This window comes from Cynocephalus volans, chromosome 1 (assembly GCF_027409185.1).
Source record: "Cynocephalus volans isolate mCynVol1 chromosome 1, mCynVol1.pri, whole genome shotgun sequence".
NCBI classification, from domain to species: Eukaryota; Metazoa; Chordata; class Mammalia; order Dermoptera; family Cynocephalidae; genus Cynocephalus; species Cynocephalus volans.
This window is the reverse complement of record NC_084460.1, coordinates 110,118,520-110,190,608: the sequence shown is the minus strand read 5'-3', so window position 1 is coordinate 110,190,608 and position 72,089 is coordinate 110,118,520. Positions and strand designations below refer to the sequence as shown.

General features: G+C 39.7%; 2 protein-coding genes, 1 non-coding gene and 1 pseudogene across 5 annotated transcripts; all 4 read right to left on the bottom strand.

Annotated features, from left to right (window-relative positions):
• Window positions 1-1,105: 1,105 nt before the first annotated feature.
• On the bottom strand, window positions 1,106-6,309 carry LOC134384649 (G protein pathway suppressor 2-like; annotated as a pseudogene).
• Window positions 6,310-18,163: 11,854 nt separating this feature from the next.
• On the bottom strand, window positions 18,164-18,238 carry TRNAI-UAU (transfer RNA isoleucine (anticodon UAU)). Its single transcript has one exon. It is a non-coding gene; the product is annotated as a tRNA-Ile (tRNA).
• Window positions 18,239-26,015: 7,777 nt separating this feature from the next.
• KNG1 (kininogen 1) lies at window positions 26,016-49,634 on the bottom strand. 3 transcript variants are annotated; one of them, XM_063113462.1, is made up of 11 exons: window positions 49,440-49,634; window positions 47,000-47,110; window positions 44,884-44,968; window positions 41,792-41,964; window positions 40,559-40,666; window positions 36,266-36,350; window positions 35,226-35,398; window positions 30,009-30,116; window positions 29,801-29,887; window positions 28,401-28,478; window positions 26,016-26,096 (listed from the first exon to the last, which is right to left on the bottom strand). In XM_063113462.1, the coding sequence occupies exons 1-11, from the start codon at window positions 49,632-49,634 to the stop codon at window positions 26,016-26,018; spliced, it is 1,284 nt and encodes a 427-aa protein (XP_062969532.1). The 3 variants fall into 3 exon arrangements, with proteins under 3 accessions (XP_062969532.1, XP_062969536.1, XP_062969527.1); XM_063113466.1 differs by lacking the exon at window positions 40,559-40,666; XM_063113457.1 differs by lacking the exon at window positions 26,016-26,096 and having other exon boundaries at window positions 27,675-28,478.
• Window positions 49,635-57,179: 7,545 nt separating this feature from the next.
• On the bottom strand, window positions 57,180-67,026 carry HRG (histidine rich glycoprotein). The gene is made up of 7 exons (XM_063078543.1): window positions 66,844-67,026; window positions 64,254-64,370; window positions 63,341-63,431; window positions 61,994-62,160; window positions 60,916-60,996; window positions 59,062-59,163; window positions 57,180-57,995 (listed from the first exon to the last, which is right to left on the bottom strand). Exons 1-7 carry the CDS (start codon window positions 67,024-67,026, stop codon window positions 57,180-57,182), a joined length of 1,557 nt encoding a protein of 518 aa, XP_062934613.1.
• Between the last annotated feature and the right edge of the window lie 5,063 nt (window positions 67,027-72,089).

Genomic DNA, 72,089 nt, shown 5'->3' with positions numbered 1-72,089 from the left:
GAAAGCAGGAACTCAAACAGATATTTGTCCACCAATGTTCATAGCAGCATTATTCACAATGGCCAAAAGATAGAAACAATCCAAACATCCATTGATGGATTAATAGATAAACAAAATGTGCTTTATGGATATAATGGAATATTATTCAGCCTTAAAAAGGAATGAAATTCATATACATGCTACAATATGGATGAAACTTTGAAGACATTATGCTAAATGAAATAAACCAGATACAAAAGAATAAATATCACATGATTCCACTTATATGAGCATAGAAACAGAAAGCAGAAAAGGGGATACCAGGGACTAGGGGAAGGGGAGATTAGGGAGTCATTGTTTAATGGGTACAGAATTTCAGTTTGGGAAAAAAGGTTTGGAGAGGGAAGTGGTCATGGTTGCACAACATTGTGAATATACTTAATGTCACTGAAGCGTACACTTAAAAATTGTTAAAATAGTAAATTTTTTTTGTGTGTGTGGCGGCTGACTGGTATGGGGATCCAAACCCTTGACCTTGGTGTTATAACACTGCACTCTAACTGACTGAGCTAACAGGCCAGGCTTAAAATGGTAAATTTCATGCTATGTATATTTTACTATAATAAAAAAATTTTTTAAAAATATTTCCTAGTCAAATAAATCAATCTATTAGAATGAAGTTCTCCCACCTAAGGTGATAGTCTACTGATTAAAAAAATCAATATGCTGAGGAAAAAAATATCTTGAGTCAAAACAATACAGAAGTGTTCAGGTTTCAATAGAAAATCACTTATGCTGAGAATCATGAAGATCTCAAACTGAATGAAAAAGGCAATAAATGCCAACTCTGAGATAACAGAAATGTTAAGGTCGTCTGATTGAGACTGTAAAGGAGCCATGGCAAAAAAAAAAAGAAAAGAAAAGAAAAAAAGCTTCAACGACAAATTATAAACAGAACTGTGACAATTGAAAGGAAAAATTGATGCATTGGACTCATCCTCAAAATTAAACCCCCCCCCTCCCCCCATTGGTAGGTAGATTTCATTGGCCTGGAACTGGGACACACAGAGGGGCGCACATCCATGGGTTGTGGGGAGAGGGAGAAGAGACTGAAGGTATCTGATGGTCACTTGTAGAGTCTCAAGTTCTGGCTGTGGGGGATGAAGCGGGGCTGAGGACCAGGTTGGCTGGTAGCTGCAAAGCCCAGCCTTTCCTGCTGGTTGCACCTGCAGGGTATGCTGGGGGTAGGCAAGGAGTCCAGGGGCCCCCGTGCAGAGCCTGGGGGAGGTGGGGTACAGGGAAGATGAACCAGAGAATCAGTTTGCTGGTTAGCATGGTCTGTCTGCTTTTTCCAAGACAGAGCAGCACCGCGCTGGAGGAACCCTTTTTGGGTAGGCTGCAAGCGGCAGGGCAGGCCTTAATAAGGCTGCGGCTGTGGCTGAGATCAGAACGGCACTTCGGGAAACGCTGACCAGCTCTGAACTGCTGATTAGGAGTACAGGCTGGTTATGTGGGCCCACGATGAGGATGAGATGGGGGGGCTAAGCAGCCCCAGTGGCATCACCCGGGCTGCCTGGGACTTGCTTATTATGCTCTAGGGTCCCTGCAAAAACAGCTGCTGAGCCACGGAGTGGGTTGAAAGCACTTCTGTGTGGGTCTGTCAGTCCGGCGGTTATGCCGCCCAGCGCTCCGCATGCAAAGGAGGTGAGTTCCGGTGAGAAGGAGGTGAGTCAGGTTCTGCTGGTACCCAGCTGGTGTGAGTGGTCAAGTCCCTTTGCTCCTTTCGCCTGTTTTTCTTTCTCGCGGAAACTTTCCTGAGCTGCAGAAAAGCCGGTGCTTCTCTTTCTGTCGGCCCCAAAGCTTCTCCTACAGCTTCAGAATTTGCTCCCTGGTCTCCTCTGGTGATATTCTCTCTTGCATCTCCTGTTTCTCCCGCCGCCTGCTCTGCCGCTGCACCGTGCTGTGCGGTGCAGCGCCGGGGCCACGGCGGTGCAAAGCTGCGGGCGCCCAGGGAGCGCTGGCATGGAGCCACCGGTGCACGCTGCCTGCCAGATCTTTGGCGGGGCATCCGCGGAGCGGGTGCTCAGGGAGGACCACGCCCGGCCCAGGCAGAAGCCCAGCTTCCAGGCACCCACCGCCAGTCCAGCCGGGAATCCACCGCGTGCGCAGAAGAACCTGAGCTTTCGAAAGGCCCTGTTAAAATAAGGATGAAAAGACAATCTACAGAGTGGGAGAAAATACTTGCAAACCAAATATCTGACAAGGTACTAGCATCTAGAGTATATAAAAACTCCCATCAAAACAAAACTCATAAACTCAAGAGTAAAAAAAAAAAAAAAAAAAAAAAAGAACAGTCCTAATACAACATGAGCAAAAGACATGAAAAGACATTTCACCCAAGCACATGTAGAAATTGGCATTTGCTGGTTAGGTGAAAAGATTTTCAACGTTATTAGACGTTTGAGAAATGCAAAGAAAAATCACAATGAGATATTAGGATGGCTAAAATAAAAAATAGTGACAACACCAAATTCTGACAAGGATGAAGAGAAACTGGATCTCTCCCACCACATTGCTGGTGGGAATGTAAAATGGTACAGCCACTCTGTAAAACAGCTTGGCAGTTTCTTAATAAACTAAACTATCCACTATATGATAACATCCAGCCATTTCACTTCTGAGCATTTAGCCAAGAGAAATGAATACTCATGTTCCCATAAAGACTTGTACATGAATGTTCATACCAGCTTTATTTATAATAGCCCAAAACAGAAAACAACCAAGATGTCTTTCAACTGATGAATGGCTAAGCTGCTACATCCATACCATGGAATATTACTCAGTAATAAAAAAGAAGGATCTATTTATCAACACACAAAAACCTGGATGAATATCCAGGCTATCATGCTGAGTGAATAAAGCCAATCCCAAAAGGCTACATATTGCATGATTCCATTTATGTAACATTCTTGAAAAGACAAAATTATAGAAATGGAAAACAATGGTTGATGGGGTTAAGGAGGGGGTTGGGGGCTGGCCTGTTAGCTCACTTGGGAGAGCATGGTGCTGATAACACCAAGTTCAAGCGTTCAGATCCCTTTGCCCACCAGCCGCCAAAAACCAACCAAACAAACAACTTCCCCAAACTGGCCAGCTGCCAGAAAAAAAGAGGAGGGGATGGGGGCAGAAGAGAAGTGAGTGTGACTATAAAAGGGCAACAGGAAGGATCATTGTGGATAATGGAAATACTCAGTCTTGACTGTATCCTAGTTGTGATATCGTACTGTAGTTTCAAGATGTTACCACTGTTGGAAACCAGGTAAAGAGTACATGGGATCTCTCTGTATTATTTCTTACAACTGCATGTGAATCTACAATCATCTCAAAATAAATAATTTAATTAAAAAGTAAAGAGAGAATGATTGCTAAAGGTAACATGGCATCTGGGGTTGGATCCCAATACAATAAAATGATGTGAATGAAAAACAACAACAACAATGAGGTCACTAGATCGCTGTGTATCAATTCGGAAAGATGTTTAAGATATATTGTAAATAAAAAAACTTCCTCGAAGACCATTATATTAGTAAGATCCTGTTTTTTTAAAAAAATGGATAGATACACACATAGGTTTATCCAGAAAACCGTGTATTGTACATAATTATTTCAATAAAACATTTCTAGAAGGAAACAGTGATTTTCTCTAGAGGTAGTACAGATGGGAGAGAGGGAGGAAAACTTACTTTTTATACTTGATACACTACTATTCAGTTTATATTTTTTGTGCCATGAGCGTATGTTACATTTATAATTTTTAAAGCCTGGAAGGTTAGCTCAACTGGCTAGAGCACAGCCTTATAATGCCGGGTTTGGATCTATGTACCAGTGAGCCACCAAAAAATCAAGAAAACATTCACAGTGTTAAGAAAAAAGAAACAAGCAAAAAACAAAGAAAGCAAGAAAAAGCAAAAAACAAACAAATAAACAAGTAAAATAATAATTACTATGGATGTCATTCTTCAGGTTCAGACAAATGTAAACATATCTTGCTTAGTATAAAAGATATGTTGCAGTGTGATTATTTCTTATTACAAGAGTATTTCTTTATCAATGACTAATATTTATCATGTGATTCAATCTGTAAAAGTGTTCCGCTTCCCCCATTACTTTTCCTACCTTTTTATTTTGGAGGTGGGGGGCAACTGGCTGGTGCAGGGATCAAACCCTGGACCCCTGCCCCAATTCCTTTTATCTATTAAAACTTACTTTCTTCTTAAGATCAGCTCAAAAACCTCTTTATCCACTATGGCCTTCCTAATTACCCTAGAAATAAAGTGATTTCTTTCCTTTGGACTTCCCTAGCCACTCTGTTGTACTGCTTTTGTGATATTCATTATGTCTTAGTTTGTAGTTAAATATTTGTGTTTCATCTCTTCTACTGAATTATACACATCTTGAGAGGAAGGATTATGTTTTATTCATCTTTGTATCTCTCACAACATGAAGACTGCTGTGGACTGATTGAATTGTGTCCCCCAAAGTTCGTATTAGAAACTTAATGCCCACTGTAACTGTTAAGAGGGTGGTGAATCCTACTACAGTAATTGAAAGGTGGGGTCTAGAAGAGGTGATTAGATTTTGAGGACCATGCCTAGTGAATGGATTAATAATGGTGGCCAAGGGTGTAGTTCTGAGGGCTTTAAAAGGAGAGCATGTGAGAGTCTCTCTCTGCTCCACCATTTTCTGCCATGTGAGACTCCTGCATTGTTGGAAAGCTACCACCAAAGAAGACTCTTTCCAGATGTGTCCCCCACGTTGTAGACTTCCCAGCCTCCAAAACTGTAAGCAATAAATTTTGTTTTCTTATAAATCACCCAGTTCCAAGTATTTTGTTATAAATAACAGAAGCAGAGTAAAACAGAAAATTGATACCAGAAAAGTTTGGTGCTGCTTATAAAAAATACTTGAAAGTGTAGAAGCAGCTTTGGAACTGGGAGTTGAGGAGAGGCTGGAAGATTTTGAAGAAGCAGGCTAGGAAAAGCTTAGCTGCTGGTGGGAGTTTAGAAGATATGAAAACCAGAGAAAGTTTGGACCTTCTTCGAGACTGGTTAAATGGTGGTGAGCAGAATGCCAATAGAAATATGGACAGTAAAGGCCATTCTGAGATGATCTCAGATGTAAATGAGAAGAGACTTACTGGAAACTGGGGCAAAGATCACTGTTGCTATGAACCAGCAAGGAACTCGGCTGCATTCTGTTTATGCCCAGAAGTTTGATGGAATGTGGAATTTAAGGATGCTGAATGAAGATATTTGGCAGAAGAAATTTCTAAGCAGCAAAGCATTAAGGAAGCTGCATGGCTACTTGCAACAGCCTATACTGAGTTATGGCATCAAAGGCAGCCAGAATTTAAAAGGGAAGCAGAGCACAAAGATTTAGAAAATTTGCAGCCTGGCCATGTGGTAGAGAAGCAGAGAGCATTTTCAAGAGAAAAGTGCAATGGTGCTAGAAAGGGATTATCAAGAGAAGGGGGAAAAGGCCCTGAAGGCATTGTGGAAACCTTTGGGGCCAAACCTTCCATTACCGGCCAAAAGGCCTAGGGGCACAGAATGGTCTCAGGGAACAGTCATGTGGCACCCTCCACAGGCTCACTGCTCAGGGCCACCTGCTTCCAGCACCAGCACTCCAGCTGCTTTGGCTGTGCCAGCTGTGGCTAAATTGGCCCCAGGTATGGCTTTGGAAAATACAAGCCAGAAGACTTGGTGGTCTCCACATGGTGTTAGGTCTGCAGGCTCACAGAATGCTAGAGCTGTGGAGGCTTGACAGCCTCCATTCCAATTTCAATAGATATGTAGAAAAGCCTGGGGACCCAGGAAGAGATGTGTCACAGGGGAAGAGTCACCACATAGAGCCTTCACTAGAGCAATGCCAAGTGGAAACATGGCATTGGAGTTGCAGCAGATAAACCTCATCAGTGCCATGCCTAGTGGAGCCATGGGAGCAGGACCATCATGGACCCCAGAATTGAGGAGCTACTGTTTGAGTGAGCAGGACTGAAGCCACAATGGGACCTAAAAGCATATGAGCTCTAAAAGGACAATTTTTTTCTTGGCATGCCTTTTACCTTTTCTCATGATTATTTGATATTTTGGACTTTGATTATAGGGCAAGATGACATCTACATGAATGTAAAGTTGTTTTCTAGCCAGACTGAAGCTACAGACTCGCACATACTACCCAGATCCTGAGATAAGGACAAGAGCAGAAACCAGATAAGGCCTTGGCAAGACCTTGTATCTGAGTCATGGACATGGACCGCTCATAGCTCATGTGCCCCTCAGTCCTGCTTTTCATTTTCCCACTTTCCATTCCTTCATCCCCCTCTTTAAAAAAATCCTCAGTAAACCTGAGTCCTTGAGATGGTTTTAGCCTGTCCATTCTCTTCCAGGTTTACTGGGGAGATGGGTTAGCCTAACATCTCTCCTCAGGTCATCGATATTCCTGAATAAAAACTGACTTCCATTTTCACCAACATTTGACTTTTGAGTGATTTGCTGTAGTCTGGGGGCAGGCAGCCAAATGCATTAGTTTGGTATCAACTTGGGAAAGCCTCAGCCAGGAACTGAGTGTGCCTAGTGACACTACCAGCATGCAATTCCAGCCTGCAAGAGCTAAAGCATCACCTTAGGTCAGGAAAACCATAGAAGTGGAGCTGCCCGAGGACTTGGGGACCCAACCCCCACACCAGTGTGTAGAGGATGTCAAACATGGAGTCAAGGTACACGAGTCACTAGCTGTAAGATTTAATGCCTGTCCTGCTGGGTTTCAGCCTTTTAAAGGACCCATTACCCTTTTCTTTTGGCCTATTTCTCTCTTTTTGAATGGGAATATGTACCCTATGTTTTTTGTTTGTTGGTCGGTTGGTCAGTTGGTTGGTTGGTTGGTGGCTGGCCAGTTCAGGGATCCAAACCTGTGATCTTGGTATAACAAGGCTGTGTTTTAATCAATTGAGTGTACCCTATGTTTGTCCCACCATTGTATCTTGGAAGTAGATAACTTGTTTTTATCTCACAAATGGGACTTTGAACTTTGGATTTTTGAGATGAAACAAGTTAAGACTTTGGCGAATGTATTTACCTGTGAGAAGAACATGAACTTTTGGGGCCAGGGGTGGAATGCTGTGGATTGATTGAATTGTGTCCCCCAAAGTTCATATATTAGAAGCTTAATGCCCACTGTAACTATTAAGAGAGTGGGAAATCCTATTATGGTAATTGAAAGGTGGAGCCTTGAAGAGGTGATTGGATTCTGAGGACAAAGTCTACTGAATGGATTAATAACGGTGGCCATGGGTGTGGTTCTGAGGGCTTTAAAAGGAAAGCACATGAGTTTTTCTCTCTGCTCTGCCATTATGGCCATGTGAGACCCCTGTGCTGCTGGAAAGCCACCACCAAAGAAGACTCATCAGATGTGTTCCCTGCTCGGTGGATTTCCTAGCCTCTGAAACTGTAAGCAATAAATTTTGTTTTCTTATAAATCACACAGTTCCAGGTATTTTGTTATAAGCAACAGAAACAGACTAATACAAAGCCCAATGCCTTGATGCTTGTATTAGTTTCCTATATCTGCTGAAATTAATTACAACTGACTTAGTGACTTAAAACAACTCTGATTTATTTTCTTACAGTTCTGGAGATTAAAAATCTGAAATGGGTCTCATTGGACTGAAAACAAGTGGTCATCAGAGCTGTTTTCCTTCTGGGGCTGTAGGGGAGAATCCTTTCCTTGCCTTTTCCAGCTTCTAGAGGCTTCCCACATTCCTTGGCTCATGGCCACATCACTCTGCTTCTGTCATTGTCATATCTTTGTCTCTGACCCTCCTGCCTCCCTCTTATAAAGACCTTGTGATTACCCTGGGCCTGCCAGGATAATCTCTTAATCTCAAGACTTTTAACCACATTTGCAAAATTCCTTTTGCTGTGTAAAATAACATTTTCACAGGTTGTGGGGATTAGGACATGAACATTTTTGCTGGTGGGGGGGCAGGGGTGTGCATTATTATGCCTACCACAATCATCAATTTTGTTGGATATTGTACAAAATAAGAACTGAGAGAAGACAGTAAACAAGTGATTAGAATAGAGTACGGTTGATCTGGAAAAGCTTCTAAGAAATTGTGCATTTTGATCTACAAATAGGAAAATAATTTTTTGCCTCTTTTACTCTTAGGTCAAACAAACTGATGAGGAAAAGATTCTTTGATTGCTGGCAGTAATTCCTTACATGTAAGCACCCAATAAATGTTTTTGAATGAATAAGAATACATAGAAGGACTACAAAGAGTAAGAGATATGTTTCCTTCAGTAATTTGTAATGTTAACATACTGTCTTAACTTCTTTCAGACATTATATTACCCCCTGCTCTTCATATTAAATAAGTCACACTGATGTTCCCTTGGCCTATATGGTCATTTTTATCCCTTGACCTTATATGCCTTCATCTACCTACTGAAATGGTGATGATTTACATTAAGGCACTTTTAACAAATTACTGTTTTAAATTGAGGAGAATTTTGAAATTGTTTAAAAATTGCAGTTCTACTTGCATTTTTTCTAATCTTACTTTTTTATTGCCAAAACAATACTTTAAAAACAATAAAGGACATATAAAAAGCAAAATTTCTCCTAACCTTGCTACATCAAAGAACAAAGCTCTCTGTGACAGAACAGTTTCTCTTGTTTACTCTGTCATTAGCTGCTTTGTTATTGTTACTTCTGCTGATGCTCTTTGTGAATTTTGTATGTCAGTTTGCCCACATTTGAAGCTGAACCTGGATCATGGGCTGGGTGACGGTGCTCCTTAGTTCCAGTCTCTGCGTCTAAAGTTGTGGTGCAGTGGACCTAGTTCTTATTTCTTTGGTATAAATTCAGCCATTCTTCAGCTGTTCAGGCTTCATGATTTTTGCCAATCCTGAGTACCATCTGACTTATTTATCGGTGGGGTTTTTTGGGTAGCTGACTGGTACAGGAATCAAACCCCGGACCTTGGTATAGTTAGCACCATGCTCTAACCAACTGAGCTAATTGGCCAGCCCCTAACATTTCATAAGAAATTGTTGTAACTATAGGTTACAATTTGCATTTGCTTAGCTTCAGTGAAATCACAGGTTTGATTTGGTGTGTTTTTCTAATGCTGATTAAAATAGTTTCCTAACAATCAAAATAAAAACTATGTGTCAATATACTTTTTCTGAAATCTTTGGACTCTTTGAGATACACTGGTACAGACGGATTGTAGCCTACCGGATCTACTGTAGCCATTAGCCAGACGGTGCCAGAAGTTAATACAGATCTTGTTCACTAGTTTTAAAATTTGAATGGTGGCAAATAAAAAAACGAAACAAAACAAAACACAAATTTTGAATTATGGGCCTGGTAAAGGCTGTGACTAGCCAAATAAATATGTCAGTTTTTTCTGGTGAAATTATTTTTGATTATATCAACAGGACTTTGGCAAAAAATAAAATAAAACAAAAAATTTTAGAACTTCCCCTCAGCCATCTTCCTGGCTGTCCCCATTGGAACGCTGAGGTGAACTCTCTAGTACTTTCTGAGATTGTCTCTGTTTGTCCTGAAAGGAGAAGCAAGACAAGGAGTGGTGCCCCTTGCTGGAGGCTTTTATTTTTATTTCCCTTTAAATCCCTTTTGAAAAGTAACTTTAAAATTTTGGATTTAGTCTTGACTAAACAAAAGAAACTATAGGTTACAATGTCATCTAATAAGCTTTGGTTGCAAGAAACCTATTATGTCAAGTACTTCTGTTGGAGTGAGCAGGACTGAAGCTATGTTGGAACCTAAAACAGCATGTGCTTTAGCAATAATAATAATAATAATAATAATAATAATAATAATAATAATAATAATAAAATAATAGTAATAATAAGGAAAAGGACACAGTTTTTTTCTTAGGGTGCATTTCTCTGAATTCCCTCTTTTCCCATTATTATTTGATATTTTGAACCTTGGCTATGGGGCAAGATGACATTATTTACATAAATGTAAAGTTGTTTTTCAGTCAACCTGGAGCTGCAAATTTTCCACAAGGCATGTGCTTCCCAGACTCTGAAAAACCAAGGAAGACATCAATAAAGCTATGCTGATTCCACCCTGAAGCAAATCAAAATCCTGCAGGACCCTGAGATAACATCAAGGACCAGAACCGAAGCCAGAAGGAGCCTTGGCAAGAATTTGCACCTTGCCCATTATATGTCCCCCTCCCTGCTGCTTTTCACTTTCCACATTCCATTCCCTCAATCCCCTCTTTAAAAATCCCTCAGTAAATCTGAGTCTTTGAGATGGTTTTAGTCTTTCACGTTTACTAGAGAGATGGATTAGCCTAACATCTCTCCTCAGGTCACCAGTATTTCTGAATAAAAACTGACTTCCATTTTCACCAACATTTAACTTTCAGGTCATTTGTTTTTGTTTGGGGGCAGGCAGCCAGACTTGGGTTCAGTAACAAGATTTTGGCAAGCCTCAGCTAGTAGCTGAATGGTCTGGGTTCTGTAACAGATTTTGGTGAGCCAAGCCAGGGGTTTTCTGTTTGGGGCAGTCATCGGGACTTGGATTTGGTAACACTTCAAATTTTCAGCATATTAGTCTGGTCATTCTCCACAATAAGTTAAGGAGTTAGTTTCAAGAACATGTACAGTCTGGTGATATCAGGAATAAAAAGACCAGACTGATGGAGAAAAGTCTTATTTAATTATAATTTATAGGGCTCTATCTCTTGTTATATGTAATAAGAAACACCAAAAACTTTCCCTGAGATGTCCACAGCTACTTAAATACTTTTTCTTGGGCTATCCATTCATGTTTAATCACTCTTCTATTGCAAAGCAAATACTACTTTGAAGTTTTTCTTTACGGTATATGTTTTTAGTAGAAAATGGCATTTGTTCACTTAAATTGTAGATGAACTTTAATATCTTTGATTTAATATGACCTATCTCTCTATATAATTTTATGTCCCTTTTTTGTTAGTCAGTTAAAAAAATCTTAAACCCCTATGTCTGGTTGTCTTTTTGCTAGCTGTACAAGTAAAATAAATGGGTGATTCTAATAAACTTAAATCTAAACACATCTCAAAACCTGGTTTTTGGACAAGGTGATGCTCTGATAAGCTCAGCTGGTAAACTCCCTGTGGAAGGCAAAAGAGATGCTCTGGGGCTGAACTCCCTGACATGCCAAAAGAAGTAAAGGGCAGAAGATCCTTTGGGGATCTTCAGTGTAAAGTTTCCTGTGTTTCCTGCCTATCTCTAATTTGAAATTAATTATTGAGTCTCATGGGCTCACCAAAGTAGACATTGAAAGGAAAATCTACCAAGTGAACCAAGTAAGGTTCCAGGTTAAAAGCAGAGCCAGGGAGTGCATTTGTAAATGAGTTAAGATTAATCATATCAAAGGCAGTCTGATAAGATAGAAATAGACAGATGGATCTTTTTTCAGCTGTATTTGTATAGTAAGGAATCACTGAGGGATAGATTTTCAACAGGGTATAGGTTGAGGCATAATTACTAAATTTCCCTTCAGGACACTTTCTTTCCAACTTTGACTGCCTTCTTTGCAGTGATCCTGTTCCTAGAGGTAGAAGGATGGAGAGGGTTGTTGGATCCTACAGAGATTAAATGATTTATCTCAAGATGGTTGCATTTAAATGGTCTGCTTGAGAGATCTGAGATGTGAGTTCCCTGGGCAATCTCTTAGGCTAACTGGTGTGCATTGAGGTTACAAAGCTTTTCAGGGGGCTCTGAGTAATTTGCGTATCTAAGCAGATTCTTTAGTCTCCTAGGGGCACCTATGGCCCCACCATTGCTCAACCCTGCCCTCACCCTTAAAATTGGGATTTTATCTCTGTAGATTAAAGTGTTGATTTTTGGTTAAAATTGGAAGATTGATATTTAATTTCTGCCCTCTCTTGAAAGCCAACTAAAATACAGTGAAAAGTGTTACTAAGAAGACTTAAAACACCAAAGAAAATTGGAAAAGAGACAACAGCCCTCAAAGCTTGTTAAATTGAAAAGCAAATGGGAAAATGATGACAAAATTAGCAGAGGGGAGAAAGCTTAGTCCTAAACTGGGAGTGAGGAAAGCTAGTAAACATCCTCCTTTAAACTGTAGAACAACCAAAAGATTTAGGAATTGGTAGTACCACATACCTTTAGATATGGGTGTGAGAGTAAAACATGAACACTGGTTAAAAATCTGTTGAAAAAGCAGTTAGACTTCAAGAATTTCTTCCCCTGATGCACATCGTTGGGCAACTTTCTCTCCTCCAGTCTAGAGATGTATTCTCCAAAAATGGTGCATATGAAGGTACACTTGAAGTTTGGTGGTCATGTGGAGAACGGTAGTTTTACTGTCTCATACTTGGGGAAAGGCCACGTGTGTACTCAAAGGTCTACCTACTACCCCATAAAGAGTATTGTTACGCCATAGTGATTTACTTTTCTGTTCTATTTGCTACTACTGTTGGCACCAAATTGAGAGTTCTGTTTGGGCTATATTAAATTTGACATTCAAACAGGGATGTTTATTCAGCAGTTGTATATTTGAGTCTGGGAGCTGGGGGGAGAGGTTGGGAGGGTGGGGAAATCAGGTTGCAAGATCTCAGTTTGAGAGTCATACGGCATTTAAATCGTTGGACTGGATGGTATCACCTAGGGAATGAGTGTAAAATTAAAAGAGACTGGGTAGCGGATTGAATCCAGAGGTACTGAACATTTAAAAGTCTGAAAAAGAGGAGTCCACAAAGAAGTAGGACTGAAATGAAGGAGGATATAAAAGAGGAGAGTGTGGCAAACCAAGAAAATAGAGTTTCAAGGAAAGAGTACTCAATTGTGCAAATGCTAACGAAAGACTGAGAATATGACTACTGGGAATTAACTGACCACTGGATTTACAAGGTGAACGTTATTGATAATGTTGACTGGAGAAGACTCAGTGGCGGGGATGAAAGCTTGACTAGTGTGGGTTAAAGAGAAAATTTCATGTGTAGTGAACTAACATGACCTGAAAAGCCGCCTGCAATAAACTCCCAGAAATGCTAGATGAACTATAGTACGAATTATTTTAAATTCATAGCTGAAATGGCAAAACAAGAGAGATATCTACAGATATGCAAAATAAAAAAGGAAGTGAAAACAGGACCAGTAAGTATACAAACTGACTCTGGCTACCTAAAGGTTGAATTGGCTTTAGTAATCTAGGGACCTCATTTTTAAAAAAATACATTTTATTTTGGAATAATTTTAGGTTTGCAGAAAAGTTGCAAGATAGAACACTGAGTTCCTGTGTACCCTTTCTCCAGTTTTCCCCCATTGTTAACATCTTAGAGTCCAGTTCCTCATAGAGGTTTTGAGTTTGAATTTTTTTTTTAACTCATGTAGTCCCCCAAACCCCAAGACAAGAACTTAAGGTAAAAATGTATCCAAGCCCAGTGACATCCCAAGACTCTTTGCAGAAGTCAACAGAGAACAGTCTTCCAGTACTCTTTTTCTACCCAGAGCACAATGGATTCTCTCAGGAAAAAGCCAGCCCTCTACAGATGAGCTCATAATAAAAACATACAGGAATTGTTTATTCACCATGCATGACAGTCAATACCAGCAACAAACAGTAGGATTCAATGACCTGAACTTCAGATAATAGAAAGATTATCTGAAAAAGAACATGAAATAAGAACGTTAAAAAAACTAAGACATAGAGAATTGAATCCCTAAGAAAAAAATAAGATACCGTACAAAAAAGAAAAAATTGGAAGCCAGAGTGGGTGGAGAACAGAGCTCTCTCTCTCCTCATCTTCTCTCCCCAGTCTTTGTCTCACCCCTTTTCTCCCCTCCCCCTTTCCCTCCTCTTTCTCCTCTCTTTCCTTCTTCTGTTAACCACCATAAATATTGGAGAAGAGCCAAAAATCCTCCTCTGACTTAATTAAGACAATTCAAAAGTATTTATATCGTTCAGGGGAAAAAAAGATAGTAATTTAAATATTACCGGATCAGTTACTTATCAAGAAAGAAACCAATAAGAAATCACCCTTTTGAGGGTAAAAATAACTCAAGCAAGCCACAAGAACAATCTCTGAACTAATAACGTATTTCCAACTTAATATACAATTTTTCAACTCCTAATTTGCCAAGAGCCTACCAGCCCATTTATATAGGACCCAGCTCTTGGGATAGTACAATTTGACAACTAATTTTTGCTTACAAGATTGTATCCTTTGTGCTTCCAATGTCTTGAAATATCTACGAGGGGTTCCTTTGATGTGAAGTTTTTGCAGGCATTACTTCCTCTGCAATATCATCACCCTTTGTGTCACAGCACATTCTTCATATAAGTAGAAAAATTCTCCTTCACAAAATTTCTCCAGCTGCATATCTATAGTCTGGAGAATGGCAGCATTATTCTAGGATATCTACAAATCACGTCCATTTTCACTTCCAGTAGTATCATTTTTCCTTTCTTTGCTGCACTTTTGTCTTTATTGGACAATTCCCTCTTGTGATCATCCATCTTTGGAAACTGTCAAGTGGGTTTGTCACTGGGAGACAAGGAGGCAACTACATCCTTTGCTAGACTGTATGTGAACTGAATAACAGCCGTGATTGTATAGTGGTTAGTACTCTGCGTTGTGAACTGAATAACAAATGCAGATACTAATCAACAGATTTCAAAAGAATTCATGTGATTGGTCTGATCACGATGCCCATCTGTTATTTCCGTAGTGATTTCAGAAAAATGAAGTTTGTACTTTATGTAAGTGCTTACAGACAAATATACTGTGGTAACTGAAATTTGCACCATGTTGTTGGGGGACTCGTCTTATTTAACTAGACTGTGTTAACTGAAATTTGTACATGTTGGAACCATGCAGAGAGCCCTGCCTGTACAGTTGACCCTTGAGCAACGCCAGGGTTTCGGGATGCGACCACCCCCCCCACACCCCAGTCGAAAATTTTCATATAGCTTCCCCTGTGTCATTACTAAAGTAGTTAAGAAACAAGTAACTTAAGTAGTTACTTAGTAGCCTACGAAAAGTCGGCCTTCCCTTTGCACCAGATGCACATCCTGCCAACAGGAGTACTGTGTTTTCCATCAGTGGTTGGTTAAATCTGCGGGTGCGAAACCAGTGTACAAGTGGACCTGCGCAGGACAAACCCAAACCTGTGTTATTCAAGGATCAGCTGTACTCATTTCCTGACAAGAGAGTGATCAAATTGGTTTCTGGCAGAAGAGGTTATCAATATAGTAGCTCTGTGTTAATCGTTTGTAGTCTTTGGAACCAGTTCCCTCAGGCCAAAGGTGGCCAAGGCCAAACCTTGATGCATCACAAAGGCAAGTCTGTACTTAGAAGAAGCAAAATACAATCTAATTTCTTAGAAACAAACTAGTAAAGGCAGAAACTAGTTTCCTGTTAAAAAGGAGGCAGGTTAAATGTCCCATTGGGAATTTTCCTTTCTCTTTTAGTGCCTATTTCCTCCTCCTCAACTTCCTTTAGACAGCAAAACACTTCTTTCAATCAGAGATTCTTTTTTTCTTTTTAAAAAAATTTTTTTTTCTTGGTTATGAATATTCATGGCCTACAAAGCTAATTGTCACCATTCGTGCCCAAGATGTGATGGCCAGATCCATACTGGCAGCATGCTCATTACCACAAATTGTGCTTATACCCCGTGTCCCACACCCAATTATCCCTGACCTCCCTCCCCATTCCCCTGTCCCCCAATCCACTTTGTATCCCTAGGTATGTTCTCTCCCTCTGCAAGTCCAGCACACCACTGTGGTGTGTCTTTCCTTTCTTCTTTCTCTCTTGGCTCCCACTTATGAGTGAGGACATGTGGTATTTATCCCTTTGTGCTTTGCTTTTTCACTCAACATAAATTTCTCAGAGCTCATCCGTGTTGTTGCAAATGGGAAAATTTCATTCTTTTTTATGGCAGAGTAGTATTCCATGGTATATATATGCCACATTTTCCTTATCCAGTTGTCCATCGATGGATATTTAGGTTGGTTCCATATCTTGGCTATTGTAAACACAGCTGTGAGGAACAAGGAAGTGCAGGTGTCCCTTCAACATGATGATTTCCATTACTTTGGGTATATACCCGAAGTGGGATTGCTGGATCGTATGGAAGATCTATCTGTAGTTGTTTGAGAAACGTCTATACTATTTTCCATAGTGGTTGTACTAATTTATAGTCCCACCAACAGTGTAGGAGTGTTCCCTTCTCTCTACACCCTCACTAGCATTTGTTTTTATCTGTCTTTTTGATTATAGCCAGTCTAACTGGGGTGAGGTGATATCTCAATGTGGTTTTAATTTGCATTTCTCCGATGACTAGTGATGCTGAGCATTTTTTCATGTACCTGTTGGTCATCTGTATGTCTTCCTTTGAAAAATGTCTCTTCAGCTCCTTTGCCCATTTTTTAATTGTGTTATTTGTTTTTTTACTGTGTAATTGCTTGAGTTTCTTGTATATTCTGGATATTAATCTCTTGTCAGATGCATTGTTAGAAAAATTTTCTCCCACTCCGTAAGTTGTCGTTTCACTCTATTGATTTTTTCCTTTGCTGTGCAGCAGCTTTTTAGTTTGATATAGTCCCATTTATTTATTTATTTTTTCTTTTTTTCTTGTGCTTTTGGGCTCATGTCCATAAAGTCTGTGCCCAGGTCTAGTTCCTGAAGTGTTTCACCTATATTTTCCCTAAGTAGTTTTACAGTTTCAGGTCTTATACTTAAGCCTTCAATCCATTTTTAATTGATTTTAGTATATGGTGAGAGAAGCATGCCTAGTTTCATTCTTCTGCATATGGATATCCAATATTCCCAGCACCACTTATTGAAGAATCAGAGATTCTTAAGTGTTAGCAGTCAGAATCACCTGATTCTGTTAAAACACAAATTGCTGGAAATTTGCATTTCTAATAAGTTCCCAGACAATGCTGGTGCTGCAGGTCTGAGGACCACACTTTGAGAAACACTGTTTTAGATGCTAGACTTGGGAACGAAATCATAATCTTTTCAATTAGTGGACAGTTCACATAATTTTGACTATCAAAACCTTGTGATCAAGTGTTGAAACAGATATACTCCTCCCTCAGGCCGTAATTTAAGGAATCCCTTGAGCCAAATCCATGATTCTACAGCATGCCACTTTTTCCAATATAAATTCAGTCTGCTTTATGATACACATGTATGAAAACTTGAAAATCTTCAGAATACTGTGTAGTATTTTGAGCACTTCCAAAAATATTTGTGATCAAAAGTTAAAATCTAAATAAAAAGTCACTGCTGTAAAACTAAATAATATATATATGTTCTTACTAATGGCTTGCTGTTTAAATCAAGCAGGTTTTCAAACATAGTTTAAAAGCTCACAGGAAATCAGAATAAAGTATGTAGTTTAGTTAATAATATTGTATCAATGTTAATATCTCAGTTTTGATAACTGTACTATGATTCTGTAAGATGTTAACATTAAGGATGAAAAAACTATCTGTACTATTTTTGCAACTCATTTGTAAATCTAAAATTATGTCAAAAATTTTTAAGTTAAAAAAAAAAAACCCTCATAGGAAGTAGAGTGCTGTGATATAGGTATACTTTCTTTGAGGGGGGTGGGGCAACTGGCCAGTACAAGGATTGAACCCTAGACCTTGGCGTTATTGACCTCATGCTCTTACCAACTGGACTAACCAGCCAGCCGCTGCTCTAGGTATACTTATACATTAAAAAAAAGTTTCATGTTGTTAGGAACTACCTTAGTTTCCTAGTTTATCTCTACAGAATAGTTCAGTTGCCAAATTCTCTCCACTTTACATAGTCTCAGGGTATTTTAAGAGATAGCCTAAATGGATTTTATTGGGATATTGAGCTTTGGTTGAAATGTAAAAAACACGTATGGATCATGTTTATGCAAATTGGTAACATTTCACTATTTTACTACTCTCTTCAAAAAAATTTAGATTATGATTACTTTTCAAATAGATATTCGCAAGATTTAAAATTTAAAAGGTACAAAAATATATACAGTGAAGAGTCACTTTCCTGTCCTTGTTGCCCTGTGCTTAATTACTCTCTCCAGATTCAACCAATCATATTAACTTTTTTTTTTTTGGCAGCTGGCCAGTACAGGGATCTGAACCCTTGACCTTGGTGTTATAAGCATCATGCTCTAACCAACTGAGCTAACCAGCCAGCTCTAATTTTTTTTTAGATACATTGAACTCTATTAAAATTAAAAACTTCTGTGCATTAAAAGACACTATCAAGAACATGAAAAGACAACCCACAGAATGGAAGAAAACATTAAAAATCATGTATCTGACAAGGGACCATATCTCAGATATGTAAAGTATTCTTACAAACTTAATAGTAAAAAGACAAATAACCCAACTTAAAAATGGGCAAAGAATTGGAATAAACATTATTCCAAATAAAATGTACAAAGAGCCAATAAGCACAGTAAGATGTTCACACAAGCAAATGATAAAATGCTCAGCATCACTAGTCATTAGAGAGTGCAAGTCAAAACCACAATGAGGTAACATATTCATCCACTAGAATAACTCAAATAATAAAGGACAGCAATAGAAGTGTTGACAATATGGAGAAATTAGTGGGAACATAAAAAGGTGCAGACTTCTTGGAAAATAGTTTGGCTATTCTTTGAAATATTAAACATAGAGTATTAAACATATGACCCAGAAGTTCCATTCCTTGGTATATACACAAGAGAGATGAAACATAGATCCACATAAAAATTTGTACACTAATGTTAATGTTCTTAGCAGCATTATTCAGAGTAGCCAACAGTGGAAACAACCTAAATGTCCATCAACTGATGAGTAGATAAAATTTGGTATATCCATATAATGGAATATTATTCAGAAACAAAAAGGAATAAAATATTACATACCAGTACCAATCGTATTAATTTCTTCTCTATCCTATAGATATATTTGTCAATGCATAAGTAAGGAAATGGATATATATATTGTCTTTTTCTTCTTCTTTACTGAAAATAACAGGATATTTTACTTTTCTGCATTTTGGCTGTTTTGCTGTTGTTTCTTATATTTGTTTTTTTACTTAATATATTTTGGAGATATCAGTTCCACATCAGTACTTAATAGACTCCTTGATTCTTTCTTACGTCTGCATTGCATTCCCTTGTATGGATATACACAGCTCATTTCACTGATCCCCTTCTGTGCACATTTAGATACTCTCTATCATTTGTTATTACAATGATGCCATGAACAGCTTTGTACCGTCATCATTTGCACATGTGCAGATTTGTAAGAAATGTAATTCATGGCTCAAGTATGTGATATTGTAATTTGGAAGGAAGTTATTTTATTCACTTTTTAGGAAAGCCATAATATACATTGTACAAAGGGCAAAAGAAAAAAAGGGTAAATGATGAAAAAGAAGTCTTCCTCATACCCCTTTCCCTCTAGAGTCTCTCCCTAGAGATAACTGGGGCTATTCATTTCTTTGCTACGGGCAGTATTTCTGGCCACTTTAATGCAGTTTTCAAAATCCTTGCCTAGTGGGTTGGTCCTTCCTTCCCTTCTACTTTCTTTCCTTTCTTCCCTCCTCCTCCTTCTCTTCCTCCTCCTTCTTTGCCTTTTATGACTACTAATTGTTGGCTTGATGTAAATATGCCTATCTCCATTCTTTATTTTATTTTTAAGAGGGATAATGGGTCATTCAATGAGAGATAAATTTCCCTTTTTTCTCATCTAAAAACATTTTGAGAGTGTTTATATAAAAATAATAGAAAAACTGCTTAAATTTTTTTATTAATGATTTATTTCTCTTTATTATCATAATTTCTATTTTTTAAATTTTATTTTGGTCCCATATAGTTTTAAGTTTCATCTGAACTTAAATGTTTCCACTTAGAAGTCTTTTTTAGTCTAAAACCTTTTTAAAGTTTCGATCTTCTGAAGATTTTGACCTACTTGATGCATTTCCGTCAGTCATAGAGTGTAATTTTACTGCTGGGCACCTATAGACAGGCATCAGCAGAGCATTTACCCTTTCTTCTCAGCCATGTGTGAGTTGTCCTATCTAATTCAAAGGCCTCTTCCAAGGGAGCCATCTGCCCTCTGTCATTTTTAACATATTCATTCACAATATTCTTCCAGAAATGGAAAGCTTTTACTACTGAAGGTTTCAGAAAGGCTGGAGTCCTTTGGGGGTCCAAATTCCTTCTGTGCACACATATGGGCTTTCAGGAAAAAGAAAAAAAAAAAAAAAGAATGAAAGAAAGAAATCGCTGCCAGAGGGCAAAAGAAAATAGAAAACTCTTAGGTAAATCAAAATTACACTGAAGCCCTGTAAGGACAAGGGGAAAAAAGGAGGGAAATGCATTCATTAAGAGATACCAGCCAGCTGCCAAATGAAAAAAAAAAAGAGAGAAAGCATACTCTCCCAGCAGCCCTGAACTTCCCATGAAGACTTCCACTCATGCTTTTATCCTCTGGGGGGCAGAGGTTCCCTGTAAAGGAGGAAAGGAAACCTTGGGAAAGGAGTTCGCTTCTTAAAGAGTCGCCCAATTTCCCATTTTATTAGCAGTGAGGAAAAATTCTATTAGGGCTTCAAGCTCACAAAGTGCCATTACTCATCTAAATAAGATAAAAATCTAAGCTGAATCACCTCTCAAATGTAGAACCACTTATTCAGAAAGTAAGGTCAGCTGGTTCCTCCTGTGAGTCAGCTTCTACTGACTCGCAGATGGGTCGCCACCTATTTTATGGATTCATTTGGGGGCTGGCGTGTTAGCTCAGTTGTTTAGTAATCAAGGTTGAAGGTTCAGATCCCTGTACTGGCCAGCAGCCAAACACAAACAAGCAAAAGTTGGATCCATACTTTGTCACAGTGGCCACAGGGCAGTGCAATAACAGCACAACATATACCATATTTATTGAATTTTCTTACCCACTGCGGCTTTCCAGCATTGTATCGTTATTAAATGGTGTTCACATATTTATTATAATTATAAAAGACTTTATGGAAATCAAATCTAAAGACTTAAAAAAAGATCATGATATATATTGAGTGAAAAATAAAGACTGCATATTGTATTTATAGCGTAATTCCAGTTTTGGAATACACATACATACAGACATTTGAAGAAAACATTTCTAGAAAGTCATAACCAAAATTTCAACAGTAGTTTCCATTGGCTGGTGAGGTTGCAATATTTTAATTTTCTTCTTTACGTTATTCTGTATTTTCTAAATTTTCCCCACTAAATGTTAAAATATACAATATAAAAAGAAAGCATACCTATATCAGGAACCTTAGAGGAAAATTAATAGTGAATTTCAAAATTTAATGAATATTTAAATCTGAACTGCCTCAGTTCTAGATTTTCCTGGGTGCAGGCAAAGCAGGGCAGAGTGAGGACATGCGGAAGCTCTTCAGCATCTCTGCATCCACCTCTCATTGCTTCTCGCCCTGATGCCTTTCAGAGAGTAGTGGCTGCTGCTTGGGTTTGTCTTCTAAACCTCACACAGATTTCTCTTTTGGATAATTCAAACCCAGAACCGTATAGGAAAGGGGCTTCCTGAAAATATAATTTCTGCCTAGCTAAGTCAGCACAGTACAAAATCACTCAACTGGTAAATGCTACTTACCTAAGCAGGGAGCAGAACTGTGGTTTCCAGAGGCAGGAAAGGGGAAAGAGGCGGCGAATTAGTGAGAGGTTGATTAATGGCCACAAAACAGCTAGAGAGGAAAAATAAGTTCTGTTGGTGTACAGTCAAGCTAGGCACCTATACTTAACAATAGTTGACTGTATGTTATCAAATGGCTAGAAGAGAGGAGACCGAATGTCCTCATCACAAAAAAATGATAAAGTTTTGTAATTATGAATATGATAATTACCCTGATTTGATCATCGTACATCTTATACATGCATTGAAATATAACTCTATGCGCACAAACATATATAGTCAATGCACTTCAATAAAAAGTAATATAAAAAATATTACTTACCTGAAAAGCTAGTACTTATGTATTTTTTCCAAGAGCTACTATTTTATCCATTTTAATGGATATATCAAATAGTGTTATTTCCACACACTGAGTGTGTGGAAATAACACTATTCTATACACAATTGCCATATGGAGAAATAAAAGCTTTTATAACCAAAGTCTTTTGCTAGAGTCATAGTTCTAATTCAGTAGTAGAAATAGAAGATAACACTCAGAGAATAATGAATTACTTTCTATTCTTTTTGATATAATAAGGAGTCTTATAATTGCAATTTCATCGTATTTTCCACAAGCCTAGTCTATGTGTATCTAATGATACTACCCTGTTTGTATAGCAGATGCTATAGATATCAGAGAAACGAAATACTCTGATCATTTGACTCTGATCAATTTGAGCTGTAGTGTTTTATACTCCACTTGTATATTGATTTCATATGTTTATTCAGCTATTGAAATGTTTTAAATTATGTTCATTTTAGGTCCATCAGTTTTTTTAAGAACTACTAGAAAACACAGATGAGCTCCCGGTTTCCTTGCTTGTGCTATTTTCTTAGGCACCTAGACTGGAAAACTTTTCGTCATCTTTGATTTATTACTGTCCTTTATTCTTCATGCTCAGGAAATAATTTATGTCTTTGAAATGCCATTTATACCCATTTGTACTCTCTATTCGTATTGTGACAATCCTAGTGCATATAATACGTGTAGTCATCCATCCATCCATTCACCCATCCACCCTTTTCTTTCCTTCTTTCCTTCCTTCTGTCCATCTCTCATGAGTCTCATATCACTCCTATTTTCAAAAATATTTGAAAAGGTTAACCAAATAAAACAATGTAAAACTGGATGATTACAATTGTTCTCATTCTTGGATGCATTAGAATCAACAGAGAACATTTGAAAAATTCTGATGCCCAGGAATACTCCTGGAGATTTGGATTCAAATGATCTGGAGTTCCCTAGGTTATTCTAGTATGTGGCCAAGGTTGAGAACCTGAGGAAGTGGAAATGAGGGTGTAAACATTACTAGCCATTTGATATGAGCTGATTATAACATTTGAATACTGAGTATAGTTGCACAGGCAAAAAGGGCTGTGTTAAACACATCTCATTGTCTGACAAAACATTTTTTTCCCAGAGCTAAACTCTAAAAGTAATATATTGTATATGTCCTAATAATGTAATGATAGCTACACTTTGATTGCTTACCATGTGTTAAGCATTATGTCAATTACAGGAATTTATCTCTTTTGATTCTCATAACACACCTGTGACATAAGTATATTATTAACTTAATAATTCTGATGAGGAAACAGGGGCTTTGAGAAGTTTAATAAATTGACAGCCCTTGTATTCTGGCTAACTACAGAACCCTGGTTCTTAACCACCTCACTCTACTGCCTTGAATGTGGATACACTGGGTAATGCTTCCAATTAAAGTTTTGCAAAAGACAGAATGTAATTCAAATGAAGATTCTTGTAAAATAAGGGCTGAAGGGTAAAGTTAAATAATTTAACAAAAGTATTTTTGCAAGATGTTGAGATGATATTTTGCTTTCTGATCATGTAACTCATAGGGAGAGGCACTGGGGCTTCTGGGAGAGTGGTTTGTTAGCTTATCTACCGGATCCTCTCAAGTCTCCTCATTGGACCTGTGGGAGGTCTGGCCTCTCCCACAAGGTGTAGAGCAGCACCAGTGGGGGGAGCATGGAGTGAGGGACAGACTGAAGTGAGACCAACACACGTGTGTCCTCCTGTGAGCAAATCTTTTGGATCCAGGCTTTAGAAGCAGGAAATAGAGGGTGGCGTAAAATGCCAGTAAAAGCCTCCTGCTTGAGGAGCTAGGCCTAGACAATATGAGGAATGTGGGTTGGACTGGACAAGAGAAACTTCCTGCACTGAAAAGAAGCATAAATGGATGGAGCTGTGTGGTTCCAGAGCCAAGGTCACACACCTGGGGTGTGTCTTTGGCTTGGGAAGTGGGGAGGATGCAGATATTTAAAAAGTGTGGGGGTGAGGAGGAGAGCAAGATGAAAAGTGGGAGAGGTTGGTTCTGGATAATGTAAACTCATGTTTACATTATCTAACAAAGGCTTGAAGTGGAAATACTTCATGTTGTTGAATGAAGTGAGAACTGTAAGCTTTATATACCACGCCTGAGTGGTTATTCTTTTATTAAAAACTGACAGCCTGGATATACCTGGAACAGCCCCCTGACTCCAGTCTCTTCTCACTCTGATCCGCACTACCCAGAACCTTCAGAATTATCTGTCTTAAACACTCTTTGAGCTTGTCAAGAACTATAAAAGGGACTCTATTGCCTACTTCAATCTAAACTCCCAATTAGGCTTCATTCTGCCTTTCTAAGTTGGTCCCTCCACCTCTTCAACATCTTATCTTACTGGTCAGGCCTGATCACTGCTCCCCAGATGATCATGGCTTGGATTGTCTCTGTTCCATATGCTTTTGTCTTGACTTTCCAATGGGATTGTAAACTCTGAGGGAAAAAATCTGTCTTTAAAACTCCACATCTCTTCTCAAGACCTAGAGCTAAGCATATGGTAAAAACGTCAGTGCCTGCTGCTTGACTCAGTTATAGTTTACCCTGAACAGTACTCAGAACACCACCAGCCACAATGAGATATTTAATGATTTTTTTGATTGAGATAATGATCATCCTAGAGTCAGAAATTATATGGTGTGTTTTTTGTAGTGACAACAGTGATAAAGCCTCAGGCTGGCCAGTTAGCTCTGTTGGTTAGAGCATGGTGCCGATAACACCAAGATCCAGGGTTCGATCTCTGTACCAAACAGCCGCCAAAAAAAAAAAAAAAAAAAAAATTGAGATAAAGCCTCAGGATGACATGCTGTAATAGAATTCAAAAGGTCTGAGTTTGAATGCTAGCTCTATCACTTATTAACTGTGTGACCCTGGGCAGGGCTCTATGAGCTACAGTTTCCTTATTGTAAAATAAAGATGATCACAGGGACCTCAGAGTGGCTGGGAGGATTAAGTTACACACCAAAAGTAAATTATCTAGCATAGTAAATGGCTAAAATAGGCATTCAATAAATGTTTTTATCATAGGAAATTTAAAATCTCTATTCCTTTTTTGGTCTTTGGTTTTAGTTTTTTGGTTTTCTATTTTCTCCTTTACACAGATCAGAAAGATTATTTCAAATTTTCTTTAAACTTTTTGGAAATTAGATATTTTCTGATAATGAGAGGTTGGAAGACATCATATTAACAAAAAAATATATATATATTTTTTGGTAATTATCTGGATCATAAAAATCGATAAACAAGCCAGATTACTCTTAACTTTGGCCTGGGAATCAGGGAAAGGGTGAGGAAGGGAAGGTAGAGAGTCCTTAGATTACTGATAGAAATTTGACCCATTAACCCTTCATTTATTTATTTATTTATTTATTTTTTAAAAGATAACTGGTAAGCGGACCTTAACCCTTGACTTTGTGTTGTCAGCACCATGCTCTCCCAAGTGAGCTAACCGGCCATCCCTATATAGGGATCTGAACCCGTGGCCTTGGTGTTATCAGCACCACACTCTCCCAAGTGAGACATGGGCTGGCCCACCACTAACCCTTCATTTAGCACTGATGATGAGGCCTTGGTGGTAAGGAAGTCCCACCTAAGGGACTCCTGCCTTGGCTACAGAGAATGTTCCAGGGTTGGGTTATGAACCTCCTTGGCAGAGCCACAGACCCTGGTCCTCCAACCAGCTGGAAATTTGCTGCAGCATGGGTGTGGCTAGAAGGATACCACAGTGAACTAACCAGGTGTGAGACCATCAGGACTGAACTTTATTTCACCCAGGAACAGAGTGATAAAATGACATTCTTCTGTATTTTTATTCTATCCCATTTTCTTCTTGTCCTTCCACTCAAAGTTGCTGGTGGAAGGTGTTGGGGCTATTGTGCCAGGTGTGAAGATTTCACCCACTGGTCAAGAGACCTCACTTGCAGATGCTGGCTCTGCCCCTGCCTTTGGGGGTCGGCCCTTGAACTCGCAGGACCTTAGGTGTCTCTGAAAGTACAGTAAAACTCTGTTAGTCTGATGTTATTGTTCAATCAAAAAAAAGTGAAGCAACCAGTTGACAAGGTAAGATTTTTTCCTGACATCATTGATTCTTTATTTAAGTACAGACAATATTTGAAATGAAATAAAAACTTAAAGGCTCAAATACATCCAGTAAGTTGAAGTAGCAGTGATATATACATCCACACGTCAGTGTAGCCGTTTAAAGCCACATCTTGTTTCTCTAGGCAAAAATTCAGCATGGGTTATGAAATGTAAGCCTTCCTTGCACTATAATTCAATGAAAGACAATCATATTATTCTGTTTTGCAAAAGTCAATGGTCTTCAATGTCATAGCAAAAAGATGATGAGATTATAAAGTGAGGCTAGAAAGGAATTTCCTAATAGAATATCTGAGCAAAATAGAATATCACATCCCATAATTCTCCCTTGTCAATTATAAAAAATGTCTTCCCCAGCAAGCCGACTTTTCTTTTTTTTAATTGAAACATAATCGATAACACATATTTCTGGGGTACAGAGTTGACTATCAATACTTGAATACAATATGTGATGATCAAATCAGGATAATGAGCGTATTCATCATTACGATATGTAATCATTTTTTGTGCCCATTAACTAATTTCTTGCTGATCACCCTCCCCTTCTCCACCTCTAGTAACCACAGTTCTATTCCCTCCTTCTGAAAGTTCAATAAATTATTGTGATCGTCTGTTCTTTCTTTCTTTCATAGCTCCTACTTATAAGTGAGGACATGTAGTATTTCTCTTTCTGTGCCTGGCTTATTTCACTTAACACAATTTTCTCTAAGCACAAACCTGATTCTGTGTTACCTCTTCTGCTTTCCATCCTTATCATTAAACTCAGAACTTTTAATGTTGGCAAAAAATAAACAGAAAACTCCTATTTAAAAGCCATGTTGCAGAGAGTAAATGAGTAAACAGAAATTACTGACTTATGAGAAAGACTCTTATGCAGAAAGGGAATTTATCAGAATAGCTTTGTCAACTGGGAGTACCTACTTGATATAACTAGCCCATTTTAGAAACAGAAAGTCAATTAATTTACTTCTTCCTTTTCTCCTTTTGGCCAACCTGACTTTCTTGTTTTCCCTCTTTGACTTCTGGAAGTTTTTATTATTTTTTTTACCCCATTAATAAGTTCAGCATTCAGTCTCTTGACTTCCCTTATTTTCACATGCCTCCAGGGACCAGGTGCCACAGTTTACTCAGAATGTCAAGAGTCTTGTATGAAAATTGATGACATAACGTTTTAAGTACACATTCATTATCAGAAAAGCAAATAGCAGTAGGCCATACGGCACATTAGTTTGTCCATTTCGTGTGCTAGTTTAGAAAACTTATAAGGAAGACTCAGAAAGGATTCTGCCACACTTCTATGTAGTCCAGAGAGATTGATGGTGTCCCCATTGGGAGTCTCACCACTTCTGTTGTCTGTTCTGAAGCTTCATGGGTTTTGGTGCATTATGTCAGGATATTTGTGTTTGGACAATGGGGAGAGGGAATGATGAAGTGTTAAAGAAATACCCATGGCTGCATAAATTACTAAAGAGCATCAGAGAGATTGAAATCATAAAATTCTTTTGTTTCCACTGGATTCATTCCATTAACTGGCTTCCAGGGACGTCCAGGACATTTGGGGGAGATTGTTTCCGGAAAATCAGACAGCGCGTTAAATAAAAGTTTATTTGGTTCTATCTTGATGTCAGGGATCCAATCATCATCACTCTCTGTGGGAATTGGTGGTGTATTAGGCATCACAGTTGCAATGAGATCTGAGTCCTGAAAGTCAGAAAAGGTAACTGCTTTGTCTGGCCGGGCTAGGGAAGGGATGGGTGTTGGCCCTTCTGTCTTCTCTTGCGTCTGTGCAGAAGATGTAGAACTATCTTCAGAATAGCTTGCTAAATGCTCTGTTTTCCGGCCATTGTGCTTTCCACGGATTTTGCCTTTATTTTTATATTTTTCTTGGCCATGATCAAGCTTATGTTTATGTCCGTGGTCAAGGCCATGTCCCCCTCGGTGTTCAAGATCATACTCAAGTTCAGGTTGATGTCCATGACCAAGGCCAGGTTGTTTTTGATGTCTATAGCCAAGGCCATGTCCCCTTTCATGTTTATGGCCTTGGTCATGTTCACGTTTATGGCCCTGGTGAAGGCCATGTTCTATTTGCTTTTCATGGACCCAGTCATGCCTATGAATGGGTCCTTGTTCTTTTTTTGGATCCTGCTCTTCATTTTGTACACGTGCCATAGAAGTGTGGGGTGCACTTACAGTTATTCCTTTTCTTGTTTCCTTTACTTGTACTGATCGGAAAGGTGAAAAACCTGGAGGCCTTTTCAGGAATGTGATCTAAACAGGAAATATTAAGATGAATGCATTACTGGGAAAATGAATCTATCAATGAAGAAAGAAGAGACTGAGATCTGGCAATGCTGTTTTGGTTTACAATGGGGAAGGTCTTTGCCAAATTTTAAGAACTATATTAATGCTCTAGAAAGGCTGAGTAATATTTTTTCCTCTTTTGGCTGATCTTAAAATTTGTGGATATTATTGTTCTTAACACTCCAAAATAAGCTGGAGAATAAATCTGTGGCACACTATTTATTAATTGATACTATTTCTATTACTACCATTCCTGCTTTTATCCTAAAAGGCCCTAAGTGGCTTTATGAGCTAAATGTATAGGTAGCATGTATCCACGATCACTTTACTGGGCTGAAACACAATAGGACAAGTTCATGAGCTTAAAATGCAGCCTTTGTATAATGTTTGTGTTAGACTACATACCCATACATGACAAAAACCTAAATCAGAAAAAGGATAGAAGAGGCAACTTGCACTGAAGATATGGATTTGTGGATTATTTCTACCTACGCTTTTACTACCTGTGAGAATGTGATGGTTGGAGGCAGTGTTCAGTGATGCAAAGAACATGAGACTCCAAAGCCCATGTTACTAGTAGCATCTGGCTACTAGTAATCAGCATTGTGGAGAAAAGGGTGGATTCTGATTTGACCTAGATTTGAATGTGAACTCCACTAGCTTCACTTTTCTCTTCTGTAGAATAGGATAATAACAGCACCTACTTCACAGGGTTATAAGGGGAACTAATGAAAAATGTGTATGAAGCTCTCAGTATACTGCCTGGGACAGAAGAAGGACCTGGTGATATTATTATATGTCCTGGGATCTCAGAGTCTTTCTAATTTTTAGTGTCTTATCCTTGATAATGGGGAAAGTGTTATTTACCTCCCAGGGTTCTACAAAGACTTTAAAAACTAATGCTTCTCAAACTTGAATGTACATATGAATCCCCTGGGTACCCAGTTAAAATGCAGATTCTGATTCAGTAGATGTGGAGTAGGGTCTGAGAGTCTGCATTTCTCTCAGGCTTCTTGGAAAGCAGAGAGCAGTGGAGGGCTGTATCTCACCCACAGCAGGGACGGCACTTCACTAAGAAGAGCCTAATAAAGCTTCAATGGAATGCAGACAACGTGTGAGAAGTGATCAAGAGCATTGTTGCTTTCCTTTCTAGCCACACAAAAAAAGAGAGATCAGCACAGAAATGTCAGATTTCTCTCCATTTTAAAAAGATGGTCCCCCAATTCTTTTCAGTAATGGTTCATTTTCAGAATGAGCAGAACTGACCCCAATTGTAAGTAGAATCATACCATTCCAAGTGATCTACAGTTGACGGTAGGGTAAATTTTTTTCTCCCAAGGTATCACATAAACTTCAGCATTGCAGACCAGACTTTGCTGTTTATGAAAACAGAAACCAAAAGAGAGACCAGTGTTATTCACGAGATACTTAATTAAGTGGTTCTTAAATGTCAAATAGGTTTCCATTGAAAAAGTAGATAGTTGCATTACTACTTACACCAGGGTTTTTGGTCTCACAACTTTCAGACAACTCTTCATTACTTTCCTTGGAACATGTGGTTTCCCTGGCTGTAAACTCAATAGAAAATTTCTGTCCAGCCACCAGCTGGAAAATTAATTAGCACAAAGTAAATGTTTAGTAAATATTTCTATAAAAAATCATACATTTTTAATCCAAGGATTTTTAAGGAAGAATCTTAAAGTTTTAATTATATACTGACCGTCTTAGAGAGTTAAACACACCAAAAAGTATAAACATTTGATAGTAAAACATTTAGTGGGTGTGCATATTTAAAATATTTGGCTGTTGGTTGGTCCCATTTCCTTTTCTAAATGGGAAAATAAAAGCAGGCCATAAATTTTATATTTATTTTTTTCTGAGTTTTATTGTTCAACAACTGCAAAATTCATTAGTAATTCGAGGGCTCAAGTTGTAATAGAATCTAAGAGGAGTAGGAAGAAAAACTTAAACATTTTCTTTAAACAACCCTTGTTGTCCTGCCAAATCTTCAGTTCGTGAAATACTGAGTTAGTGCCACTGTAGAAATTATGTAGATTAAATTATGCAACTAAGAAAATTGTTTGGATTTTCTATTGCTTCTCTTACTTTTTTTATATTAAGAAACCATTTTAATCTCTAGAAACAGTTTTAATTACTACACAGTGGTGTCTTCCATTAAGCATTTTGTGGCCCAGTTTCTTGACCGAATTATTTAGTATTTAATTATAGAATTTAAATGTATGTGTATGTGTGGATGCATGCACATACATGTATGTGTTTGTAATATTATGTAGCTATTAAAAAGAATGCATGAGGCTGGCTGGTTAGCTGAGTTGGTTAGAACACAGACTTGTAACACCAAAGTCAAGAGTTTGGATCCCCATACTGGCCAGCTGCCAAAAAAGAAAAGAAAAGAACGCATGGAGTCTATATCTGTTGACCTGGAGGGACAGCCATTATTGAAAAAAGGAAGTTACGGGGTGATAGTGTAATCCCATTTTTGTAAGAGCAAACTATAACAGTCTTCTCAATCTCTTTGTGTTTTTTAAAATCATGGAGAAACATGTGATGGGAAAAGTATGGGGAGAGAAGAGTCATAGGAAAAACTAAACTCCTTTACCATTTCTGGTATTGTTTTGCTGGCTAAGTATGTTTAAATTATTAGAACAAATTTAATAATTAACTTAAATCTAGGTATGTGTGGAAGTAGGAAAGGAAGGTTCCAAGAGAGCCTTAGAGTCTATAGTTTAGCGCTCATGAATTCTTTTGCTCATGTCAGAGTGCACCTTAATTCAATCTTTTTTTTTTTTTTTTGACATTAAAGTTGATTAATGTAATGTCACCTAAAAAAGCTGACAATTTGTGGGAAGTGGAGTGAGGCTTCTGGTCAAGATGGTGGAATAGACGGTTCCCAGCATCACTCTCTTCCACAATCAGCCAATTTACAACTATTAAAAAGCAATGACAGCCAAGCTGGAGCTGCTAGAGCTCAGGGGAAGGGGAGGAAAGACCAATGGAGTTCATGAAGGCAGGAGAAGCCATGATGAGAGAAAGAAAGGATCACTCTGATTGTTTGGAATCCTGGCCACTTCAAACCTGGAGCTGCTGAGCACACTGAGCAAGAGCTAGCAAAAGCCATAGCTGTGCACTTCACATGAAGTTGCTTGGAGGCAGCAGGGGAGAGGAGGGCCTTGGGGGCCCCCAGGCCAGCAAGACCACTAACAGGGTTCCTGTGGACCCACATAGGACCAAGGAGCCACAATAACTGAAAAAAGGAACCACTCAGAGGCCAGTGAGTCATTGCGAGGGACCAGTGCATGGTCTTCCCATGGGAAGTGTTTGCAGTGTGGGCAGCGGGGGAGATAGAAATTGAGACACAGCACGGACAGCTGATCTGCCCCTCCATCAGCACAGGCCCACTCTGTGTAGACTGGTCAGGAATACAGAACTTTAGGGGGAGCAGTTTTCTGAAAAGACTGAGCTCCAGACCAGAGTTTCTACATGACCCAGAAGAACCTATAAAGTCAACCATTAAAACCTGAGCTGCACGAAAAGCCTTCCCCAGAGAATCAGCAACAAAGCAGCAATTTAGCTCAACTACAGAGCTCATGTGCTGGTCCCCACCAGAAGTTCCCCCTTTCAGAAGTAAGCAAAGGGCAACAAATTAGTTCCAGTGGAGTTTAAGTAGGAAAAGTGAATAATCCAGCACAGAACTGAAAGAAAAACAAAATACCCGTATACCAGAGACAAAGTTTGATATTAACTAGTAAAGGTCTCACTTCACCAAAGAACATCTATAAAACCTAGGAGGACCAGAAGGCCCCTTGGCCCCCAAGTCAGGGAAGTGGGAGGGCCGGGGGCCTCAGCCATGCCCCTGACACCCACAACCAGCCCAGCAGCGACCACCAGGCTGCCATAGAAAGCACCCTGGGCTCCCGAGCAGGGGCAGTGGGGTACTGAGAGCTTTGGCCACACCCTCCTGACATCTACATTCAGCTCAGCAATGACCAAGCCACCACTGGAAGCCTCCTAGTCTCCCCTGCAGGAATGAGGGGAGTGCCAGGGGCCTCAACCACACCCTCTCTTCTTCCTCCTTCTCCCACCCTATTTCCTTCCCCCTTCCTCTCTCCCCCTCCCACCCAGCTGCTCTGCAACTACATCTTAGAATGTAAAAACAGGTGGAGCTGGGGACCAACACCTCCTCCCACAACCAGGCAAGGAGCATGCCCAAAACACCACTTCCATGTGACCACAGCCACCACAATGGCCATGGCTGCCACAAAAGTGGTTAGACGCTACAACCACCATGCTAATGTCCTGCCAGCCACTTCGGTGCATTGACACAAGGAGAGTCACCAGCAGAGACCAAAGAAAAGAAGAGGAAAGAAGCCTCTTTCCACAAAGCCCATTCTGGAGTGCTAGAAGAAGCATCTACTCTATGACAATAGTGGGAGACCAGAACACACCTCACTTAGCACTGGACAGATCATCTAGGCAACAAATCAACAGGGTAACCATTACTCTTTCAGAAGGAGAGAAGAAATCTAGGGTTATCAGAGGTGGGAGTAGGGAGGGAGGGGGCATGGGGAGAGATTGGATAAGGGGCATGAAGCATAGGTATGATTTATAATAACACATATGCTGACAATATCGATTTGATCAACATACATCAATGTTGAACCCCCAAAACATATAATCAATTATGAATCAATAAAATAAATAAATAAATAAATAAAATAAAATTTTTAAAAAGCTGGCAATTTGTGACTCAAATCACAACTGATGGCTCAACTCTATTCAGGATCCAGAGGGGAGGAATTAAATTTAGCAAATTGGTCATTTGGAGATTGGCTTTTATCAAATTCATCATAAGGTTAATTAATTTGCAGTAAATTGTCTGTTTCCACCAACACTGCCTTGTGTCAACACGTCTAAGCAGTCAAACTGCTCTCTTTAAAAGGAAAAATCAGTAAAGATTCATCTCTTTAAAGTAAGTTTGAAATTCTCTCAGTATTCAGATTGATTTGGCAACTAACTGAGGGGATGTCGGCTTTGTTTGGTTAGTTGCAGTACTTGTTGGTGTTCCCCTGACATCCTTAACACACACACACAGAGAGACACACACACTCACAAATGTTGATTAGTTAATTTACAGAGAGAACTGTAACTGCTAAGAGGATTAGATATTCATGTTTAGGAATGAGTGATTCTCTCCTGATAGCAAACCTCTGACATGCATATATGAATTTCTTGTGAAATTCCCTTTTTCAAAAGAAAGCAAAAACATGAAGTGAAAAGTAAAGCCAACAAAAACAAGAGGAGCATGGATTGTATCCCCTCCAAGTATGGCTAATATGGTCACATGACAGTGAAACCAAGGAGAGGGGGTGGAGGCGTCCAGGACAGGAATGAGTGCTCCAGTAGAAGACAGATCAAAGTGTCAGTTTTCATTTATTTTCATAAAGTTTGTTTTCTTTTTTTTGTAAAACTAACAGGAGAATAGAAAGATGAAAATAAAATAGCCCATTGTGCCATCTCCTAAAAACCACCACTGTGTGTATAGTCTGAGGCATTCATTTCTTTTCAGTATTGTTTTCCGTACATTTTTATAACATAACTGAGAACATAATGTATATTCATTTGTATGGCCCCTTTTTTTCACACTAATAAAACATAGACAGTTCCTACATCAGTAACTCCTCACAAAGATCCATTATAATTGCTGTTTAATACTCCATTGTGAGAAGAGGCCAGGCATTATCTAATCATTCCCATGTTCTAGATCATTTTGACAATTACAATTAAAATTATAATCAAAATTGCAGTGGATATCATTGCATATAAAGACTCTTATTTTAGGTTCCTACAAATTCAGCTACTGAGCCAAAAGCATGAAATTTTTAGTGAGAATTTTCTCATGAGACTATGAAGATCATATTGGCTTGCTGTAACAGTTTGTTTGTATTTTGACTCTTTTGTTTAGCTTGTATTAGGAAGAGAGTTTTGAGTCTCTAGAATAGAAATCTTTCCACGAACACATGGGTTTTAGACTGTTGTAGCTGGTAGGAATTTGGGCTCTTCTAAACTAGCCACTCATCTTACAGATGGGGCCACAAAGGCTGAGAAAGTTGAAATGACCACCTGGAGACACCTGGGACGTGACTGGCAGGTGCTGTGGTGGAGCTGAGTCTCCTGACTCCCAACTGAGGTACTCTTTGTCCTCTGTTGACAGGGCATGAAAGGAGAGATGAATCCCCAGAAGGTACATCTGTAAGAGGGAAGGGCACCCCAGGCAGAGGGAAGAGTGGGAGAAACAACACAGAAATAGAGTGTGGAGAAACTCTGGGCAATGATGGATTGACCAATATGGCTGAGCCCAAAGCACTAAGTGATAATGAGAGATGAGTAACGAATTTTATTAATTATATAACAGTTGCTAGTATTTATATAGCATGTTAGGGTTTTAAAAGTGATTTGACATGCATTATCTTTGATCCTCATCCCAGTCCTTTACAGATAGAAAACAGAGAGAATGTTCCAAGAGACTTGTCCAAGATCACACATCAAGCATGCAGTGGACTTGGAATTCAAATCTACCATATCTCATTACCAAGTATACTGTTTCCCAATCCAGAGCCAAGATCAGTGGCAAAATGAGTAGGCAATTTGCACATTGACTATAGTATCAGTATTTTTGTAGCATAATTTACAGACCTGTTCTGTTGCTCTTTTCACGGTGTCAATCTTGAAATAGAAAGTTTCATTATTCTCTGCATTAAGCTTTGCGATGGAATGAGTCAGAGCCTCCTGCAGCTCTGGGCTGTCAACGGGCATATCTCTGGGGCAGCCAAGACAAATCTGGGGAGGTGTTGGTACAAAATCCTCCGCTGAAAGAATCAGATTTTATCAGCTTGTGCACTGAACGAGCAGTTTAGCCTAGCACCTCTCCCACACAAGACCCAGCATCCATGTTTATAGAGGGCCACATGGTACCCCAGGCCTAGCAGTGAGTGGGCGAAGGTTGTCTGTCTGACCTTCGCTTCCTGCCTCTCTTCTTTCCTTTCCTCAGAGCCCAGTGTCTTTAGAGAAACATATCCAATTGAAAGGTGTCAGTGACTCAATCAATATGCTACATTTTTCTGAATATTTGCATTTTTAATGGAAACTATAAAAAACAATGTTTAATTTAAAGGAATGACTCTCTAATGGGAAAAGTTTAAGTCCTGTGGCTCTCAGTAATGCTTCTCCTCGTGGAATATATACAACTATTTCCAAGTATGAGAAAAGCCAACTCTTGTTATAAGAAACACTAACTTGACCATAAACTAAACACTACCTACCTTTCCCCCCATTATAACATGCAGGAAAACAAAACAAAACAAAAACTTTAATTGGAAGGATTTTATTCTGAGTGGTTAAAAATGAGATACAGTTTTCTCTAACACATGACTAAGGATAACTTATACACAAGGAAGACCAGCTGGCATTGTACCCAAAGACCAACTTTGCCCAGACAACATAAATTTTCCCTTCATCATGGTACCTCCTTCTGGCCACTTGCAGAGCAGTCTCAGCTGTACTCACTGCAGTGCAACTGGGCAGGGAAGGGGTACAGCGTTTACAGCAAGGTTTGTAGGTTACATAGACTTTGTAGAATGTCATAGGAACTAAAATACAATTTATATGAAAAGACCCAGCCAGTTGTCTGGGACCACTCTTCCACTATTGGGATGCCAACATGTGTTACTCCTCACCTGGATAAAAGTCGCAGTTCTGTAAGAAGGAAGCAATTCTTTCCTGAAGATCCATGTATGCATTATCTGTACATTCAGCCATATCCTGGTTTTTAAAAAGCATGTAAGTGCATAAATTAAAAGCGTTTTTGTGAATAGTTAAGGTAAACAACTAGTAAAATTAAAAACGAGGTCTACTTTCTAAATCATTGCATTAAAAACAAAATAAAACATAGTCTAACTGCAAAACAGAATAAGAAACAGATAATAGAATTAAAATACAACAAACACATACACATACACAAACACACAGAAAACACAAAATAAGATGACAAGAATACCTAGTATGAAAATAATAACTATATAAGAAAATGGGTAGAATTTTTTTTAAAAAAGTCAAAGGCTTTTGGATTAAGTTAAAAACAAAATGCATTTATAACAGCTTCAAAAATTATATTTCATGATAAAGATAAATAAAGCTTAAAAATAAAGAATGAGCAAAGCTATATGAGGCAAATATAAACAAAAACGGAGCTAGAGTATTACTGATACTGGACAAAGTAAAATTCAAGGTAATAAAAAACCCATAAAAGTAGTAAAAAGTAGAATTTTATTGTTTAAAGGCATAGACCAGAAGGCATGGAATCAAAATACTTAAAGCAGAAAAAGTGAGGTATATGAATAGCTATAATTGCGGTGGGAAAATTTAATAATTGTAAATCTAAGGCCAAGTGAATAAATAATAAGTAAGATCATAGAAAACTTGAATAACATAATGAAAATTCATTTAAATAGTATTTTCATATAGTACCTATGATTTATTTTTTGGCAGCTGGCCAGTACAGGGATCTGAACCCATGACCCTGGTGTTATAAAGCTGCAGTCTAACCAACTGAGTATTGCCAGAACAGTATTCAGTGTTAATTCATGACTTTACATAATTTCATAATTTAAGAGAGGCATAAAACAAACAAAAAACCCATCAAACCTAGGTGTTTATTACAAGACATTAGAAGTAAAAATAATAAACAAGAAAAACAAGAAGGAGGAAACAATAAAGATAAAAGCAAAACCAATGAAATAGAAAACAGAAAGTAATAACATAAATAATAACATCCAAATAATCCTTCCTGGAGTACGAGGGAAAAGCCAAATGAATAAAAAAGGCAACATGGCAAAGCAGTGAAGTATAAAAATATAAGAGAATATTATTTCCAATAAAGGAACACATACATTTTTTAAAAAGATATAGGGAGTACCATACTTAAAATACCTTAAGTTTGGATGAGAAAAAAAATGCAGGGAGTAGCCCAGCGTTTCTTGATTCTATCAGCACATTTGGACTCACTGAGAAACTTTTAGATTATTCTGCCTCCTGGGACCCACCCCAGACAAATTACATCAGTATGCTTGGGGGGAATGGCCTGCGATTAGATATTTTTTAATGCTAGCCAGGTGACTCTAATATGCTGTATGGATTGAGTACTTATGAAACTTCTTAAATCAGTACTTCTAAAACTTTTTTTGTTTGGTTTTTGGCAGCTGGCCGGTAAGGGGATCCAAACCCTTGACCTCGGTGTTAGCAGGCAGCACTACTAACCAACTGAGCTAACTGGCCAGCTCAGTGCTTTCAATCCTTTTAACATTGCACATGAATCTCCTGAGAACCTTATTAATATGCAGATTGAGATTCAGTAGGTGTGGGGTGAAGTTCAGGATTCTGTTTTTCTAACAAGCTCCTGGGCGATGCTGATGCTTGGTCCAGGGAACACTCTTTGAATAGCACGCCTTAAATCTTACCAACTGTGGGAAAATATTTCATTTATATTTTATTTCCTTTAATTATTGTAAAATTCTGTGAGACAGGTGTTATTATCATTTCCTATTTTACAAATGGAGTCTCAAAGAAGTTATACCAAAAATCTGACTGGCTTTGCGACTTCAACCAGCCCTTGCATCTCTCTGTGTTGCAATGAGAAAACTAAACTGAAGCCTTACAAACAGATGCAGGAAGATTAATGTTAGGTGGCATTTAGGCCTATGCAACCTCAAATGGCTAACTAAGCATAAAATACAGAAGGCATTTAGAGATGCTTAAATGGACAGATGACTCAAAGTTAACTAATAATTAATAGAGTTAATTAAAGTTAATTAAGAGAGTGTATGACTTTAGAGGGTTCCTCTCTCTTTTTTTTTAAACTGTATTTTTTATTGTGGTAAAATATATACCATAAAATTTGCCATTTGAATCATTTTAAAGTACACAATTCAGTGGCATTAATTCCACTTACAATGTCATGCAATTACTATTTCCAAAAGTTTTCACACTCCAAACAGAAATTCTGTACTCAACAAACAATAATCTTCATAATCCTTCCTCCCACGTCCTTGTAAATTTCAACCTACTTTCTGGCACTATGAATTTGCCTGTTCTAGATATTTGATGTAAGTGGAATTATACATTGTTTATACTTTGTGTCTGACTTATTTCACTTAGCATAATGTTTTCAAGGTTCGTCCATGATGTAGCATGTATGAGAACTTTATTCCTTTTTAATGCTGAATAATATTCCTTTGTGTGTGTATACCACACTTTGTTCATCTGTTGATGGACACTCGGGTTGTTTCCACCTTTCGGTTACTATAAATAGTGCGGCTATGAACATTCATGTCTAAGTATCTGCTTAAGAACCTGTTATTAATTTTTTTAAGCATATAACTAGGTGTGCAATTGCTGGGTCATATAGTAATTCTGTATTTAACTTTTTTAGGAATTGCCAAACTGTTTTCTATAATGGTTGCACCATTCTACTTTCCTACCAGCAATGTACAAATGTTCCAATTTCTCCACATCCTCTCCAATTTTCCTTTTCTTGATTATAACCATCATCTAATTATGAAGTGGCATCTTACTGTGGTTTGTATTAGCGTTTCCTTGATGGCTAAGGATGTTGAGTATCTTTTTATGTGCTTACTGGCCATTTTTGTGTCTCCTTTACAGAAATATCTACTCAAGTCCTTTGCCCTTTTTTTTTTTTCTTTTTTTACTTTTGCAGAGTTTATTGGAGAAGCCAGATATCTTTGCCATTTTTTAACTGGGTTGATTGCCTTTCTGTTGCTGAGTTGAAGGGGTTCTTTACATATTCTGTATATTAAACCCTTATCAGATATATGATTTGCAAATATTTTCTCTCATTATGTGAGTTTTCTTTTCACTCTCTTGATAGTGTTCTTTTTACTTTTTTCTCCAATTATGAAATAAATGCATGTTCAATTAGAAAATTTGGAAAGTACTAAAGAGTTCCAAAAAGTATAGTCAGAAAAAGCACTCATAATTTCAACTGAAAGTTAACTATATTCTATATTTTGCATATTTGTTTTCCATGACTTTTTATATTTACATTTACTTTACTCATATTTGAATGAATCTGTATGTATAGTTTTGTATCTTGCTTTTTTTTTACTTAACATATTGCAACCATTTTATTATCTCACTAAAAACTATAAATTTTTTTGATAGCTATATCATATTCTACTGTATAGATATACTGTAATTTATTTAACCACTTCTTAATGTTGCATATGTAATTTATTTCCAATATTTTTCCATTAAAAATAACACTAAAACGAACATCTCATGGTCTGGATATCCCATGTAATAGAATTAGAAGCAGAGTTACAGGACTTGCAGTAATTTCTTGGTTAAAGCATAGTCTTCTGCTCAAATGTAAATATCCCTGGGAAAGTATCATGCCTTAGCCATCTTAACATTCACTAGTCACATCCACCCTAAGATACAACATTTTAACATAATTTTGATTCAGATAACAAGATATCATCCTAGGAAGGGCACCTAAGGGATAGAGACTCAAGATATAGTTATTAAAGATAAAGGTAGAGGAGGGAAGGTGAGAAAACAAGCAGAGAAAAGTCTGAAGTGAGATGAGTAGAGCTCAGGAACATTATAAGGGCATTAAGCACACTGGGAAGAAAAGGAGATAGGAAAGTGTGAAGACATAACAAGATAAACAACAATGTCATCATTTTGTCTCAGGCCATTCCTATTCCCTGATTATTATACTCTGTAAATATTTATTGCTAAGACTGCTGGATTTACAAATTCTTTGGCCAGGTGGCAGTTTGACCAGTGACCTGAGCTTCAGGGTTCCCAAGTGAAGGTGAATATGAATTGCTGAGTGTCATCTGACGTTTTAGTGCCAGTCTTCCCCCACTGCTTGATAGTTCCCCTTCCTGCAAATACTATAAACAAAATGCTAAGAACTTTATAATTTATAAAAAGTTTGGCCTACTTACACCATTCAAAAGGGTCTTGCAGTCTGGAGTTAAGACAAGAAAATTCTTCTTGGAACAGTTAGTTTGCACAATTGCATAGTTAACTTGAAAGTTCCATCCAGCCACCACCTGAAAACAGTTTTGGGGTGACCATTTAAAGGGCAGTTTAAACATTATTCACACTGAGACATAAATGTTATGAAGAGTTTAGACACTGCCTGGCATATAATAAGTGGCCAAGAAATATAAACTATTATTACTACTAGGTAGAAACATTACTGAATAAATACTGAGCACCTTGAGACTCTCACATCCCTCACACACAACACACAAACACACCCCTATCCGTCTGAAAATGAAACGCAATATATAGATGGAGTTACTACATTTCCTTAAGTAAATTCTAACACTATGCCCTTGCCAGGCTGCAGAGAGAAAATGTTTTGCTGAATTTCACAAAATAATAATGCTCTTCCAGAGGGATAAAGAAAACTTCGGAGGACAGTGACCTTTACTGATGGGTCCTCAGCTCCCAGACCATCATGTAGTATGATTTCTCCCGCTTTATTCTCATCTGGTCCCACCCTGATAGCTGTGTATGGACATAATTGAGTAAAACATGCATCTTGCATGAAAGAAAGTTGTAAGGTCCTTCAAATGCAGCGAATGTTACTGACCAAAGTCAGTCACTTATAATAAGAGGCTGAAACACAACGGACACAGTCAACTGTCAGAAAAAGCTGGGTGAGCTAAGCCAATAAAAAGACCAGATTTTCAGAAATTAACTTTTTTCTTTTTCTGATGATATGGAAACTATAATTTAGGGAATACCCAGAGAGCCATGCCAACCATTTTAGATAAAAGTTAATATTTTGGAGCCATGTTTAATTCATGATAACTAGGTGCTGGTATAGTTTTTTTAAAAAACCTTAAGGCCAGAATGGCTTTTCCATTTCATCGTCTCTGGGAAGAACATCTCATGGTGACTATTCACTCTTTAAAAACAAACTTCAGAGGAAGAGATTCTAATTGGCCACCTTTCCCCCCTTTACATCATACTCCTTTGACTAAAGAGAAAGCCTTTTGCATCCTCTATGCTAGTCACAGGAAAACACAGAAGAGCTCCTCACCACCAGAAGTGCAATCATACATTTTCCTTCAGCCAATGGTTTATTTTAGGTAATGAAATGCTAAATGTAAAGATCTAACAAATTTTTAGCAATACTGTGTGACATGAAAAATTAAAGAACAAACCTGTCTTTGGGCCTTTTTTACTTCTCTAAGAGCAAAGAGGTAGGAATGATCAGTGTTGTTGTTAAAATGTTGAATGCCATGTCTCAGAATGGGCTCCAGGTCGGGGCTCTCCGTTGATATAGGATGCACACAGCCAAGGCAGTCATACTGGGCTGTCACCACAGGGCCCTCGGCTTAACGAAAGAGCAGGTAAAAGTTAACAAAGAGCAGGTAAAAAGGCGGCGTTAACTATGGAAATCAGCATTCAGATACATTGCCCTAAGCAAAGAAGAAAATTTAGAAGGCCCTGATAAACAATCTTTCCAGTAAATACCAGTATGTACTAGAGAAAAGGAGAACACAAGATTGCTCTTCAGTCAGAGGAAAAAAATCCTATCATTCATTCAGGAACATCTTATCTGCACAATATCATGCATAATTATTTTATATTTATTTTAAAGTAATTTTAATTATAGAATTAATTCATGTAGACATTAATGCGTTAGGGACGGTGACCGCTGGGAAGGAGATGGCAGTCGCGTAGGAGAGACAGAACTGGAGAAAGATCATTTCAAAATGATTCAGCAAGAGCCTGGACAGGCGGAGTGAGGCCAGGGAGGGCTCCACTAAGAAAAAGAGGAAGGCGTCTGAGCTGCGAGCGGTGAAGAGCGGTCAAGCCTACGCCACGCGGGGCGAGCACGTGGGGAGACGCGACGGTCGGCTCCGGAGAAAGCAGGCCGAGCCGAGGCGCCGCGGTGCGGGACGGCGGGCGGAGAGAAGCCGGTGCTGCCGAGGGGCCTCACTCGTGGCTGCGTTACTACCGCATGCGGAGGTGGCTGACTATATCCAGAGGGTCACGGGCTCCTTGGCGAATCCGATAAAAGCGATGGCTCCCATCCCAGGAAAACGCACATACAGCATTCTCCACATGATTTCAGGGGATTCACAGACCCTCTGAAGGGAATGAAGAACTGTCTGCTGAAAGAATGGGAAGCCCCTGAAGGGTTTCTCATAAAACGATGTAAAATATTTAAAAAGGAGTATGTGTGAAATTACCAAGGAACGTTCATAACAGACGGCCCTAACCGGCCGGTCAATCGAGGCCAACGCCAGAGAACTGGAGAAGCCGCAGCAGAGCGAGAGGTGCACGGGCGGACCCCGCCCCGCCCCGGGGTCCTGCGCTTCCTCACCCAGTGCGCGTGCGCTGCCTGCGTACGGGGGACGGGGGGGGGAGCCACGGCGTGCGACCACGTGCCGGAGTGGGTAGCGGGCCCCCATAGCTCTCCTCGAAACCGTGTCTTGGCCTTGTCTCCATAAACGTGTGTCAGAAAAAATCTGCTGGCTGCGAATGTCTAGCTTCCCCCCGACCCTTGTATACCTTATGTTGAATAAGGGGAATGGGCAAAGTTAAAACACTGGAGGCAAATTCCATGACGAATTTGAGAGAATCACTGATAATTACTGACAGGCACAGAAGGTGAAAGGGGAGACGCAGGAAAGGCCGGAGGACGATTTGCCTACTCTCCAGGGCCAGCTTTTATTCAGAAGGTTGCCTGGGGCTAAGAGGCGAGAAGGAAGGCCTTTTGAGAGAGAGAGGAGTAGGGAAAATGTGCACACGCACAAAATTGTTTTTCTAGGTGACAGAATTATTTTTCACCCTACCCTGTCATTTCTACAGAGACGTTTTTAAAATTAAAGATTTTTAATTACTTGTGATTTCTTTTCTGTTTTGGACTGTTTTTCTTTGAACACAATTTCTTGCAAGAACCTGAATTCCAGGGACATAATTTTTGCAGGTACCATATAAATGACTAAGGCAGGTATACACAACTGCCACTGTGGTGATTTACAATAGTGACTCTGAAGATGCTCTTCCGGAGCCCTCATGGACTAAAACTCTTGCCGAAGGCCAGCTCCAGGAAGGCCTCGGTGAATGGCATCCTCTGTACTTAGCGCATCTACCACATTAGGGAAGGAGCTAGTAGTGGTTATATCTGTTGATAAGTTGCTCCATAAATATATTCTTAATAAGTTTCATTTATTGAGGGTCTACTTTACCAATTCTACTATTTACTAGCAGTGGGATCTTGGGCATGTTATTTAACTGCTCTGGACCTCAGTTTTCTCATCTGGAAAATGTGCATATTAAAGCCTACCTCATAGTTGTGAGGATTAAATGTCAATACATGTTAAGTGCGTACAACTGTGGCTGGCACCTAAGTGTTCAATAAATGTTAGCTATTATTTTTATCCTGATTATCATGAATACATTATATTGATTGCTAGGCATTGTACCTTCAGGAGTATCATCTCCTTTCAGTCTCACAACAATTCTGTGAAGTGGGAAGTACTGTTATCTCCCTTTTCTAGATAAGGAAAAGGAAAGCCAAGAAGTTGAGCTCCGACAGATTCCAGGTCAGGTCTGACTTCCAAGCCTATGCTTTTCTCACTGTAGGATGCTGACTACAATTGAAAACAGGACGGGGCCGGCCCCGTGGCGCACTCAGGAGAGTGCAGCGCTTGGGAGCGCAGCAGCGCTCCCGCCGCGGGTTCGGATCCTATATAGGAATGGCCGGTGAGCTCACTGGCTGAGCGCGGTTCGGGCGACACCACACCAAGGGTTGCGATGCCCTTACCGGTCACAAAAAAAAAAAAAAAAAGAAAAGAAAACAGGACTTGTGGGGCCGAGCCCACTCGGGAGAGTGCGGCGCTGGGAGCGCAGCGACGCTCCTGTCGCAGGTTCGGATCCTATATAGGAATGGCCGGTGCACTCACTGGCTGAGTGCCGGTCACGAAAAAGGCGAAAAAAAAGAAAACAGGACTTGTGTCTTCTCGTCCTTTTGCAGAGCCCTTGCACACACGTGATACAATGCAGCACATGAGGAGAGAGTTGGGATAGTTCTGAGAAGATGACTGGCATGAGCCTAGCCCCAACCACAGGACTATGCCACTCCACCCCACCCATGCCCCCACACTCCCTAATGCTGCAAATGGCATTGCTACTGCTGCCTGCTGGGAGGGGACAGCAGCCTGGTCTAGGTGGTGTTCTCGGCACACAGAAATGGCTAATCCTACCTGTTCCCCCCACACCCCTCCCCCGTTATATCAGCTACCTGGAGTAATCTGGCAGGTCTGGGTAGCCACGGAGAATTTCCCATTCCCCCTCTTCCCTACGGTTGCTGTACATTCTCCAGTGGCCTAAAAGAAAAGAAAGAGACCATTTATCCTAATCTTTCAGATGGAGAAGTCCACCTAGTACTGTTGCTAAATATGGCATTAAAAAAAACAACTTTTGAAGACTTTTTCCAATGGAGTTTTTGGACAAGAGAATGAAAGTTTTTTAGCCTAATAATTATTTTTTTTACGAGCCACTGATATTCATGAGTCATCAGAGAAGAGGTAGTATGAATGGTGAGGTTTTTAAGCTTGAGTCTTTGTTTCAAGCCCTGGAGATACTTCTTTTTCACCAAAATGCCTGCAGTGCCTTAGAACCAGCCTGCTAAACTCTCCTCTTGATTTACCTCTCAATTTCAATGGGTCAGTACTATTCACATAAGCTTCAGTTAAACTTATTGGAAAGAGCAAGAAACTTGGAGTCAAAGTGTCATCCAGTTCCAGGTCTGCCACTTGCTAGCTGTGGCCTCTGTCAAGTCCTTTCACATCTCAGAGTCTCAATTTACCCATCTTGTAGGAGATATGTATGTCTGCCTCACAGGGTTATTGTGAAGAGTAAATGTGCAAATATACATAAAACGTCCAATAGAGGCCCACCCCATGGTAGGTACTTAATAACTGGCAGCTGATTGTTATTGTTTGAAAGTGTTTTTCAGTTTTTTTTGTCTTATCAGTCTTCAGTCAAATGCACTGGACTTTTCCTAAGTGACAGATGCTATTTTATCAGGATAAAGCACATCTCTCTTCATCTCCACAGCCCTGTGCAGCAGGCAGTGCTGGGCACAGCAGCTAATTATCTCCCCTTTACAGATGAGATAACTGAGGCGCAGAACCAGCACTGCAATCCTGTCCTCTTGACTTGGAGTCCAGTGCTCTTTTACAACAGCAGATGACTATCTGTTCAAACCACATACAAGATGCCAATGTCCTAACATAAAAGAGATGAAACCGTGGACTGTGAAAAGAAAGGCTTGCTTCTGAGGCAGATACAGTCTTCAGCCTCCCTTCATTAAGGCAAAACAACCAGCTGTGCTGTGCCAGGCATGTTAAGCGTTTGGTTAAGGTACAACCTAAATGTCCATTGATGGAAGATTGGATAAGGAAACTGTGGTATGTATGTACTATGGAGTACTACTCTGCCATAAGAAAGAACAAAATACTCCCATTTGCAACAACATGGATGAACCTGGAGAAACTTATGTTGAGTGAAATAAGCAAAGCACAGAGGGATAAATACCGCATGTGCTCACTCACATGTGGGAGCTAAGAGAGAAAGGAAGGCAGGGAAGAAAGACCACAGTGGTGCTGTGATCCACCAGAGGGAGGGAACATTCCTAGGGCTACATAGTGGAGTGGGGGGGAGAGGGGGAGGGGGAGAGAGTTTGAGGGATAATTGGGAGGGGGTGAGGGGTACAAAAGTAATTTCTGGTAAGGGGTATGCTCCCACTATGAATCTGGCACTCACATCATGGGCAGGAGAGGTGACAATTAGCTTTGCATCTCATGAATATTCTTAATTTTTTTAAAAAAGAGTTTGGTTAAGGAAGCCATTGTGAACAAGGTCATTGGCATAATTTATCTCATTTCATCCTCCAACACCCTGATGAGGTCAATATTATCTCCCTTTTACAGGGAAGAGCCCCAATTCAGGGAGGTCAAGCAGCTTGCCTGCTATCACACAGCTAGTTGGAGGCAGAGTCAAGATTTGTACTCAGGACTGTGCAGTTGAAGCACTCACACTCTCCCCTCAGCAGCCCTTCAGCTCAGCCTGAATGTTGATTTATTGTCTCTCTGGGGCCTGACCCACATGGCCTAATTGGTCTCTAGAGCCCCCTTTTCATGGGAGGGTTTTCTCCATGTTTAATTCCTGGTCTTGACGTGATTTTTCTGTCTATGCAAGAATACAAATGTAAAGCATATGACTTTTCTATACATTTGAGAGTTTATGTGCATTCCTCATAAACAGGCTCAAGAATATTAGTTATCCCTGCACAAGTACAAAATCTGCCAGGCTCAATGGAGAAACTGGAGGCTTGGGAATCACAACACACTTACAGCTTCTGATGCTTCCCTGTAGTCACAGTCCTGCCAGCTTTTGCCACTTTTAACAGGGCAATCACCCTCCTTGATTTGATACTTGAAGGAATAAAATATATCAGGAACAACCTGAAAAAAGCAGTCAAAGATATTTAGGATTCATCCGAATGACCCAACAGCCAATAAATTGAGTGAGTTCTGATATAGCTATGAATATTGATCTTGGTTTGATTTGATGAGAGCAATGCAGTCATTACAAATATATCTAAATTTTATAAATATTATAAGTATTTTCCTGGAAGAATGTTTATAATATACTTATAAATATAGTTTTTAAAGGTAACAATGCAGTATCCATACTATTAGCCCATTTTTGTAAAAACTGATTTATATGGACGTATTTGTCTTTAAAAAGTCTGGAAGGATATGCAGCAAGCTGTGAAAATGTTTGTCTCTCAGTGTGGGATTTTAATTACTTTTCACTTTCTTCTTTAAACAAACATTTCTGAATTGTCTGACTTTTTTCCTAATGAATATATACTACTTTTACAATTAGAAAAACAAACAAGAGACCTTTCTTTGAAAAAATGTTAACAGTTATCTCTGTATGGTAGGATTAATTATGTGTGATTTTGGTATTTTTATTTTTGGGTTTTTTTCTTTTGGCTTTGGCAGCAGTCTGTCTTTTGTTTTCTAATGTATCTTTTTTAAAACAGCTATATTGAGATCTAATTCACATGCCAGAAGATTCACTTAAAGTATACTATTCAATGTTTTTCAATACAAGGGTACATCAGAAAGTTCATGGAAAAGTAGAATTGGAAGACAATAGGAATCTCTTCATAAACTTTTTGAAGACCTATCATATATTTACACAATCCCTTTTAGACCATTTTATCTCCCCCCAAATAAATCTTGTATCTATTCACAGTTACTACCCATTCCCCCTTGCCTCCAGCCCCTGGCAACCAATAATCTACTTTCTGTCTCTGTATTTGCCTATTCCAGACATCCCATATCAATGGAATCATACAACACGTGATCTTTGTGTCTGACTTTTTTTCACTTTACATTATGTTTTCAAGGTTTAGCCATGTAAGATGTGTCAGTACTTCATTCCTTTTTATGCCTGATCTAATTTTTCTGAGATGTCATATAACAATACGTTCTAAAGTGCAAAGGTACTGAGTTAAGTGAGCTTTCCAATGCAAAATCCTGGCATGTCAGAGCAGTAAGGGACCTGGGAGGTGATGCTGTCCAGTCCCTCACTTTGCAACTGAGAGCAAGGAGGCCCCAGGGCAGTGCTTGTCAGAGCCTACCTGCCCACAGTATTTGTATCTGGGAGATGATGGAGTCAAAGAAGATAGTCTCCAAGGTTTTGATAATGTAGGTCTATGAAGCAGGAGGTGGTAGAAGCTGTAACCACATGGCAAAGTAAAGATAAAAAGATGACTATATGGGCATTTTAGTTCAAAAATCAAATTTTTCATGGATGTCAGCCAACGAAGACACCACCACTAAACTGCTGCTTGATAGCATCAGGAGGCAAAATTCCTCACCTGACTATTCTAGACAAGGAAACAAAATGGCTTGATTTTACTTTCAGAATAAAAAACAAAATCCAGTCCACTGTGGTTTTTTCTTTATCCTTGTGATGTTACATGGTTGGTTGTTTTTTTTTTTTTCTGCTGAAGTAACCAATTGCTTAACTATCCAAGAGACACAGCCTGTTACAGTGAAATGTATGTAAATAAACTCTTGCAAGATTTGTATTTCTTTGAATCACACATCCTGCCAGGATTTGTCTCCTACCTGAGTGCATCAATGCAGTGATAAAAGAACATTAAAAACCAACTAAAAATTGCTCTTAATCTTGATTCATCCATCCATACAAACTTCGTGATAGATATCTTGTCTAATGCAGTAGAACCATGCTAATCTCATTCCTGACTCCTCTCAGACATACGCCATGAAGTGCCCCCTTCCATTTAAGGTTTGGACGTCTTTATATTTTAGTCTAGGGCCAGAGACCCAGTGAATCCTCTTGCAACAGCCTGACTGAGTTCCTGGATTCTCCCACTCTGCTTAGTCCCTTTCAAATTTCTCCATCTACCTTAGTTTCATTTCACCCCCAGGCACTGCTTCTCTGATCACCTAGGAAGCCAACCTTTATGGCCCAAGGACATAGAAAAGACCAACATCACTCTCTACCCTGCCCTCCATCCCCAGGCTAGAGAGTGATGTTGGTCTTTTTCAAAGCTGTAAACATCAGCCTTTGAGTATCTGTTCTTCAGAGGTTGGTGTGTGTGTGTGTGTGTGTGTGTGTGTGTGTGTGTGTGTGTGTGTGTGTGTGTGTGTGTGTGTGTGTGTGTGTGTGTGTGTGTGTGAATGTGAGGCCTGAGCTCCGAGTGACAGCACAAGTCCCAAGTGACTTCAAAGTTAAACACAGCTCACTCACCATCTTAGTGACCTCAGTTACGCGGTACAGTACAAACTGGTTCCCACTTTGGTTTTGATTGTTATATTTCTTCAGGGCAGCGTCCACAGCCTTAAATACATCCTCATCATTGCAGTCAATTTCCTGAGACAATGATTCCTGGGTTAAACTTGATAGCAGCCTAGAGCAGAGGAAAAGGATGGCAATTAGTTTCATGATCTAATAGTCTCCTTCTGGGAGCTGAGGGATGGTTTCACCAAGAACCCGGAGCCAACTTGGATGCTGATTTTAACAATCTCCAGCCTCTTGTCTCTTCTGTCCTCTTTCCTCTCTGCTTCAGCACTCAGGGTCCTGTTTGGATTCTTGCAGCCATATGCTGTTTGCCCTATTCCAAAAGGGCAAATGGCTCTGCTGAGTTATCCAACCACATTTCAGGCTAGAATATTACAACACTGGGGTTGTTGACCTTATCGTTTGCATTTGAAAAGCACATGGGAGCACAAGGCATGCTTCCAGGTGATTGCACAACTTTGTGTAGCAAACCAGAGCAGAATCTAATAAAGGAGGAGAACCACCAACTGGCTCTGTTATTCCCTTGTGACTTTCCCAAAGCAATTCATGAAGGTCATTACATGTGTAAAGAATGCAACAATTAGTACAATGAGCGGAATCCTTTTAAATAACATTTCTTTGCAGGATATCTATCTGCATAGAAGCAGGCTGTTATCAATTTTATTGTTTTCCTGGGAAGCTCATGCACAGGGACATCAAGTGAGTTCTGGGAGTCCCATCCAGGATGTTGGCACAACTGAAAATAAAATACGGACATCCCACCTGGTCTCTGGCCAAGCCAGCATCTCTGCTCAATCGCATTAGTTCTATACAGGAAAATGTTCCGCAGGGTGGAGGAGACCAAGGAGAAGCATATGAAGAGATGGGTGGAGTGAAGCCCTGCATTCTCTGTCCTTGCTTCTTATTTCTGGTTTGGTGATGTTGGGACTCAGAAAATGATACCTCAAAGTACGGCACTATGGCATCTTGAGTACTTTGAAGGAAGCCAAGAGGGACTCAGACTTGACCTCTCCTTCTTACTACCTTCTCCTGCTCTTTCTTCCTTCCCCAAAGCAGGCCATAGAAACTAGAGCCCCTCTCCCCCAAAGCCAGCTATAAAACCTAGGACTATTACTCTATCTTTCTTCCACCATTCTGTACAACAGCCAGCCTCAGAACTCGGTTGAGAATATCAATTATAAGGCACTAGTTTTCCAAATGTTGGTCTACATTCCATAATATAGTTTTACCACTTTATGTTGAAATGAGAAAAATAAAGATGTAGAAAAAGTTTTTCATAATATAACATTTATTCATTTAAAGGACCATCCATTACTCTGAGATTTTCTTTCTGACTCTTGTCAGATCATTCTTTTTTTTTGTCTAATCACATTTCTATGTGGTTGTCCATGCTTCATCGAATCTAAGCATAAAAATGGACAGTTTTCCCTTGGGTCTTTGGGTCTTCATTCTGAAGTCTCCCATGTCATGTTAAACTTTGATTAAATAAATACTTTATGCTACTCTCTTGTTAACCCATCTTTAATTATAGGAGTGTTGACCATGACCCTCATGACGGATGAGGAAAAGGTAGCATCTTTTTGTCCCTAGAGTGGACAGGGTGTCCAAGCAACCTTTTTGATAAAGTTGGACTATTAGGAGAAAGGAGATCTAAGGGAAGGTTCAAGACATGAGTTAGCCCTTAGTAGATGTTTGCCTTCAAGTCTCACCCTCTCCCCCACTGAAACAAGGTAGAATTCTTTCTTATTGTTGATAAGATCTCTCTGGCTTGGCAATTGTCTCCCTGAGAGCTCCTGGAAAGAGGTGTCAATGGGGGCTGAATGGTGGCCTCATACTGGTATGGCAGGAACATGAGCTTGGCAAGTTAAGTGCAACCTGGATTCAAACCCAGTTCTGCTACTTAACTGCTAGTCAAGGTCACACAATCTTTCTGAGCCTCAGTTTTCTCCCCTGTAAAATGTAGAAGATCATAACATCTTAATGGGACTTTTATGAGGAGCGAATGGGGTAATATATGTGCAGGAGCTGGTAATTGGTCCTTACAATTACCTAATGTTGAGAATTCCTGACTTACTGAAGTAGTGTCAGGTACATGGTGATGGCAGAAGGTTGATTCTAATGGGGGGATGTAAGAAAAAAAATAACGGTGAATGAGACTTGGGTAAGTTCCCAGGCTGAGAGGAAGGAAAAGGCAGCAGAGATGGAGGAACTGAAAGCTGAAAGGGTAAGGAAATGATGACGGTACACTGTCCAGGAGGAGTTGGAAAGATATAGTCAAGGACTTGGCAGTGTATACAGGCAGTGTAATAAAGAGGAAAGAATGTGGCTTTGGAAAAGGCTGATCAGGATTCTAATCCCAGTCCCACAATTTACTAACTGTAAGATCCTTAGCAATTAATTAAATCTCTTTGGGCTTCATTTACCTCATCTAAAACATGGTTTTGTGGCAGCTCATTTTTCAAACCTATTTCCTTTCCTCCTTGGAGTACAGCTAGACTTCATTTCCCAATCTTCATTGCATTAGGGGTGGGCCATATGACTAAGTTCTAGCCAAGAAAATGTGAGCATAATTTATGCATGCTACTTCCAGGCCTATCCCATAAAAACCACCTTCATGATCCTCTAGTCTCTCCCCATTTGGGTTGGATGTAGAGGATCCAGAAAAAAATACTGAAGTCCAAGGGAAGGGAAGAACTTCATGATGAATGGAGCCTGGGACCCTGAATCACCATATAGATGACTACATCCTTATAACCCACATTGAACTGTTACATGAAAGAGAAATCAAATTCTAAATCATTAAGCCACTGAGTTTGTTACAGCAGCCTGCCTATTCTAATACAATTATGTTACCTGTATAAGTTGAATGTAAAGATTAAATTACAAAACACATGAAAATCTCTGGACTCAAAATATTTACTATATCATGGACCTGGAAAGAAACTGGGGCATGGCTTAAACAATGAAGAATTTATTTGACCCCAATATGAGTGACTGCAGCCAATTACATGCTCCAACTTACCCTGTGAAGTGCTCCAGAGAACAAAGAATGAATTTAGGCTTATAAAGGAAAAAGGACCAATCAGAAAGAGAGGTGGTTACAAAAGATTTCTGTCAAGCATTACAATTTGTGCTAGCATCTTCAAGTAGTGTCGGCAGTAAGGGATTGGTTGTTAACAGTCTGTGAGATGGTCCTCAGCTAAAAATTTTTCAGTTCGACAGAGGGTATGTGGAATAACAGTCAACAGATGGTCAACAGATGTGTTGGCTATTATTTTTCCAGGAGGTCATGACCCTGGTGATTGATTGAAAGACTTTAAAAGTTCAGGGTGCCTTTGGATGTGATTGATTGATTGCAACAGCTCAAAAGTTCAGGGTGTCTTTGGATGAGACATGACTGAAGCTCAAGCTGAAATGTCCTCCCAACTCCATTTTAGGTGCCTTGATTGGACTGATGTCATTTTCTTTCATCAGTATCAATTCATTAAACAAAGATTTCTTAAACACCTAGAATGCACTAGACACTTTAATGAACAAAATAAAGTCTGTGCTGTCATAGAGTTTATTGGGTATCAAGAAAAGGGAAGAAGCAATAAATATTTCTAGTCTATAAAACTTAAAGAATGTTAGTGTCACTGACACGAAGAGTGATGTCAGGAAGTTGGGCTTTAGACATTTGAGAAGGCGTATTATATCACTCCTGTTAACATCACTTTTGAAAGTTGATGGAATCTTTGCAAACAAGCATTCATATACTTGTACTTTTTTTTTTTTTCCCGACCGGTAAGGGGATCGCAACCCTCGGCACGGTGTGGTCGCACCACACTCAGCCAGTGAGCACACTGGCCATCCCTATATAGGATCTGAACCCGGGGCCTTGGGGCTACCAGCACCGCACTCTCCCGAGTGAGCCACGGGGCCGGCCCATATAGTTGTACTTTTTAGCCATCATGACATAAAAAAAATTAGAAAAGCAACAATCAGCAGTATATTGTCTAAAACCTCTAGCAGAATGTAAGTTCCCTAGGGCAGGGATGGTTTCTCACCTCATCATCCACCTGCAGCAACTGTGTCTGCATATGATGAGTACATTTAATAGAGATGAATTGAGAGCTTTCCTGTGTTTTCCAGGTAATATTTTTATTAACTCAAGCAATGTTTATGAATGTACTTTACAAATCATAAAACACTACTCAAATGTTGCTGGGGAGGATAATGCTTTGAGTTATTAACCTATGTGGGTTGTTTTTTGTTTTTTTGCCTCCCTGGATTTTACCTTTCTCTACTTCCTATTCGAGCAGCTGACCCTGGGTTCATACCTCTGTGAAGGAATGTGATTCTGCAGGGCCACATTCAGCTGGTGCACCCCAGTGTAGCCACAGGGGTTGTTTATGGCTGGCGACTGTTCTAATTGCTTGTTGTAATTGGTTTGATTGGTCAGTGCTTGTCATGTTAATTATTAAATACTTTGGGCATTAACCATTGAGGCTAGAAGGTAGAGAGAATCTGAAGTCTTATTAGCCTGTTTCTAAATGCTTGAGCCATGATTTGGGTAGAAGGGAGAAAGAGGAGTGATTAGAATATGAAAAAAGAGTCTTCTGGCACCCAAAATGAAGAAAGTGAACTTATCTGAGACTAAAAAGAGAGCCACTAGCCAGCGGAAAGAGATGAGGACAGCGCAGCCTGGTGATCTTGAAGCAGAGGGCAACACTCTCTGGGCATGCAGCCTGGAAGGCAGCAAGATCCTAGGGAGAGAGTAGCTGTGTGGCATATCTTGGCAGTCCTGTTCATTAGCAGTCTTACAGAGACTCCTGTACCCCCAATTTGATACAGAAGTATCAGATCAACTAGACTCAAAGAGCAGGGTCGTGAGCATAACTCAGCAGGAGGGACTGGTGGACCAATGATCAAGAATCAGACTCCTTCTCATGCCTACCACCTAAACACCTTGACACTAGGTGAGATTCTAGAACTGTGGCACAACTTTGTGTAGGGAGTAGCAGGGTGAGGGGAATCCAAGTAGGACTGCGATTAAGTTTCCTATTAGCCCAGCAGGATGGCAACCTGAAATAGAAATTAATTTATTCTGAAAAATAAAGTGATATTTCTTGTGTACCTGAATTTACGGTCATGATTCATGCCCGCAACTTTCTTTGCAGTTTATAGCCAGAGCTTTGTTTGCTTTATAACTGAATTTAGAACTTATTTTTCAAAAAAGAAATTTGGACCACTAGAAATAACCATTGGGAGAGAATTTGGGTCACTATCATAATAATAATAATCCTTTACCTGATCATACATACCTTCTTGGTATGACCAACTGTAGCATACACAGTAATAGAGACTCTAGAATTAGAGGACTTAAGTCCAGGGAAGAAAGAAATTCTGAGGATCACAGCCACACTGCCCCCCTCCCCTGCAACCAGGCCAGCGAAGGAGCCAGCTGTGGGCCAGCTCCACCCCTCCAGCCCCACCACTGTCTCCCTCCCCATCCCCCCCTCCTCCTCTTCCCCCACACTGCCCCACAACATCTTAGAATGTAAAATAATAATAATAATAATAATAATAATAATAATAATAATAATAATAAATTTTTAAAAGAAATTCTGAGTATCAGAGATTTGCCTCAAGTGACGTAGTGGCTAGTGAATTAACTGCTGGTTTGTAGCATTGAGATCTTTCCTCTGTTTTCCATTTGTCTGTCTCTTCTCACGTCATCTCCTCTCCCATCCACATTTTGTTCTATCGTGAGTATAAAAGTAAGGTTAAGAATCAGAAGTGCTGCTGGAAGGGGTGGAGGAGTCACTTTGCAAAGATGTATGGATGTCGCTTTTTATTCCCAGAATGTGTCAGCAATGTCCCACCTACCTGTAATGACCTCAGGCATCTCTGCCACAGCCTCTGTCCTCTGTGACCGACAGTGAATGCAGGAGTCATAGGGAGGATGCCAGGACACACAAAGAGGGGAAATGGACTCAGTGGCCTTTGAGCATGAGGTTGTCAACTTCACCCTGGAAGAGTGGTGCTGTGCTGGATCATTCTCAGAAAACACTCTGCAGAGAGGTCATGGAGGAAATCTTTACAAACTTGGCTTCTGTATGAAAAATATGGAAAGACCAGAACACTGAAGATCAGTAGAAAAACCACAGGAGAAATCTAAGCAATCATATTGCAGATAAAGTCAGTGAAAGTAAAGAAAGTCATCATTGTGGAGAAACCTTCAGCCAGACACCAAATCTTAACCTGAACAAGAAAAGTCCTCCTGGAGTAAAACCATGTGAATGTAGTTTGTATGGAAAAGTCTGCATGTGTCATTCATCCCTTAATAGGCACATCCCATCTCACACTGGACATAAACCATATGAAAATCAGGAATATGGAGAGAAGCCATATAAAAAAGAGCAACATGGGAAAGCCTTCAGTTACCTCCACTCCTTTCAAATTCTTGAAAGGACTCACACTGGAGAGAAACCCTATGATGGGAAGGAATGAGGAAAAACCTTCTCTTGGAAGTGTTGGAAGACACAGATGACACACACTGGAGATGGACCTTATACATGTAAGAAATGTGGCAAAGCCTTTGACTGTCCCAGTTCATTTCAAATTCATGAAAGGACTCACCATGGAGAAAAACTGAATGAATGTAAATAATGTGGTAAAGCCTTCAGTTGGTCTAGTTTGTATCGAATACTTGAAAGAACTCACTGGAGAGAAATTCCATGAATGTAAACAACGTGATAATGGCTTCAATTGGTTGAGTGCCTTTCAAAGACATAAAAGAACCCACACTAGAAAGAACCGTGTGAATGTAAGAAATGTGGGAAAGCCTTTGTTTCTTTCACAAGCGTTCAAAGACATATGATAGAGCATACTGGAGATAGACCTTATAAATGTAAGATTATGTGAGAAAGCCTTTGGCTTTCACTGTTGGCTGCCACTGTTCATTTCAAATGCATGAAAAGGCTCATAAAAATTCAATAAATTTAAGCAATGTGGTAAAGGCTTTAGTTTTCCCACTTCTGTTTAAATGCATGAAAGAACTCATACTGGAGAGAAACCCTATGAATGTAAGAAATGTGGGAAAGCCCTCATTGCTCTCACAAGTGTTCAAAGACATGTGATACTGCACACTGAAGATGGATGTTGCACATGTCAGATATATGGGAAAGCCTTTGACTATCCCAGCTCATTTTGAATGCACAAAAGAACTCACACTGGAGAGAGAGTCCATGAACGTAAATACACGATAAACCTTTCAGTTCAGTTCCTTTCGGAAGCACGAAAAAACTTATACTGGATAAAAGTGCTAAATGTAAGGAATGTGAAAAGCCTTCAGCTGGCCATATACTGGCAAAAATGTACAAATGCTCACTGGATTGAAACCCCATTAATTTAAAAAAATACAGGGAAGTTTTAAATTTTACTGGCTCCTTTAAAAGTCATGATAAAATTCAAACTACAGTGAACTCCTACAAATGTCATAAATAAAGCCTGATGGAAATTAATTCATGTATAATGTTCTAAAACGTTTACAACATGAAAAAAATGTTGTAAAAGCAATATTTTATGTTTTAAATAAATAAATAAAAGTAAGGTCAAAATAACTGTAATTTTAATTTATTATTGGTCATATTTTATTTATTCTAATTCAGAACATTATTCATTTTTCCCCACCAAGGAAATCAAAATTTATTTTGCAGATGTATGTGCAAAAAACTTGGAAGTTTGTAGAAATTCACTCTTGAACTGCCCTGGACATGATTCAGAGGCTGATTGAGGGAAGGGCTGAATTTCTGGCTTTAGTGGATCTCTGCGGCTTGGCAATGAGAAGATGGGAAAATTGGCTTCAGGAAGAGGAAGAACTTCACCTTCCTTTAGTGGAGGGAGCCGATAAACATATGAAGTGTGTCTCCCGTGGAAGGGACCGTGTCCTTTACCTGGGCCTTTTTCTTTTGAGTGCCTAGGTGGTGGGCCGTGGTCATGGCGATGGTGATCCTGGGGACCTTGGCTATGTGGTGGTGGGTCACAGGGGCCATAGTCATGGAATTTATGGCCATGAGGAGGGGGTCCATGGGGAGGGGGTCCATGGGGAGGAGGTCCATGGGGAGGAGGTCCATGGGGAGGATGTCCGAAGGGAGGGGGTCCATGGGGAGGGGGTCCATGGGGAGGAGGTCCATGGGGAGGATGTCCGAAGGGAGGGGGTCCATGGGGACGGTGTCCATGGGGGTGATGCTCATGGGACCGGTTCTTACTAGAAGTATGATTGTGAGGGGATCCCTGGATCCCATTGGTGACAAAAGGGTGGTGACGACATCTTAGCCCTGGAGGGGGAGATGGTGGAGGAGCTCCTGGATTAAGTGTTGGTCTGTCTGGGTGATCTTCTGCTGAGGGAGGTGGGCATCCATGTTCATGTGGCTTTGGGGGATGATGATGGTCTCTAGATCCATCTGGCTTAAATGGAGACTTGCCAGCAAAGGGCCATCCACCGCTGATGTTTCTGTGTTCCTGGTAAAGGATGCAGAAGAGTGAATATCATCACGCAAAACAAGAGAAGTTGCAAACAAAAACCGTTATCTACCACCATCATTATTTCACAAAAGGAATAATATTTTGACAACAAAAGAGTCATAAAGATCATCTCAGAATAAAGGATAGTCCTTTAGATGGAATAAATGTTGTATTATGAAAAACTTGATTTACTATCCTTATTTTTCCCATTTCAACATAAAGTGGTAAAACTATGTTATGGAATGGCACCAACCGTAGACCAACATTTGGAAAACTAGTGCCTTATAATTGATATTATCGACAGAGTTCTAAGTCTTGATGATATAGACATTTCTTCCTCCTAAAGTGTAAACAGTTGGCCTCCTCTTTCCCTCATTGATCAGACTTTAATTTTTAAAAAAATCTATGGAGCCATGTTTATGGTGACAAACCTGCCCTTCCTTTTTCTTTCTTTTTTTTTTTGAGTCAGGACATGGACATTCAAATTATTTTCCTTTTTTTTTTTTTTTTTAATAAAAAATAGTGTGAAGAACATCTTTGTGCTCAGCCATAAAATAAAACAAAGATATCTGGGATAGATGTTAAATATTGTTTTGTATGTTATTTTATACAATTTATCTAATAAGTGTGAGGCTAATTCATTCCTCTTAGATTCTATGCCTGATCTTAAAAGCTAAGAATTACTAAGTCTCAGCACTGTCATCCTAACTACAAGGGTCATTTTCATATTCTTTCAAGGTTGATTAAATTGGTCATGATTTTATTTTTCTGCCAATCTTACCATGCCCCATTTCTTGTAAAAATTACTATACTTTTTGTGTCATACCAGCAATTGCCACTTCTTTCTCCAGGGGTCTATTCTCTCTGTATCTTTTTTCCCTTTCTCTCTCTCTCTCTCTCACACACACACACACACACACACACACACACACACACACACACACACACACACACACACACTCACAGATATACACACAGAGCCATAAGAACCAAATATACTACATGTGTAAAACTATCACTTGGTCTGGGCCTGCTCATGAAACAGGCTACTTAGGCAACCCACCTCAAAGTTGAAGACTTCACAGTTTACGACAATGTCTTCTGGGGTTTCCAAGTCAGTGGCTCCTACATCATAAGACAAATCTGCTCTGCAGAATCCAAAGACCTACAAATAAGAGAGAAGCCTGTTAGTGTGCATGGGTGTGTGTGTGCGTGCACAAGCGTGTGGAGGTGGTGTGAAAGTGCCCAGCCAGAGTCGTGAACATCCAGATATTCAGGAAAGGAAGGGGAGCTTTAGAAAACTCAGGGTCGTAGTATCAGCTATCCCTGCCAGTTATTGAAAATCTTTCCTATTCAACACTTAGGGGAAAGTGCAGGTTCCAGAGGATTTCATCACAAGTTGCTATGGTTTTTCTCCACAAGTGGTCCCCAGCAGAGAGCTCCCCCATACCATGTCATTGCTGCTTGGTCTTTAGGCCAACCCTTCTGCCTGTGCCTAGAGAGAACAAGGAATTGTGTGGAAGAGGGAGTTATAAAACTTGAACTCGTCCCTTGGAGGAAAGCGTCGGGAAGGAGGAGCCAGTATAAAGATGGCTTGCATGGACCCTGTCAAGGTGAGCATCTGCTGGCCCCACTCTGAGTACAAGGGCTACAACTGGCTGGCATGCCTGTGCTCCAGAGGCCCCTAAACCCAGCCGTCAAAGTTAGACTAGGACAAGAAGATGACTATTTTCTGGAAGAAACTGTTAATCACTGAGGTTGTGGGTAGAGTTTTGGAGTCAAACAGACCTATATTAATCTTGGCTTCACCATTTACTGGTTGTGTGAATTTACACAAGTTACACAAGATTTCTGAAACTCAGTCTTTGTAAATTGGGTATAATGTTTTCTACCCACAAGTTGTGGGAGGGCTCAATTAAATGAGGTAATGCTTTGAGACATTTAGCACTGAGCCTCCTCTCCTCCAGCCCTGTGGTTCTGCACTGGGCTTGCATTACCTACACAAAGATAGCTAAGGGTTTGTTGGGGATGGGGACAGGGGAGGAAGGTGTCCTTCCTGGTGGCCACTAGGCAGGATTCTAAATCTGGTCAGGTTGCAAATTTAAACAGCCAGAAAAGAAACTAACAAATGTTTCTTCCCTTCTAGCCAGGAAGAAATGTGTTGTTTCACCTCAGAAAAATTCTGGACTTGAAATCAGAAGGCCACAGTTAAAATCCCATGTCCTAACACTTTCTAGCTGCATCCTTAGGTAAGTGGTTAAACTCTTAGGCCCCTTTGTCCCAGGGAATTGGAGGCTGACACTTGCTTCTACTCAGTGGGGTTGTTGTGAGGTTCCAACAAGGCAATAATATATGCGTAGGTGTTTTGTAAACTGTAAGTCACCATGCAAATGCCTATTGAGATCTTCCTCCAGGTAAATGGGTATCTATTTGTAAATGATTGGGGGGAAAATCACACTGGACTGGGCACAAGGAGAATCAGATTCTAATCTCACCTCGGTTGTTAACATTGGCACAACCTTTCCTTTGCTAAGCCTCAGTTACGTCCTCATTTGTCAAATGGGATCCCTGTGGGTGTCAGTGAGATGGAATGAATAAAACCAACTACTGGGGAGGGTCTGAATATAAGCTGGTTATTGGTTTTAGCTAAGCCTTTAATCCTAATCGGTTAAAAAAAAAAAACCTGTTTTAAGTTTAGGTATATATCATGTATGTTGTAAAACCATATTCTCATAATTCATTTAATTTCTCTGTGCCTTGGTTTCTCCATCTACAATCAAGGATAAAAGTAGTATCTACCTCATAGGGTAGTCTGAGGGTTAATAAGTTAATGTATGTGTCAAGCGCTTAGCTGAGTGCCTGGCAGGTAGTAAGTGTTCTCTAGGTGAAACTATTTCACAGACATTATTATACTCACATGACGGTATCTGGGGAAATTCTCACTGGAGCAGTTCCTCACAGAGAAGTCCACATAGTAATTGGTTCTTTCCCCTCCTCTCTGCAATAGAAGGACCAAAATAGTTTCAGAAACAGAAAAAATAAAATAAAATGAAGTAAACATTAGATAGTAAATATCTACTATTTGATACATTGTAAAGCACTATGAGGATTCCAAATCACCTAGGTGCCATTTTTTTTTATGGTTTCTGCCTTTCTAAAATTTATCACATAAGTGATAAGGGGAACACCATTTCACTGAAAACGTTCAAATAATACAGAATAAGCACAGTGGGAAAAATCACCCTTTCTACACCACAACCTCTCAGAGGTCTCACTATCATCTGTTTGAAATGTTTCTCCTTCTAGCCTTTTTCCTAGATGTGTTGCACAAATACAAGCAGATCTAAGTAACATAAATGGGCTCATATTCTAAGTATTATTCTGTAACCTGCTTTTCCCCTTAGCACTACGTCGTGAAACTCTCTCCAATGCACATGGGTCCAAAACATTCTTTTTGGTGACTGCACTATATTCATTCCATTGCTTGTGTGCACCATAATCTATTTAACTTTGCATTTTCAAAATGCCTGACAAACATCGACCAGCTGCTCTGCAAGACAACTCAAGGAGGTTCTTGAGTCCTTGGACTGTGAGGCAGGGACCTGAATGGCTCCAGCCACACCACTGGGTATGGTGAGGCAGTTTCTCTGGGCCTCAGTTTTCCATCATAATATAAGGAGGTTAAAGACTGGATGATTTTTTAACGACTCACATAACCCTAATAGGCTCATCTTTCCCTCTTTCTTTTTTGTTGAATTTCCCTCCTCTCTGTCAGATATCCAATATCTTCCCTTCCAAAAACTAAAAAACTTGCACAACAGCAGTTCTTTGCTTCCTGCTTCCTGTCTATCACAGCCCCAAAGCCTGCAAGAGGGGCCCCAATTTAAAAGCAGCTGGTCAAGTGAGATAGGTGGAAAGGGTGTGTTGTTCAGTTGGTGCCTGCCAGCTTGGAACCTGGACCCTTAGACTTTAGCTGGAAGTTAGTGGAGACTCACGGCTCTTGCAGCTCTCTCTACTTGGTCCACTCTGAAAAAGGTGAAATCACCATTCTCTCTTTTGTACTTCTCAAGGGCTTCATCAGCTTGTTTTTTGTAGAGCTTGGTATCCTCAAAGAAATCCAAGACTACAGAACTGTCTTTGGTATTGGCCACTGCTGAAGAAACTAGAGAAAGAAGATGGCAGTGTCACAATTACTGGGTCAGAAACAGCAATGTCAATGTTGGGACTCAATACATTTAAGTATGTTGGCAAGAATAACAATAACTTCCATTTTACAGATGGTCAAATTGAGGGTCAAAGAAGCTGTCACTTGTTGCAGATCAATCAGCCAATCAGCAGCAGAGCTAAACTGCTGATCCTTCCTTCTGAGCTTTCTGATGCCCAAGTCTCTATTGGGACCCCTATTCATGATGTCGCCACCACCACCACCCATGAAGTGCTAATATTTTGATGAACTCGTCTCTTCTTTTCCAAGGGGGAAGAGATATTATTAACATAAAGTTTTGCCTAGAGAGAGGAGAAGATACAGCTCAACCTTTCTTTAAGGCAACCTCCTGCAGAAGTTGTGTGGCTATTGACTTGTATATTGAATCATGTTGATATTTTCCATTTTTTAAAGGAATTCTGTGATAATTCTTTTTGAAAAAGTAAATAAGAAAAGCATGCAATTTAGAGTCAACACTGCTGGGACAGAGTCATGTCTTCACCACATCTTGACTGTGTTCACAAGGCCAAGTCATTCAGCATTTTCAAGGTTCAAGTATTTTATCTCTAAAATAGAAAGTATCATAATTTTTACTTCACACCTTCTTCTGAGATTAAATGACAAAATATGCATACCCACTTTGTAAACTGTAGAGTAATACGTAACTTTTAGATGTTGAAGTCAATACTTATTGAGTGCTAAGTATACCCTGCATAGTAGAACAACTAATTTAATTCTAATGAGAAGCTTAAGAACTAATACTATTATTATCCTCATTTTACAAATGAGAAAAGCTTTAAAGAGGTTAAGTAACTTGTTCCCAAGATCACACTATTAGTAAATGATGAAGCTGAGATTCAAACTCAAGCCTGACCCCAGAGCCTACGTCTCTATAGTGATGCTATACTGCCTCTTGTAAAGCTCTATTTTTCTAAAAGGAATTTCTTTAAAGGAAGGTGTACCAGTAATGAAGGAAAACTGTCTCACTTCTATTCTCAGGAGATCGAGTAATAATGGAGTCCATGAGGGCAGGGACCTTTTTTGTCATGTACATTATAGTATTATATGATGAATACCACTGGATGATTGAATGCTATTTTAATCTAGAATCAAGTAGCAATTTAACAAGTTACCATACCAGAACTTGTGGTGCAGTTAAAATCGGGCACTCTAAGATCCAGAGATTCAGGCGAATGTGTGATAGCTAGTACCTTGCATTGTCCAATCACCTGTAAGAAAGGGGGTTCAAGTCACTGCATTGCCTTCCTCGGGCTGGATGCAAGGGGACAGAAGGTGATGCGGTACACTCTAACTAACCATGTGAAATGTATCTGGAGTTTTCTTTATCAAACTCTGTCTCAAAACCTGCATTTTCTTCGTCTGTTTCTGTGTGCTGCATACTATTGGCACCCCAAACCCTCATGAGAACCAGGGGGGGCCTGTTTAAATGGACCATGACCATATACCAAATATTTTCAAAGGAAAAAAAGCTAAATTCCTAGGTGTGTAAACTTCTTATTTTCTGGGAATGAAATCTTCTATCTGTGTTTATTTGCCTTTGTGTTCTCCGCCTGTGGCACAGAACCTGGCGTCTGAGCACCCATAGTCACTGTGCAGAAGACCCCATTCCTCACTGTAACTAATCCCTTTGGCTATTCCTGCTAATGGGACACAAGTACCAATTCTTAGATTCTTGGACCCATAGACTGTCAGGGCTGGAAAGGACCTTAGAGCCCACCTACTCTAAACCCCTCCTCTATTTTACAGTTGAGGAGACTGAAGTCTGGGGATGTTTGGTGATCTGCCCATGGCCTCACAGCTGGTCATGCTATCCCATCGGACCACCAGCCCTGTTGACTTATCTTGAACTGAGTTCCCAGGAATGGCTCTCAGGAGATATTACTCAAGGTCAACATAATCATCATGAACCTCAAAGCAAAAGCTGCCCTTAGTCTTTTGCTGTGTTAGCCCAGGCATGTGTCTACCCCGAGGAAGCAGTGTAAGGAAAGTAAGAAAGATCAAATGAGGGGAGTGGTACCCTGTTTACTTACTAAATCAGATGGACGTCTAGAAACAGCTGGCTCACAGTCATCCCAGTGTTTTCTGGAGAGGACCGGACAATCAGTTTCCTTCACATCTAAGGCTAAATAATAGACAGTTGCAGATTCCTGAGGAATGCCAAGAAAGCAATAGGTGAGTAGCACGTGGGAACCCAGAGGTTTTTAGATAAACACAATCTATTTCTTAAACAGAATTCCTGCTGCTTTCCAAATCTTTGCAGATTTCTTATCTTTGTGTCATTTGATCTATATATTTGAACATAGCTACGAAGAGTTATCCAAATGTTTTTTAAATATAGCTTCAAAGAATCATTTCCAGATTTTTTAAATATAGCTTCAAAGAGTTATTTCCAAATGTTGTTTGTTTGTTTGTTTGAATATAGCTTTAAAGGGTTATTTCCAGTTTTTTTTTTTCCCAAATGTTTTCATGATGTTACTCCTGCCCACAAACTTTAAAAAGCTATCACCAAATGGCAGTGCTGGTTTGGGTGGAGGCATTGAAGGGACATGCCTAGAATTATAAGTGATGACAGCCACATGATGGCCCAGGCTGCATCTACAGTTCTGCCTTCTCACTGAGCTCTATTCCTGAACTTGGATGTTTTGGTTTGATTTCAACTTGCCCAAAGCTAAACCCACTTGCTTCTCTTATAAACCAGCTGCCTTTCTCAACTTCGCTTGTCTTTGTCAGTGGCACCATTAACCACTTACTACCTTAGGCTCTGGCTTAAAATACTGTAAGTCAAATTTGATTCTTTTCTTTGCTTTTAGCATCCAGTCACCAGGCCATGACTGGTCTTTCTTTGAAATGTCTCTCACGTCTATTCCTCATTTTCCTAATTCCCACTGATTAGGTCTAGTCCTTATTTCTTCATTCCCGAATGCATGAAATAGCTTCCTATTTCATGTCCCTGTCACCTGCCTTCATCTCCTCAGGCACACAGTGCTCCTCTTTATACTACCACCCACTGTGTATACTACCACTCAGAAGTAGGACAGTGCTGATTCATCCTGTGTCGTACACGTGTGGCGGAGAGCCTGGAATGAGACTGATGGTCACTAAATTGCTGGCAGAATCCTAAATTCCTGTCCTCCTGTTCTCTGCAAACTGTAGTGCCTCCCTTGCTAACCCTTTAATGGTCTGGTGTCCTCTGTCATATGCCACGGTCTGGTCTCTCTGATTTCAGTTGTTCTGTCAAAGGGAGGGTGGATTTTTGTTTGTTCGTTTGTTTGTTTTCAGTGGTGGTGGGGGGGAGTCTTTAGCATCCCTTCATAATCTCTATTAGCACCTCAAATCCATTTCCAATAAGCATATGACGTAAGTGAAGACAGTAGGCTTGCTGGGCTTCAAGATAAGCATAGTCTCTCTTCGAAGCTGATGGCTGCTCTACAGCAACATAGAACTTCTGGAACTATCCTCCTCCACCCCGTTCTGATTCCCTACGCACCTAGAAACTATGTGCCTGGAATTCACCTGGAATACCTTTAACTTCTTCCTATTCAAATCCCACCCATTCTTCAGGACCCAGCTGAAGCCTTCTCCCATTCAATCTTAATAGATCTCCTTATATTAAATTGCTCCAGCATCTATAGCACTCACTTGGTCACTTGAATATTGTCAGGGTCAGAACATGATACACCAAAGTGTGGTGTTTTGGCATGCTGAGTGCTTTGAACTAAAGGAAATCAAAAGGGCCTCAGAAACAAGATCTATCTGACCTTCTCCTGTCTTGCTGTCTTCTGACTTTCTTTCTCCCCCCAAGTCAGGACATAGAAACCAGAAGCCCTCTCTCTCAAAGCAGCTGTAAAACCTAGAAATACTCCTCTAACCTTCTCCCCTGACTTTCTGTGTAGGAGCTGGCTGTGAAGAAATTCTCCGACCTACCTTATAGGATTGTAGGTCATAAGACACTCATTCCAGAAGGGTTCCTACCCTGTACCTGGGAGGAAGGAATGCCACACAGACAGGCCAAGAATAATCTGAATAGACAGGCCTTGCTGGGTTTCTCCCCTTTAGTCTGTTACCACTAGATCATACCCTTTTGTCCAGTCACGTTTCTACATGGCTGTCCGTTCTTTATTGAATCTAAGCATAAAAATGGATAGTCTTCCATGGGTCTTTGGGCCTTCATTTCTGAAATCACTTATGTCACATAAAACTTTGATGAAATAAATTCATATGTTTTCTCCTGTTAATCTGTCTTTGTCAGTTTTATTTTAAACCCAGCCAGGAACCCTAGGAGGGTTAAGGAAACATTTTCTCCCCGGCTGTCTATCCTATTTTACACAGTTTGCCTGTGTGTGTCAGAAGATTATTATTATTTTCTCTCACAGTACTTAGCATTCCATTGGGCTAAGCATAAGTGCTTACAAGTACTTACAGATTGATTCATAGTTAAGGACATGCTAATAACAAACATTAGTTTAAAGGAAAAAAAGAATGACCTAGAGCAGCCACAGAAACTAAGCAGAACACCCTGACCAAAGCCTTTCATTGTACAAGCAGAAACTTAGGGGCTAGAGTTGTGTTTGCCCTGGTACATGGTTTCCCACCTCAGCTTTACAATTGGCCATTCCTCACCTGTTTGTCCAAGTGGGCATCAGTGACCCGCAGCAACTGGAAAATGTAGCCATCCCGTCGCCTTTTATTGATCTGGTCTAGAGCTTTCTCAGCCACAGGCTTAGCAGTGTCGCAGTCAGTGGGGCTCACGGCACATGAATACTGCAGTGTGATCAAAAGCAGTACTACAGTGAGTGCCTTCATTTTGTTAAACCATCCCTTGCTATGGTCTACCTAGCAGAGAATTTTATAGAGACTTTCTGAAACACACACACACACACACACACACAATTGATTAAACAAAGTCTTTATACATGTTTGTTGTGTAACTCGGGATGTTCACCTTGACCCTTTGTTCAAATATCCACAACAGGCTGTAAATGATTAGTGGGTCCTGGAGACAGAAAGTTGAGAAACACCACTGGTGAGTGAGCAAAACTGTGATCTGCACAAATCTAGATATTTCTAATAGGCAGCAGATCCAAACTGTGTTTCTGACCATAAGCACTGCCTATGTTGGTATGGGGGTGCAGTTAGGGGTAAAGTAATTCTCCTACATCTGCCTGTCTCAGCTGGAAAACTCTACCATCAGTCTCCTTTTCAGATTATGACACTGAAACTCCTCAGTAGAATGCAACTGCATTATCTGAGGGAGGTAACATGTTATAAACAGTTAACATCATAAACGGAGCTGACTTCAGATAGGATAGAATGATTAAGAGGCTGTCTCTTTGAAGTCAGATCTGAATTTTCAACGCTGACATTGTTACTTTCTTGCTGTGTGATGCTGGGAAAGCAAGCTATCAAACATCTCTGATCTTAGCCTCCTCATTTATAACATGGGGTTAATACCTCTTGGCAGGCTCATGTGATAATTAAATAAGAAAACATATGTAAAGCAACTAATATAATTCTTGGCACAGATTAGGTGCTGAATAAATGGTGCTATTGATGATGATGATGATGTTGATGATGATGGTGATTAGTGTTCCTGGAAAGAATTTGGGGCAACTCCATGCCATCCCACTTCTCTGCAGTACTTAAAGCAGGCCCAAAAGAATTAGTTCACGGGGAAGAGGACATGGGGTGAGAGCAGGAGTCGAGCGAGTGGATGCCCATCCCACTGTGGGAGGGGCTCAGCACCGGGGGACAGGGCTGGGATACAGGTGACACCATACTCCCCGCACCCTGCAAGAAACTAATATACCTACATGAAACCTTCGTACCAGTGGAGGCCAGCAGCATTAGGAAGGACCAGAGGGAATCAGCCTAGATTCCCTCCCCATTGCCAACAAATAGCCTGACTGGAGGCACCATCTCCCTTCCTCCCTGCTTTTTCTCAGCAGTGGGAGGTCCATGAGAGTCTACGGCAATTGTTCTCAGCCTTGGTTTCATATTAGAATCACCTAAAAAGCTTTACAAAATCCTTGTGTCTGGGACTCCCTTCAGAACAATTAAATCAGAATCTCTGGGGGTGGACTCACATATTGGTAGTTTCAGTTCCAGTGTGCAGTGAAGGTTGAGAACTACTGGGACTCTAGGCAAAACTGAAGGGAGGGAAAGAATTTGAAGAGAGAAAGAAAAAGAAGGTATGTGAAAAATAGAATTCACTTCCAAGAGTCACAGATTGGTTTAGTGAGCACTAAATGTGGAAGAATTATGTTTTGAATAATGTTTGAGACTGAACTTTTATACCAGCAACACTGGCTTTTAAATACCCAATGGGACCACTCCAGTGTAACTCAGAAAGACAGGAATAGTATGGAATCTGGTCAAGGTGTTCAGGGACTAGAACCCAGTGGGGCAGGGGGAAAGCTATCGATGAAACAGGAACTGTTTTACATTTCAATGAGTTGAACTCCTTAAGTAAGGCTTTCTATTATTGTTATATTGGCTGTACCCAATATGGGGTGCCCTGGGTGAACCAAACACTGGTGTAGGTGAAGGGCTGGGAATGCTAAAGGTATGGGAAGAGGCACCAAGAACTTTTCCTACGGTACTGTTTGCTGAGACTTAGTGACACCTGCAGGAGCCTTGTGTCCTCTTCCTCTTGTGTTATTCAATCTTAAAAACAGATACAGTGCTAACGATGCCATTCCAGTAACTGGGTAGTTTCAGGTGAGACATCTCAGGGAGCACATTGAGGGTGCCGGGACGGTGAGGTTTGGAGAAGATAGAACAATAGTGAGTAGGAGAGATATTTTGTCCTGGGGAACTGTCTGATGACCTAAGAAGGGGCATTTGGCTTTGGGGAAGCTTCCTGGACAGTCGGAACCACAGAATGACCTCAGATGTGAAATCAAGAGGTTGAGTGGTGACTTTTCCAAGACAGATGTGCAGGACAGACTGGGGTAGACAGGTCTTCATCTCCACGTTCTCATTCTGGCATTCAGGTTCTTTCTGGGTGTCCTGCCCATGTAATCAGAAAAAGCCAGCTAAAAGAGTTTTTATTCTTTGAAGATTTTTTACTCATTAGAATACATGCTCTTTGTAAAGAATGTGGAAAATACAAAAAGAGTAAAGGAAATTCACCTCTAATTCCACCACCATGAGAAAAATCAGCTATTTATAACAAATAATTTCTTCACAGACTTTTTTCTATTTGAATATATGTAATATATATGTTTTGCACCATCAGAATTGTCCTGTACATATAGGTGATTTTTTCCTCCACTGTGGTTGATTATTTATTTACTTATAACCTCTATATTTTTTATATATTAATAGAAACCATATAAGCTTTATAGATGTTGTGCTTGGTTTTTTATAGGATTTAAATTTTTGAGTAATTTTAATTATGCAATTTTTAATCATAGACATAACCCCTGCAAAAAGTAAAAAAAAAAAAAATTACATTGCAGAATATTGTTAAATAAAAATGTTCTCTCTCCCCCATCCCTCATCCCTCAAACCCTTTTCCAAGATACAGACTTTTAACAATTTCTTGTTTTGTATGGTTTAAATATTGTATTTTCCCCTCAAGGTTATACTGTGAGGACTTTCCCAGATTATTTTTTCTTCAGAAAGATTATTTTCAAGATTATGTGCTATTGCATGCTGTAAATATGTTAATGTATTTAATATTCCCATATTTTTGGCCATGTATGTTGTCACCAGCTATTTATTCTTATAAGTAATGCTATAGGGGACATCCTTGTAAATCTTTAATTATTTTTTTGGAAAGCACTGAGTAAGTTAATTTTACAACATTCAGAATTTTATAACATTCAATTATTTAGTAATAGAAGTCACTTTTTAAAAAAGAAGATTCAGTTTTCTATTAGTCCATTTCTGTTGCTTAAAACACCTGAAACTGGTCATTCATTATTACTTTCATTTTTAGAAACATAATTGATTATACATATTTGTGGGGTACAGAGTTGACTATCAGTATTTGTGTACAATATGTTATGATCAAATCAGGACAGTTGGCATATTCGTCATTACAAAACATACTCATTCTTTGTGTCCGTGAACCAGTTTCTCCCTAACCCCTTACACTCCCCGTTTCCTCCCTCTAATAATTACAGCTCTGTTCTCTCCTTCTGAACGTTGAAAGTATTATTGTGTTTGTTGTTTATTTCCTTGTTTCTTTCTTTTTTAGCTCCCACATGAGTGAGGACATGTGGTATTTCTCTTTCTGTGCCTGGCTTATTTCAGTTAACATAATTTTCTCCAAGTTCATCCATGCTGCTCCAAATGGCAGAATTTCATTCTTTTTATGGCTGAGTAGAATTTCATTGTGTATATATACCACATTTTCTTTATCCAGTCATCTGTCGATGGACATTTAGGTTGATTCCAATTCTTGGCTATTGTAAATAAAGCTGCAATAAACATGGGGGTGCAGGTTTCCCTTAGACATCATGATTTCCATTCCTTTGCATATATATACCCAGTAGTGGGATTGCTGGATCATATGGTAGTTCTAGTGGTTTGAGAAACCTCCATACTGTTTTCCATAAAGACTGTACTAATTCACAGTCTCCTCAACAGTGTAGAAGGGTTTCCCTTTCTCCACATCTTTGCCAGCATTTGTCATTCTCTGTCTTTTTGATAATAGCCAGGCTAACTGGGGTGAGATGATATCTCAATGTGGTTTTGATTTGCATTTCCCCTATGATTAGTGATGTTGAACATTTTTTCATGTACCTGTTGGCCATTTGTATGTCTTCCTTTGAGAAATGCCCATTCGGCTGCTTTGAAAATTTTTTAATTGGATTACTTGGGGTTTTGTTTGTTTGCTTTTACCGATAAGTTGTTTGAGTTCCTTTGTATTCTGGATATTAACTCCTTGTTGGATGCATAATTTGCAAATATTTTCTCCCATTCTGTAGATTGTCTTTTCACTGTGTTGTTTCCTTTGCTGTGCAGAAGCTTTTCAGGATATAATTCCATTTGTTTATTTTTTTTCCTTTGTTGCCTATGCTTTGGGGATCTTATCATAAAGTCTTTGCCCAGTCCTGAAGTGTTTCCCCTCTGTTTCCTTCTAGGAGTTTTATAGTGAAACTGCTAATTTATATATATATATATATATATATATATATATATATTTTTTTTTTTTTTTGGTCTTTTTTGTGACTGGCCGCACTGCGCTCAGCCAGTGAGTGCACCGGCCATCCCTATATAGGATCCGAACCCGCGGCGGGAGCACTGCTGCGCTCCCAGCGCTGCACTCTCCCGAGTGTGCCACAGGGTCGGCCCTGAAACTGCTAATTTATAAAGGAGTGAAATTTATTTCTTACAGTTTTGGAGGCTGGGAAGTCCACGGTCCTGGAGTACATCTGTTGAGGGCCTTCTTCTGGGTGGGAACTCTCTACAGAGTCCCATAGTGATGCAGGGTATCACATGGCGAGAATCCCAAGAGCTCCTTATAAAGCCACCGGCCCACAGCCACGATAACTCATTACTTCATGAATGGATTCGTTCATTCTCGAGGGCACAGTCCTCACAATCCAATTACCTCTCAAAGGCCTCACGTTTCAAATACCATAATTGGATTTCCCACCCTCTTAGCACTGTTACAGTGGGGATCAAGTTTCCAACATGTGAACTTTTGGGGGACACATTTGACCTATAGCAAGTTTTTATCAGTCATTTAATGGTATCTATTTTGATAATTTTACTCTTAAAAAAATAGGCTTTATTTTTTTAGAGCAGTTTTAGGTTCATAGCAAAATTAAGTAGAAATTAGAGAGTTCCTGTGTACTCCCTATGTACTCCCCCTACACTCACAGCTTCCCCCACTATAAACATTTGAGCTTGAG

What these genes read in the sequence shown, in the direction of transcription:
- HRG (XM_063078543.1), bottom strand. Translation starts at nt 67,026, where the DNA reads ATGAAGGCACTCACTGTAGTACTGCTTTTGATCACACTGCAGTATTCA. An exon ending in CTAGACGTCCATCTGATTTA is followed by an intron (nt 63,432 to 64,253) that starts GTAAGTAAACAG and finishes CCTTTCTTACAG; the next exon opens with GTGATTGGACAATGCAAGGT. An exon ending in GTGAAGTCTTCAACTTTGAG is followed by an intron (nt 57,996 to 59,061) that starts GTGGGTTGCCTA and finishes ATCCTTTACCAG; the next exon opens with GAACACAGAAACATCAGCGG.
- KNG1 (XM_063113457.1), bottom strand. Translation starts at nt 49,634, where the DNA reads ATGAAACTAATTGCCATCCTTTTCCTCTGCTCTAGGCTGCTATCAAGT. An exon ending in TAACTGAGGTCACTAAGATG is followed by an intron (nt 47,111 to 49,439) that starts GTGAGTGAGCTG and finishes TGCTTTTTTCAG; the next exon opens with GTTGTTCCTGATATATTTTA. An exon ending in ACAGGGAAGCATCAGAAGCT is followed by an intron (nt 44,969 to 46,999) that starts GTAAGTGTGTTG and finishes CTTTTCTTTTAG; the next exon opens with GCCACTGGAGAATGTACAGC.